Source organism: Lynx rufus, unplaced genomic scaffold, assembly GCF_022079265.1.
Source record: "Lynx rufus isolate CCGP_SWC_20201006 ecotype Redwood Valley unplaced genomic scaffold, mLynRuf1.p SCAF_12, whole genome shotgun sequence".
NCBI lineage: Eukaryota > Metazoa > Chordata > Mammalia > Carnivora > Felidae > Lynx > Lynx rufus.
The window spans coordinates 35,177,691-35,249,779 of NW_025814826.1; the positions used below are offsets into that span (position 1 = coordinate 35,177,691).

Sequence of the window (72,089 nt, forward strand, 5' to 3'; positions counted from 1 at the left end):
CCATTAGTATTTTGTGGGTTTATTTTGCCTATTTTTTTAAAAAGACTATTTATTAGAGTAATTTTGAGTTCACAACAAAATTGACAGGAATGTATAGGGAGTTCCCATATACCCTCTACCCCCTGCTCCAACTTGGAGGCTACCCTCCTCCATTATCAACTTGTTCTTCCAGAGTCTTTTTTTAATTACAAATGATGACCATACATTGATACATCCTACTCACCCAAAGTTCATAGTTCACCTTAGGGTTCACTGTTGGTGTTTTATAGTCAATAGGTTTGGACAAATGTATAATGACATGTATTCATCATTGTAATAGCATACAGAGTATTTTATTGCCCTAAAAATCCTCTGTGTTCTGCCTACTCAGCACCTGCCTCCCCTCACCCTTCTTGGCAAGCACTGATCTTTGTACTCTCTCTATGGTTTTGCCATTTTCAGTATGTCCTACAGTTGGGATCATACAGTATGTGGTCTTTTCAAATTGGCTTCTTTCACTTACCAATATGGCATTTAAGTTTCCTTCATGTTTTTTCATGGCTTGATAGCTTATTTCCTATTAGTACTAAATAATATTCAGTTGTCTGGAAGTACCATTCACTTACTGAAGGACATCTTGGTTGCTTTCAAGTTCTGGCCATTATGAATAAAGCTGCTATAAGCATCCATATGCAGATTTTTATGTGGACGTAAGTTTTCAACTCATTAGCATAAATACTGAGTAGCATGATAGCTGGATCATATGGTAAGAGTGTGTTTAGTTCTGTAAGAAACCGCCAACTGTTTTCTAAAGCAGCAGTACCTTTTTGCATTCCCATCATGAATGAATGAGAGTTCCTGTTGCTCCACAGCCAACATTTGGTGTTGCTGGTGTTCTGGATTTTTGCTATTCTAGTAGGTGTGGAATAGCATCTCATTTTGTTTTCATTTGCATTTTCCTGGTGACATATGATGTGGAATGTCTTTCACGTGCTTGTTTGCAATCTGTGTATCTTCTTTGGGAAGATATCTGTTAAGGTCTTTGGGCCATTTTTTAATCAGGTTGTTTTCTTATTGTTGAGTTTTAAGAATTTTTTGTATATTTTGGATAACAGTACTTTATTATATATTTGTATATAAATATATACATATATCTATTTTGTGTTCTGTAGTGAAAGTGAACATAAATAAAACTTTTATTATTGTAAGTTTGGCCACGGGGTGCCTGTGTGGCTCAGTCGTTAAGTGTCCGACTTAGGCTCAGATCACATCTCGTGTCCATGGGTTCAAGCCCCGTGTCAGGCTCTGTGCTGACTGCTCAGAGCCTGGAGCCTGCTTCAGATTCTGTGTCTCCCTCTCTTTCTGCCCCTCCCCTGCTTTGTGCTCTGTCTCTCAAAAATAAATAAATGTTAAAAAATAAAATAAAATAAAGTTTGACTACTACTATACTGGCATAAATGAACCCAACTGTACCAGAGAATATGGAAGAGAAAACTTGGGCTTTCCCTTAGATGTAAGAGGAGCATAAAATTTATTGTACTTATGGCTGTATAAAAACTTTTTTTCTGTTGCATTCTAACCTCATTAAGAATTACAGAAGCAGAAGGAGGTGCAGGCTGCACTATGAAGTATTTAGGTCAGGTCTAAAGAATAGTTCAAATTGATCCCTATTTAGTGGTCCCTAAACAATACGGTGGTTACCAAAAGAGGTACCTCCTGGGACTTTCAATTACCACATTAGGCAGCTGCTGTGTGGATTGCAAGAGAAAGTGAAAGATGATAGTTAAACAGCCATCCTTACATCTTTTATGGAAGGTTCATGACCATTAAGAAACTATTTGCATTGGCTTGACCATAAATAACACTGCACAGTTCAATTTGAAATTTCAAATTGACCCAATTCAAACCCTTCTGCAGCCGGAACAGTACTTATAATCCTGGCAGGTCACGGAGTTCTCTTTATTTTTCGCTCTGAGCCCAGAACACCTACTACTCCAGGACAGAAATTCAAGGCTCTGCAGACAGTTCAGCTTTCAGCCATAGGGCAGCAAGCCTACTGTGCATCCAAACCAACGATGGAATGAACACCTTCCTGTCTCTGCTTGGACAAAAGGGCAGCATTATTTCGGGACCAAGAATCAATATTAGATTGGTTCCCTAATTCCTCCAGCCACAGTGAGCAGAGGTGAGAGTCCGGAAGGAGATGGGATGAATGGGCTGGTGCAACCAGGCTGGGTAAGGGAGGGGTCAGGGGTCCTTTTTTAGTAAGAACTCTAGGCCCCTTTTGGCTGTGTGACCTGGGAGGGCTACTCAGCTTGTCTTAAGACTCTAGGGCAATTATAGGATCTAGTGGCAAAATGTGGGTAAAAGTCTTAGTTCAGACACTGGCCCATGGTAAGCCTTTAGTAAATAGCAGCTAAATTATTTTTGTAGCTATTACCATTGTCACTATTATTTTGTACTTTAATACCACCACCACCAACGACTTGACTTCATGTCTCCACCAGCAGCCCCTCCCAGCCCGGCAGCTTCAGGCCCAGGTGACTCATTTATTCCCAGGATAGACCTCCAAGCAATACTTTCGGGGGTGACTACTTCTCAGGAGGCAGAAAATCTCCTCTGAAAACTCTTCTCTCGTTCTTCCCTCTTTCCTCCCTTCCTCCCCGCCTCTCTATCAAACCCACTCTCCTTTTCTGGAGTTCAAGCTGTTAGTGCAAGGGACTCTCGCCCCAGGACCTAGCTCAGCTCCACCGCCCGAGGTCGCCCAGACATGTGCGGGCGCCTTCCTGCACGCCACTGTCCCCTGGCGGACGAAGCCGAGAGCGACCTGGCCCCGGGGTTGTAGCGCACCCCTGCTGCCAGGCGGCGCGGGGCGGACCCGGTCCAGGCTGGCCGCCGCCTTTGCCAACTCGCGCGCCCGCCCGGCTCCGTCCCTCCTCTCGCTGTCCTGCCACATCTTCCTCTGCCTCCCACTCGAGGGACCATGTCGCGGCTCAGCTGGGGATACGGCGAACACAACGGTGAGCGAGGGAGGGCTTTGCTCCAGGGGGCGGCCGTGGGGGACAGACCACACACTGCTGATCTCGCACTTGCGAGAAACTTTTTGGTTCCTCTTTAAATTGAGGAGCTTTCCCCTGAGCCGAATGCAGGAAGTAAAGAGAGGGCTCAGTCTTGTGAAGACAGGAAAAGCGTCTTTTGGAGAGTGTTGGTAGTGAGGGTGAGAGTTGGTGTGTGTTAGCCCTGTGAAGATTCCCCCAGACCACGAAATCTTCGTATATGTCCATTCACTTTCACTTGAAAAGCCGAGGACTTTCCCTAGTAATAACTACTTATCAATTAAAGGCACGGAGATTAGAAGTCTGATGACATACTTTAATGAATCGAGGGCAAGTTCGCTTTCAGTTTTTTGAGTTCATTCGCAGGAAACAAATCATGGAAAACATTTGAAGCTATACTTAAGAAATTTTAATAATTGAATCACAATTCTGAAGATTGAAGTTGCCTTCTTGGCAAATGAAATACTGCATATATCTTAATAGTTGTTACTATAAAATATTGCCATGGTAATTTGCAGTTGGTTGACTGGTACTGTTAGCTTTAAGGAGGTCTCAGGTTCTTTCTAAAAAAATAAAGTTATGCTTTGGACCACTTCACTCTTTCTCCCTCTCCCACAATCATCCTTGCATAGATAGAGGATTAGCAAAGGATTATTCAAATTTTAACATGTTGGCAAAAATGGATTTATTGAAGGGAGCAGCAGTAATAATATGTATACTTGTCTTCTTCTATATACTAAATCACCAAAATAACCATTATTTGAAATAACTGCACAGTGAACCAAGAAGCCTTACAGTGAATCAGTGGCAAAATTAGATCTGTGAATAATAATAATAATAATACTTTCCTTGGATTAATGTTCATCTTATTGAATAGTACCATATAGTCAAATTTTAGAGTAAGTTTACTTTCACCAAGAAACTTTCACAAAGAAAGCTTTTCAGCTTCATTTCTAATTGCAGCCTTCTTGAGGTTATGATTAACTTGCCAGTTTAAAATAGCAGCAGGTGAAATTTAGAACTTTAATAATAAAACGTATAATTTAGGTGAATTTCTTTTTGACTGAGACTGTAATTATAATCTCACACTTTGCTAATTTCTAATTTATGTTTGGGAAAAAAACCCACAAAAAATTTCTTTTAATTTCCCTCTGTGCTGGAATAATTTTAATTTTTGTCATTTCATAGTTACTGGGTGTCAACCGTGCCCTCACAATAGTTAGGAAGAAGAAGGGTCTTTTCAATCAATGAGTACTGATTACTCTTTAATACATTTATTTGTTAGAAAATGTTGGCCCCAGTGAAACTCATCTTCAGAAATGTAAAAAATCTCTTTGAAAAGCCATTACTAAGGAGTGATTTTGTATTTCTGCTAAGAATTGTAGGGCCATTTCCTGGTTTTTGATGCAATAGCTTTCTGAGGACTATGCCTGTAAGTAAATCAACTGTGGCAAAATGCTACTGGAGATGTGTTGTATCCTGACCGGGCAAGTTCAGTTGCTTGTTTTCTGTTTAGGCTGGCAAAAGCAGTGAATGAGCAGATAAAAGGAAATTTAAACAAGGTGTAGTAGCAAGAATAAAATGGAACACCAAGAGTTGAGCCATTGGAAGGGGGTATACCACCTTCACCGAATACTTAAAAGTTCTTCCACTAACCTGTGGTAGTTTTATTGGTTTAGTTTAGGGAATGTAGCAGTTACTGAAAACTGCATATCTGTAGATATTTAAAAGTTCTTCAGTCAATGGAAGAATCACCATTTATTTCTACTTAAGAGCTGTGTTTAAATGGGTTTAAAGTTGAATGTTTTGGAAACATTCATTAAAAAGGAGCTTGTTTAAGAGGCAGGAAAATGAACCGACTATAGCGGTTAATAAATAATATCGAGTAATTTATGCAAAACGTTATTATTATTATTTTTAAAATCTTTATTTATTTTTGAGAGAGAGAGAGAGAGACAGAGCATGAGTGGAGGAGGAACAGAGACAGGGAGACACAGAATCCGAAGCAGGCTTCAGGCCCTGAGCTGTCAGCACAGAGCCTGATGCGGGGCTCGAACTCACAAACGGTGAGATCATGACCTGATGCTGAAGTCAGACGCTTAACCAACTGAGCCACCCAGGCACCCCAAAGCGTTATTATTTTTGTTTTATTTTGGTTTGCCTCTGCTTTTCAAAATTATTCTTGTTATAAAGGACTGGAAATAGGAGAGCAAAGGAATTAGGAGGAGACAGAAACTCTTTCCTAGTTGGAAAAAAGTCAACAACAACATTTCATGATACATGCATCACATATTTGAAATCTAACTCTGGTTAGGTTGACTCATACTGGGTGGCAGTGAAATAGAAAACTTTTTTTCACTTAGAGAAAGGACTAGATTGTACACAGAAAGAGTACTAGAAAGGTAAATGAGAGTACTCAATAAACCAGGAAATGTAATGCCTTCTCTGTAATAAGTAGGCAAAGACTTTTGATGTTCAAGTTGTTTTGAAGTCCAAAATGTCAGATTCCCTAGAGAAGAGCTTTTAAGTTATGTGAATGGTTGTATATTCATGCTTTGAGTTTTTGTAACTGATGCATATGTGAAGGAAAGAGCTTAAGCTTTCTCCTTTGCAAAATTTAAGAGTAATAAGGAGCGTTAGATTTAGAGATTGAAGCTGTTGATAATTGCGATGTGTTTGTATTTCTTGAAGTTTCATTCTAAATCTTTAAAAATATTTGTTGTCAGTAACAAATGTTTAATTGTCATGCTGTCTCAGTAACATTTGTTTTAATGTTTATTTATTTATTTTGAGAGAGTGAGAGCGTGCATGCAAGGGGTGGGCCACAGAGAGAGAGAGAGAGAGACAGAGAGAGAATCCCAAGCAGACTCCACCTTGTCAGAGCATGAAGCTCCATCTCACAAACTGTGAGATCATGGCCCGAGCAGAAATCGAGAGTTGGATGCTCAACCAATTGAGCCACCCAGGCACCCCCAGGCTGTGTCATTTTAATAAGCACTTGAATATTAGAGAAATCAAGTTAGTGAAGTAGGGAAAAGCTTAGTCAGTAGCCCTGTGCTCTGCTGACTTGGTGGTAGCTGTATAAATTGCAGGCATAGTAGACAATAAGAACCTCTAACCTGGAAAGTGACTACGCACACCTGTAAATGACTTAGAGATTTACCTGAAGCTGCAGTCTTGCTGTTGATTTGGGGAGGCAGAACTTGAATCAAGTCTCCCAGAGAAATGAACAGTCTAGACAAGGGAATTGCCTGCTTATTGGTTCATATCAGTTTACCAAACGTGTGTCTGACTTGGGGACTTGTTGCAGTTTTGGCTTTTTTGAATAGATGATCAGGATGACCATTTTCCCTTGTGTTGGAATTCAAATATAACATTGGCAAAATAACCACAGAAAGAACTTCAGAAATGTTCAAAGAAAGAAAGAAATTGTTACCTGACTCCGCTGAAGATAATCAACAATATTACATTTCCTGACATGGTGCCACCATTTTATTTGGATTATACTATGTGAAAAATTTACGTATTTCCTTAGTATGCCTGTTGGACATTGGAGGCCTGAGTGACACCTGAAGATACCAGTGAGTGATAGAAGAAAGAAGTAGGGATAGCATTTTTTTTTTAAAGTTTATTTATTTATTTTGAGAGAGCAGGGGAGGGGCAGAGAGAGAGACAGAGAGAGAGAATCCCAAGCAGGCTTCACACTGCCAACATGGAGCCCGATGCAGGGCTCGAACCTATGAACCGTGGAATCATGACCTGAGCTAAAATCAAGAGTCAGATGCTTAATCAACTGAGCCACCCAGGCACCTCAGGGATAGCATTTTTAAGAACTGCACCCTTTTTTTGCTACACAGCTTTCTCAGTTTCATTCGTTCTTTCATCTTAAGAACTTGGAGACCTCTGGAGCTACCACAGATCTTTCTTGGAGCTGAGACTAAATCTCATTGTTTTCAATGATCAATTATCCTATTGTTTTTAGTTTGGTGAAAAGGCACCTTTGGAAAGTACTTTTTAACCCTTAAACGGTTTTTGTTGCAAGGGTTAGTTTAATGCTGCAAATGAGTTAAGCAAACCAGGAGGTTTTCATCCTATAATAAAAGCACCCAGCCTTGTAAAAAAAAAAAAAAAAAAAAATTAGATGCAAAGGTCGTGAGGATGAAGATCTTATTTTATTAATCCTTTTTATTCCTTCAGCTCAAGCACAGTGCATTGTACTCAACAAATGTTTGGGGAATGAAGTAACTTACTTAATCCTTTTCTTTTGGTCCTATATATTTAAGGTCCTATTCATTGGAATAAATTTTTCCCGATTGCTGATGGGGATCAGCAATCTCCAATTGAGATTAAAACCAAAGAAGTGAAATATGACTCTTCCCTGCGACCTCTGAGTATCAAGTATGATGCAAACTCAGCCAAAATCATCAGTAATAGTGGCCATTCCTTCAGCGTTGACTTCGATGACACAGAAGACAAATCAGGTTGGTTCTTTTTTTTTTGGTTGGGGGTGTGTGTGAGGTGACTGCACTGTGATTTCTTATCTTTCATATTTAAAATACCTATGTATTGTGTGTTCCTTAATACTTTGCTAGAACTTGTAATAAAAGTTTTGTTTGACTGTTTCATGGGATAATGTCTTTCATGCTGTGAATAAGTCATGGACCAACCAAATAAAACTTTAGTTTATGTGTTAATTTGATAACCAAATGAGGTAGAAAAAGAGAATTTCCTTAAAATGGACATTGAATCCTTCTTCAAGCATATCAACTGCCCAAAGAATGGATGATATCCAATTTAAAGTTAAGATGAGAGAGAAGATTAGAGAGAATTGAATTTTGGAATAATTCTTAAGGCTTCTGACAAATTATTTTCATTTTTAGTCTAATATTAGGATGATGTTGTATTTGCTCTGTTAATAAAAATATAGTTAAATTATAATTTTTTTTTACATTTATTTATTTTTGAGAGACAGAGAGAGACAGCATGAGCAGGGGAGGGACAGGGTGGGTGGGAGACACAGAATCAGAAGCAGGCTCCAGGCTCCGAGCTGTCATCATGAAGCCTGATGTAGGGCTCGAACCCACGACCCGTGAGATCATGACCTGAGCCGAAGTCAGACACCCAACCGACTGAGCCACCCAGGCGCCCCAAAAATATAGTTAAGTTATGCAAATCCTAAATTGGAAAAAGATTTTCACTTATTAATTAATCTCAGAATAGGTTCATAATAATATCCTGTATTTATGTGATACTGTATTGTTAGCAAAAATTATAAGCTCATAAAATTTCTTTCTCATATTTGTCAAATTCATAAAAGATACATTTTCATCAGAGCACTGTAAAAAATATACAGAAAAGGATTAACATGCTATTTTTAACTTTCATGGGGAGGAAGGACCTCACTTTAAAAAAAAATTATTTATTTTGAGAGAGAAAGAAAGAGAGAGAGTGGGGGAGGGGAGAGAGAGGGAGAGAGAATCCCATACAGGCTCTGCACTGTTAGTGCAGATTTCTAACAGTGGGCTCAAACGTGGGCTCAAACCCACGAACTATGAGATCATGACTGAGCTGAAATCAAGAGTTGGATGCTTAACCGACTGAGCCACCCAGGAGCCCCCAGACCTCACTTTTTATATACTATATTCAATTGTCTTTCCTTTAAGCCCTCAGTTTAATGCTTCTGTATTAATAGATATGGTTGATGCAATGGGTAAATTATAAATAGTCCATGGCTTCTGAGTATAAAGGCTTTACCACCCATAATTGTAGTTTGATACTGTTTATGTCTTAAACATAAAAATTTGAAGCTAACCACTCCTGCTGTTACAATAAGAAATGATTAAATTTACATCACCTAAAACTTTAAGTTTTTAATTTATAAATAAATGTAGGCAGCCTTAGTCATAGAAAATTCCTACTCTAATTTGCTTGATGATGATCTAGGTTTCCTTTCTCTCCCTCTCCCTTTTTTCTCCCTCTTCCTTCTGTCTTCCTCTCTCTGCCTCTTTCTCTCTTCCTCTCGTTTTCCTTCTACTTTGAGTTAATCTGGGGGAATCAGCTTATGTTTCCAGATTTGACACTTTGTCTGTGATTGGTAGTGTGTCCCTTCTCCCATATGTGAAGGTCTAGTTCCTATCTAGATCACAATGAAATTACCAGAGTTAATTGGAAATGTCTGTAAAGTACTTTGTACCCCTCTGAGACAGAAACTACATAAATATGGGTCATGATTCTCATTCTTTTTTCTCAAGATAAATAAAAAGAGAATGTTTTGTGGTGATTCTAGGCATTTAATCAGTCAAAAGTAGAAACCACTATAGTTAAATTGTTGTTGATTTTTCTTTTTCTTTGGTAAACTATAAGAAACACAAACTTTCTATAGCAAACCACTTTAATTTGAATAAAACAGTTTCTATTTTGTAAAGAAGCCATTCTTGACCAAAATTAACTCTGAATCCCGCCAGTAAGAGGGCAGAGGCACCTGGGTGCCTCTGTTGGTTAAGCCTCTGACTCTTGATTTCAGCTCAGGTCATGATCTCACAGTTCATGGGTTTAAGCCCTGCGTACAGCCCAGCACTGACAGTGTGGAGCTTGCTTAGGATTCTCTCTCTCCCTCTCTCTCTGCCCTCCCCTGTTCAAAATAAATAAATGAACTTAAAAAAAAAAAGGAGAGAGAGAAACAACAGGCATGAAACTGTCCTCACGGTCCTTGTAGGACTTCTTTGGCTAGGCAGTTGCATTCCCCATGGTTAATGTCTGGCGAGCCACCCTTTAGAATTTAATAGTCCTTTAAAGAGGGGGTAGGAAGTGATGATATTTTGGGGGAAGAATTCCTCTTGGCCATAGCAGAGGGCAAATAGTAATCTGGTAAAGAAAGACAAGGGCATTCTCACCCTAGCTACTGGTCTGTGTACTCAGACAGGATCTCACCTCTCTGGGAATCTCACCTGACTGGCCCCACAACTCCTCCTGTAACATCCCCGCTTGTCCCATCCAGAGCTCCCCACACTGCATTGTAACTGCTAGCTGGTTCTCTTCCCATTCAGCTGAACGCTCCCTGTGGACAACAGCTCTGTCTGACTCCTGTGTCTAGCATAGTGCCTTGCACACAGTAGGTACTCAATAAATGTGTGTTTAAGTTAAAAACATTTTTTTGGTGTTATGTTTCTTGGAGGATAGAAAATTGATATGGCGGAGTGCGTAGGTGGCCCTGTAGGTAAGTGAAATCAAGAGATTCAGCTCAGGTCATGATCTCACAGTCCTGGTATCGAACCTTGCGTCAGGCTCCGCACTGAATGTGGAGCCTGCTTGAGATTCTCTCTCTCTGCCCCTTCCCAGTGCTTGTACTCTCTCAATAAAAAATAAGTAAATAAAATAAAATAAAAAAGAAAATTGATACAGCATTCCATTTGACACCTAAGTAGTTTAAATTATAATTATTTTTAGGTTTATTTATTTATTTTGAGAGAGACAGACAGCGCGAGTCAAAGAGGGACAGAGAGAGAGGGAGACAGAGAGAGAATCCCAAGCAGGCACCACGCTGCTGGCACAGAGCCTGATGTGGGGCTCAAACCCACAAAACTGTGAGATCATGACCTGAACCAAAACCAAAAGCCTGACCCTTAACCAACTGAGCCACCCCGGTGCCCCTGACATCTAACTAGTTTAAACATTAGTGGGTTATTCATTGCTTGAATGTTTAATTATTATTATTATTAAAGTTTTTTTATTTTTGAGAGAGAGAGAGAGACAGACAGAACGTGAGCAGGAGAGGGGCAGAGAGAGAGGGAAACACAGAATCTGAAGCAGATTCCAGCCTCCAAGCTGTTAGCTCAGATCCTGACCAGGCTCGAACTCATGAACCGTGAGATCATGACCTGAGCTGAAGTCAGAGACTTCACTGACTGAGCCATGCCATTCAGGCGCCCCTGAATGTTTAATCATTAAAGGCTGTTGTAGTGATTGTTACATGTTAATAAATGAAAATTCTTGGAATATAGTAAGTACTTAATAACTATTAATAACAAACTGATAATAATAAGACATAGTAAATAACAGGCCTGTATCCTTTCCATGTGTAAGATATGTTGTGCTGAAATCTTTTAAAGATGTCAAAAGGAAGGAAGCTAGTTTCTTACTGAGAAAGGCCTTGTAGGAAAACCAGTGACATGATGGACTCAATGCTTATTCTTTAATTTTCACCTCTAGAAATTGTCAATTTCTTAGTTACGCTCTAGTTATTTAGTTCTAGTTATCTGGTTCTAGGTAACTGCCTGAAATCAACCAAATTCACAAGATCTGAAATTATACATTAGAAAAGAGAAAAAACATAAAAAGATATGGGAGAAGGATGCCTTAGTTGTGTGATTCCTCCAAGAACCAAGATCTCCAGGAAACTGAATTGGTAATTTGTGACAATGTATACATTACAAAACTATCATAATGATGTTTCCTTCATTAGGCCTAAGTCCCTTGAGGATAAGGATGACCTTACTCATCATCCCATACTTAGTATTGAACATAGTTGCTAGCCCATAGCAAGGTATTCAGAATTGTTGAATGAATAAGCAGAGAGTAACCTGGTGTGCATATGCTCAGAGCAAAAGAGGCCAGACTTAACGAAGACTTTCCTGGCTCCATAAAGAATTCAGGCCCCACTGACTAGAAGCATTTATGGCTTTGGTCTCTCTCTCTGTCTCTCACAGTATAATCCTGGCAGATTTGTGCCCTTTGGTTCCTCTTTTCCTAGGGTCCAAGCAAAATACATGTGCTATTCATTTAGCTTTGCTTCAGAGAACTGTTTACCACACAGTGATTAGTCTATGACTTTCATTAGATTCATAAGAACATGTTCTCTAGTGGTTCCCAGGTCACTTACTCAGTAGCCATCTTATAAACTGAAGTTTACAGAGACGTGCTTCTACAGGTGAGGTCTCTTGTTTTATGTTTTTAATATTTATTGGTGCAGACACTGTCTTAAGCACTAGAGATACAAGAGAACAAGACAGATTCTGCCTTAGAAGAGTTTGTATCCTGGTGGGATAAACAGTAAATGCATGCATAGACAAGTGTGTTAATTTTTAAATTATTTTCTTTCTGATTTTGTTGCAAGCCTTGGTTACCATTTAAGGCCATTGGCTACAGTGTGGTTTCAGAAAAGAAGCAGTTACCAACAATTTAAGAAAGTCAAACTCAATGGAGTAACATATACATTCTAGTTTCACAACATTGTTGGTCTTTGCAGCATATAACAAATGACAAGGATTCTTTTATTAAGATATTAAAAAGTTCCCAAATTTTAATGGCACTTAACTCTGATTGCTTACTCTCTGTGGACCTCTTGTATGAGTGTTTTATTTGGAATAGATTTTTAAAAAATTCTGAATGAAAGGATAAGTGGACTATATATGTATACCAAGTATGATTTGAGAGAAACAATTACTGTTTTCGGATATAAGATGGAGACAATAATATTTAGTTAGTCATCTGGATTACAGAGGAAGGTGAATGATTTGATGCTTGAAAACACTAACTCATTCCCCCTAAAAATAATTTTTGTTGCCATTGTTCATTTTATACTATAGTTATGTTATTTTATTATAGAGTATCTCAAAGTCAGTGATAAATTAACCTTGATATTTTGACTTACTTTTCCCCATCCTGTGGGAAGCTTTCTTCAGAAGAGCTCTGTTCTAAGAGAATGTTTTCTTCACACGTAGACAGTTGCTGATCATGGTCCCAGTTTGGATATTTTATTTTATTATTTTATTATTTTATTTTATTTTATTTTATTTTATTTTATTATTTATTTTATTTTTAACATTTATTCATTATTTATTGAGAGATAAAGGGAGAGAGAGAATCCCAAGCAGGCTCCATGCTGTCAGCTCAGAGTTGAACATGGAGCTCAAACTCATGAACCATGAGATCATGACCTGAGCCGAAATTAAGAGTTGGACACGTAACCAGCTGAGCCACACAGGAGCCCCCAGTTTGGATATTTTAATTGAAACACTCACGTGTGGAGTGCAAATATGTAGAGTGTAAGGCAATCTTTGTTGCTTAACTAGCAGAGCTATGCTAATCTGGCTTTAAACCCTGGATTCTGAGCAGGCTTTCCAGAGATCAGCCATTATTCTTGGATGTTTCCCTAACAATGTGTGTTTTTTGGTATCATTTTCTTTCTCCTGAGCCAGCTTATTTGCATCTTCTCCCAAAGTTAATTCCACATTGATTACTCAAGCTCTGTAATCTGCCTTTTATCTGTGAAGGAATGACTTTATGTTTCAGCTCAGGTTTTATGCTACTGCTGCAAGAAAAGAAAGGACAATAGAATTGTTGATTTCTTCATTTGGAATGCCACTGTATCCATGCTGTATGGAGTCACTTAGGGAAATTTGCCTTTTAAATTAATTTATCTGTGAATGATCTTTGAAAATGTTTGTTTAAAGACAAATCAAATGTTTTATTCATTCATTCATCGAATATTTATCATACATCTCCTCTGTGATAGGTTCCATGCTAGATGATGGGTACAGCAGTGATCCAGTTGGACAGAGCCTCTGCCCTCCTGAACACTGTCCAGTGGGAGACTCAAAACCCTAACATTACTCTGCTTATAATGGTGTAACAGAAGAGCAAGACTTAGAGTCTGATGTAAATGGTTCTTCTCTTTAACTTTTCAGAGGATTTTGGAAATAGCCATCTTTGGTTATTAAAAAAAAAAAATCTGGATCCAAATAAATCTAAGGGAAGTTCCTACCATTCAATCTTCCAAAAAAAAAAAAAAAACCCACAAAATGAATTGCATATGCTCAATTTTTTCCCTTGGCAATTTTGATAATTGTATAAGTCAAAAAGCATCCAGTCCTATCTCCTAATTAAAAATAGACAGAGAGATGGACAGATGAACACAAGTATGCATGAGAAAGCTAAAGCCCACAGAGACTTAAGTGAATCTTGAAAGACCACATAATTCAGTTGCTGAGCTGGGACCATTCGCAGGTTTGCTGATTCCAACCACGGTAACTCTTAATCATTGATGTTCAACTTCGCTGAGTCAAATTGAGTAAGGAAGAAATGAGTTCAATTGTACTGGTTAATAGAGGCAGCCATCTGGATCATTTTTCTCCCACAAAAGAGCTCAAAGAGGCGTGTGCCTTAGGCATCCTTACTGCATGTGATACCTCTTAACATCTTTTGCTTCTTTTTTTTTTTTTAAATTTTTTAACGTTTATTCATTTTTGAGAGACAGAGAACAAGCAGGGGTGGGGCAGAGAGAGAGGGAGACACAGGATCTGAAGCAGGCTCCAGGCTCTGACCTGTCAGCACAGAGCCCAATGCAGGGCTTGAAGTCACAGAATATGAGATTAGACCTGAGCCGAAGTCAGATGCTCAACCAAATGAGCCATCCAGGCGCCCCTTGCTTCTTTTTTAAGTAGACTCCATGCCCAATGTGGAACTTAAACTCATGACCCTGAGATCAAGAGTCACATGCTCTGCTGACTGAGCCAGCCAGGAACCCCATTAACATCTTTTGATTCATATATAAGATGGATCATTCCTGACAAATTTTGAGATTTCTCTCTCTCTCTCTTTATCTCTATCTGTCTACCTATCTGAAATCTCTGAAGAGGAAGGTCATTTAAATGAAACTGTTATTAAGACTGAACCTCATAATCTAACACTTAATTCTACTGGATGTTGGTGGGAGATTAGTAATGTGTATGGTATATTCAATATCCAATGCTGTCTTATCCCCCCATAAACATGCCCAATAAAGATTAATTAGGAGGAGACAGGTTAGAGCTATGTTTTATATTAAGAAGATTTTCTATATACTTAAGATATGGTTCTGTTGTCAGAAAAAAGTTAATTTTGCACTGTATTCCAGGTTTCCCTGGGAAGATAGAATTTAAGTACAGAAGATATGCTTACTTGGCCAGTTTTTGTAGTAATCCTAACACAATAAAATAGTAATAATAGCTAACATGTCCAGCATGCTCACTGTGTGCCAGGCAGTGTTAAGTCCTTTGTATTCAACTTTTCTTCTAGTTTCAAAACAGCATTAGGAGGAGGGAGCATTACTCTCTTGAGGTTACAGACATGAAAGCTGGTGCTTTGAAGTTAGAGTTCATGCAAGATCACCAGTAAGAGCATGAGCCCAGGTCTTCTCAGTGCAGGACACTATTCTTTAATCATAATGCTGGACTGCTCTACCAAGTTCAAGGTGGCCCTTTTTACATAATCACATCCTTATTCAGAGAGGCTGACATTCTCCAATAAACAGACCAATTCCTTACCTTTAAGAACTCCTAATTTCTTCTACATTCCAACCACTGTCTGCTGTGATTTCCCAGATATTCCATAAAAATCTGTTTTGTAGACTCTCCAACCTTTTAAAATGTTTGTACGCACTCCTCATATACCTAAAAGTTGTGTTCCTGTCCACAAACTGAATGACACATTTGTAAACACTTCCTTGGAGGACCTGCGTGTGTTCAGGGAGATGATGTGGGTTGTAGCAGCATGTGTAAAGATTGTTTTCTTGCTCACAATTGAAAATGCATCGCCATTTTAGTTCTGCGTGGGGGTCCTCTCACTGGAAACTATAGGCTGCGGCAGTTTCACCTGCATTGGGGGTCTGCTGATGATCACGGCTCTGAACACGTGGTGGATGGAGTGAGATACGCTGCAGAGGTAAGCCAACAGACATAGATTCATGATTCGGTGTTTTCCTAGGTGATGGGATTTAAGGAACGCAGAGGGCAACTCTCTTGACTCCAAATTGATCCTGAGTCAGTTAGGTTTCTCGGTGTCTGAAATTGCTTTATTCAATCAACATGAGAGTTTATCAATATGAGAGCGATCAGTGTGGCTCTTCTGAGTCTTATACCAACTCTGAGAGCTTAGGGTTATTGTGCTCATTCTAGAAATGAGTAAACTGCAGATTTGGAGAGATTAAGTAACTTATCCAATTAGGGGGTGGTGGGTAAGATGGGTTTAAATTCAAGTTAGTCTGATACCAAATTACAAATCTTTCTATACTATCTATTGTGCTTCGTGAAAGTCCACTGAGAAGGCAGAGAAAGAGACATTTGATTTGGGCCCAACTGTGTACGTATTTGGTCCAGACAGAGATACATACTAATATCATATTTTGTAGAGGTGATAGTGAATGGCGGAGTTTCTTGTAGGGAAGAAAAAAACAAAGACACAAATTCTCCTAAACTCTACATTACCTCTATAATTACAGGTATAGAATGGAATCTGTTAATTATTAAGGTCATTGGTAAAGCATAACACAATAAAGCATTCATTGACTCTTTAAAAAAATTTTAATGTTTATTCACTTTTTGAGAGACAGAGACAGAGCGTGAGTGGGGGACAGGCAGAAAGAGAGGGAGACACAGAATCTGAAGCAGGCTCCAGGCTCTGAGCTGTTAGCACAGAGCCTGACGCGGGGCTTGAACTCACGGACCGCGAGATCATGACCTGAGCCGAAGTTGGCCACTTAACTGACTGAGCTGCCCAGGCACCCATCATTGATTTTTTTTTAAATTGGAAAGTCACTTCTTTATAATTATATTTGTTAATAATACTCTACTTTTTCTAATCCTCTATTCAATGACAAAGCATAATATACTTCAAGTTTTCATACTGTTAAATATTGCTAACACCCAACTTTTTCATGAAGCGAAAGTGAATTATTGTATGACTCAACCAAAGCTGTTTATGTGAAAATAGTTTGGCTTGTAAGCCATCTAGGTGAGACAGAGCAGTGTTACCAGGCCAGTAAAGTTCTTCTTCATTTTCTCATGGTTACTGAGCTGTGGAGTATGGATACTCCTTTATAATTCTGCTGTTCAGAGAAATCCAACCAACAGAACTTTTTTCCAGTTTTGCTCTTCCATTCACAGGTACATCTATTCTTTGAGTCTATCAACCAAAGTGTCCATTTTGTCAACTTAAAACACTTTTGTCTGAGGCCAAGTGCTTAAGGTGTGGGACCTGCTCTGTTTTTAGGATGGAGAAATAAAATGTATATCCAAAGTGTTCCATGCCAGTGGAGAAAAGAAGCCAAGAATGTAGGAAGTGGGACTTCTGAATCTGTGTGGTGCCTCAGTTTATATCATCTGCTGAACAGTTTTCATGTTGCTTTCTCACATTTTGTGTTCTAAATCTCACATTTTGTTCTAAATCTTAAAGGCTTTGTGGGGATTGAGCTGGTTTTGGATTACTGCTTTGTAATATTCCTAAACAACTAAGAAAAATTAGTCACATTGCTTTATGGTTTTACTTTCTAGTTTCATAAACTTGAATGCGTACTCTCAGAGAGATCTTATCTGAGCTGGCAAGTTGTTTCTTGAAAAGGGCACCCATATCCTGAAATTTTCCAGAAGCTCGGAGTCCTGACTTGCAGAGCAAGAAACATCTTTGTAGACTTTCCTTCTTGAAGGGGATAAAGCTTTGACTGGAATTTCATATATTCTTTAATATATGTTTAAGACTATTTCTTACTTTGTTCATTTGTTCATGAATTCATTCACTCTTTAAGAATTCATTGTGACCCTACTATGTCCCCCATGTTTGCCTAGCTGACTTGTGCTCATCCTGAAGGGAATGCTGGAAGGAACTAGGGATAGAACAGGGAACACTTCCCTGCGAACAGCCCTTCAGCCCCAACCAAAGGATGAGCAGCAGTGAGCCGGGCAAAGGAGAGAGACAGCAGTGGTCCTGCACGGGATCATGTATGAGGACTTGGGGTGGGAAGTGCATCCCGTATTTAAAGAACAAAGTGGCTAGTTGGATTGGTGCATGAACAAGGAGGAGAGCTGCCCCAGGTTGGGTTGGAAGGGCTGGAGGGCCTGCACTTAGTAAGGTAAGTCATGGTAAGGACTGTGAACTTCATTCTCTGTGCAGTGGGAAGCCACTGACTAGCTTTGAACTGGAAAGTGATCATATTTGCATTTAAAAAACATTCTAGGTACCACTTGAAAATAAATTGGGTTGAAGCAGGGATGGATAAGAGGAGTCAGTGAGAAGATTTTTTGGGGGAGTTCCAGGTAAATCGATGATAGTATAGTTAATTGGAGTGCTGGCTAGAAGTATAGACTGGAAGTATCCCCCTTCAGTGGGATTTGTTGATTAACTTGGTTTGAAGGGGAGAGGAGGAGGGGGTCATGTTTTCTGGTTTGAGACAGGAATGCTGATGGAGAATGAGGAAGTCTGGGTCAGACCTCAGAGTTGGGGAGATGTTAGAGGTAGATGATAAACATTAATAAATGGTACGTGATAAGTTCTTTGGTAGGAACATACCATGGGAGCTGGTAGTATTACTGAATAGTTAGGAAACGTTTCTTTGTGATTTATGTGAATTGAAACTGAATGTCTAAGAGTCACTATGAGAAAATCTGAAGAGCTTCTCAGCAAGTGGGCACAGCAAAGACAGATGACCCCAGTCAGGAGTAAGGTTGGCATGTTTAAGAAGCAAAAGCCTTTGGCTTCTGGGATTGGAATTAACGAGGGAGAAGTTATAGGCCGTGTCCTGGAGAAGCAGGCAAGGACCATGCCTTGTCAGGCTTTGTGGGGCATGGTAAGAAATTTGGGATTTATCCTTAATGTATCGAGACAAAGATGATGGAAGGTCTTGAGCAGGGGAATGTCATGTTCTACTTTATATTTTCTAAAATAGAAGCACCTGCTATGTGGAGAAGAGGTTGGGCTAAGGTTGAAACAGGGAGACAAATTTGAAGCTTATGGATGTAGTGCAAATGAGCAATGATGGTTTGGGGTATGGGTATGGTGGAGATGAAGAGAGCTAGATGAGTCCATGATGTGTTTGCGAAGTGAAGTCAGTGGGACTTGGCAATGAAAAGGATGACAAGATTGAAGGGAGAAAAAAAGAGGGGTCTAGAAACACTCCTAAGATTTTGGCTTGAACAAACAGGATGGTTCTGCCATTTACTAAGATGGGCAAGTCCAGGGAGAAGCAGATTGCAGAGAGAAGTTAACTTTCTGTTTTGCACATGTTAAGTTTGAGGTGTCTATTAGATAGATATCCTTGGCTCACATTCAAGAGGGCTGTTGGGTGCAAGTGTGGACTTTAGGGAAGAGGTCCAGGCTGGCGCTGGAGGCATTTGGGAGTCACTTACTTTTAGTTTCAGGTTCAAAAGAGTCCCTTTGTGCTGAGCTGTAGATAGGAGTCTAAAGTGTTAATTAGTTTTTCCAGCTACATTTGTACCTAATTTCGTGACTGTCATTGAGTTGTACCCTCTTACAAAATAAAAAGAAGAAAAGAAAAGAAAGGAAAACCATTTAAAATATACCGTATAAAAAGTTAACTTGAGGTCTACTCTGATGATTTGTAACTGTTATAGAGAGATTAAAGTGATCTAAATCATGAAAAACCATATCCCAAGGGTTAGGCATCTATACAAAGTAGACTAATAATCCACTCCATATTTAAAATTTTTTAAATGTTTATTTATTTTTGATACACAGAGAGACAGAGCATGAGTGGGGGGATGGGCAGAGAGAGAGGGAGACACAGAATCTGAAGCAGGCTCTGGACTCTAAGCTGTCAACACAGAGCCTGACGCGGGGCTCGAACCCACGGACTGTGAGATCATGACCTGAGCCGAAGTCGGACGCTCAACCGACTGAGCCACCCAAGAGCCCCTAATCCACTCCATATTTAGAACTTCATCTGATTCCAGTTTGTGCAGATTATATAGTAAGCATATTAAATATGTAGTTGTTAGTAAAACTATGATTTTAACATTAATGGCAATCTTGGGCATGCTAAGCACAATTGACATATCAGTAGTATGCAGTTAAAAATGCTAAAGTTGAATAATACTATTATTTAGGAATTATTTTCCAACAGGGAAGAATCTTCTCGTTTCCATTTTTGTCATGGCTATGACTTCAATCATGGTGGCAGTTGTTGTTAGTCAGGAAATGTGAGTTTGCTATTTGTTTGAGTTTTAATTCAAATACAAATGCTAATACAAGTGCTAACAGTTTCTCTGAAGGTATTGCTGCCAGTTAGGCAAGGTGTGTGGGAGAAAGACTTGTTTAAAAAGAGTTTTGTTTCTCTAGTTTCCCAGAATATTCTAAACATTTGCTGTTTTTTAACCAGCAGAAGGATATATAGATTCATTTCTCTTTAGTTACATGTTCATTTTCTAGTCAATTGTGGTTGTGAACCTAAAGAAGTCATTTCACATCTTTCTATCTCTTTGGTGTCATCTCTTACTAAGTGAGCTGATGGGTTGGCACAGAGCCATTTTAAACAACCTTAATGTTCTTTTCAGCCCATCCCTTCCAGTGGAATGTCATCTATCTCATGTGAGCCAAATGAATTTTGTTTCGTCATTTAGTGTTTTCAGGTTTTGTTCCTCCTCCAACTATCTCACACCAACTTGGAACATGGCGCCACCGGAATCCACTTTTTTTTTTTTTTAATGTTTATTTATTTTGAGAGAGAGAGAGAGAGAGAGAGAGCAAGGGCGGGGCAGACAAAGGATTCAAAGTGGGCTCTGCGCTGACAGCAGGGAGCCCAATGTGAGGCTCAAACTCATGAACCGTGAGATCATGACCTGAGATGAAGTCGGATGCTTAACTGACTGAGCCACCCAGGCGCTTCTCAACTTTTTTTTTTCATTTAAATTTTATTTAGTTATCATACAGTGCAATACCGGTTTCAGTAGTAATATTCAGTGATTCATCACTTACATACGATACCCAGTGCTCATCACAAGTGTCCTCCTTAATGCCCATCACCCATCTAGCCCGTCCCCCACCCACCTCCCTCTGTGAACCCTCAGTTTGTTCTGTCTTTAAGAGTCTCTTGTGGTTTGTTTCTCTCTCTTCTATTCCCTGACCCCCACCTTTCCATATGTTCATCTGTTTTGTTTCTTAGACTCCACATATGAATGAAATCATATGGTATTTGTCTTTTTCTGTTTGACTTATCCTGTTTAGTGTAATACATTTTGGCTCCATCCATGTCCTTGCAAATGGCAAGATCTCATTCTTTTTTGATGGCTGAGTAATATTCCATTGTATATGTGTACCACATCTTCTTTATCTATTCATCAGTCTATGGACATTTGGGGTCTCTCCATAGTTTGGCTATTGTTGATAATGCTGCTCTAAACATTGGGGTGCACGTACCCCCTTTGAATCTATATATTTTTTTATCCTTTGTGCAATTGCTGGGTCACAGGGTGGGACCCACTTTTGTATTTTCCATATGGATATCCCACAATCGTCCTTGATTATTTGTGGATGGTGTACTATTTTATAGTTTTGTGGCTCACTATTTATGATAACTCTTATTTATTCAGAAATCCCCCATATTAGTTGCCTATAAGATGTGAAGTTATAGTTAAAGCATGGGATTAAAAACATGTCTTTGAACATACTAAATCCTCTCTGTAAGAGTTAGCTAGAAAGGTTATTTGTGCATGAAACCCTTTATATGTGTTTCCTTCCTGAGTTGCCAAAAGGATTTATTTAAAGGAGATTTTATCTGAAGTCAGTCCCTCATATAGGGGTTCTTGGACCACATGGTCTACTCGTGATCTTGGCTGAATCATGTGAGTGTGGCACATTGCCCTTTAGCATCTATCTTAGTTTAGATTGTTCTTCCCCTTAATCAGGAATGAAGATCTTCCCAGAGTGGTTTTCTGCCGTATTGTTATTCTACAGTCTTCCACAGTTGTTTGTGTGATAGGGATACTGCACTGTTTACAATGGCAGAACATTTAGAACACCTTTGGATTTTGCATGAGGTCCGAGTTGTGAAGTAGGTGTAACCTATTTCCTAGAGTTCCAAGTCTTCCAACTCCTTCCCTCTCCCCTTCTTTCCTTTCCCCCACCTCAGTAGCACCACCTGCCTCTCATTTTCATCCTCAGACACCTCTGGTTCCTAGTTCCTGTTCCTAGACAAAGCCTCTTTGTCCCCATTAAAAGTTGCTGTCAGCAAAGGATCTGAACATATTTATAGATGGTAATAAATGTGTGAATATTGCTTAAAATAGTTGTGTTAAGGAGAGTTTGCACTTTCAAGCCATAAAAAGTCTTAGAGTACAGTGATGAACAGCTGACTGGGCAGTTTCAGGAACAATTGGCACTGTCCTTAGCAGCAGGACTCAGTCACTGCAGACCTCAGTGGACTTCTCTGCCATCCTGTGAGCCTGAGCTCATTTAGTGGACTCTGCCACCAGCTGGGACCTAAGGCGGCTCTGTTGCAATCCCACCCTTGGAAGGCTGTGGGGGAGCCTTAAGTCACTCAGGAGCAATGGCTGGAGATTGTTCCTTGGCAGGATATTCCAGAGCATTCTAAATAGTGATGTAGAACTTCTGATAGTGCACCACAGACTAAGTGGCCATGGTTTTTGTCTTTGGTTTTTGGATGAAAACAAATAAGATGCTGTCCAAGATTCTTGTGAAGAATACGTTATATACATGAGTGCACAGCACCAGAACATCTATATAAATATTCTGTTTTCATTTATGTTTTTAAGGATGTTTTACAATAAAACATTTGAATTATGTTGCATACCTCCCTTTCAGCTCCATGTTGTTCATTGGAATTCAGACAAATATCCCAGCTTTGTTGAGGCAGCTCATGAGCCAGATGGACTAGCTGTTTTGGGAGTATTTTTACAGGTGAGAATACACTGATTTCATTTTAAATAATTAATCAGTCATGTTGGATAAAGAGTTTCAGTCATGGAGAAGATAGTCTACCACTTTTAATAGTAAACTCATTCTAACTTTAATGTTTTCCTTTTGCAATTAATATTAAAAATTTATGTATTAATTTATGATTCATCTAGTGGTCCACAACTACCTTAGGAGATTTGTCTTCTGTTTCCTCTTATTGTCCATTGATCATTTTTATGTGGGTAGAAACAGCAGCAGCAGCAACAACAATAATAGTAGCAGGAATAACACTAACATTCTGAGAAGAAGATCTTTATTGTAGGCTCTTATTGTAGGCTTTATTGTAGGCTCTTCCTGATTGCACAGTCTTTAGAGATAACAGACAGTCAAGTTCAAGTTCCTGATTCTTGAAGCACTAGTTTTACCACAATGGTTTGTTGTCTCAAACACACTGACCAATTTTTTAAAAATTTTGTTGTAGTTTCCTTTGTCTAATATTCACATGGGATTAGGCAAGTATCATTGTTTTAATACCCGTGGGTGGGTTGGGCTCCCACTGCACCGCATTCTTGCAGGGCGTGCACTTCTGCTTTGCCACCGACTCTGTGTGTGATGTAACTCCTTGGGGCTGGGACTGGGGGAAGCCCAGGGCAGAAGGGAGGGAGGCATGAATGGCAGCGGCTCCCTCCCTTTGGCCACCAAGTCTGCTGGTGGCAGTGGAGTCCAAGTGAAGCAAGAGATTATACTTTCATCCTGAAGGACTTAAAACCTTCAGGTCGATTCAGGACATCCCTAACAATGAAAAGAGTTACATCTATTTTTCTGATGATTTCTACTCATGACAATGTATCGTTTTGGTTCAGGACCTCAAATCATTTTAGGTTGAGAATGGGAGATGTTTTCTTTTAATACTTTGATGTCACAAGAGTCTGTTTAGATGTAGGGTCTGAAGGTCATATCTGGTTGAATTGTGCAAGTATTATGTTAGAGTTTCCTAAGCAAGTTTTCTCTTAAGTTAGCCTGTACATTAAACCTTCATAAAGCTAAAGAATATGTAACTGTTACTACTCGTTTTAGAATCAAACTTATAATTCAGCCAAGGAGCCCTGTAACATTATCTTGTTATTCACATTCTCTGGCATGCTAAAGCCAGCAGGTAAAAGACAGATTCATTATAGAACAATTACTGTTTGTTCTGGGTTGGCAAAGGTTTTTCAAAAAAAGGGTTAAAAAAAAGTGACTGGCATGGAGTGAATCAGACCTGTTCTGTTAACAGTAACCATTTCTTTTGAAATTTCATGCTTTCAGATTGGTGAACACAATTCTCAACTGCAAAAGATTACCGACATTTTGGATTCCATTAAAGAAAAGGTACAATAAAATACTATGTGCTAATGACTTGTTCTCTCCTGAATTCTCTTACCTTCTTTTAATAACTTAGACTTTGGACATTGGATATGTTATCTGCTTTGAAGCAGGTTTGGAACACACTTGACCAATAGAGCAGAATTAACCTATTGCCAAGTGTGTTTTGAAAATTACGAAGGGGTCTTAAATTATCTAAAACCATTACTAATAAATCTATGCATACTTAGTTTCTCATATTGGAGTTTTGCACAATAAGCATTTAGTTGCAGCACATTTCAAACAAATCTTGTGCTTCTTAAATAAATTTAGGTAATGTGCTGCTTCATGTAAAATTTTTAGATTAAGGCAGATGCTTTTTTTGAAGATACAAAGGCAGATACTAAATAATTCCATGAGTTAAAGAATTCCAGTAAAATCGTATTTCATGGGATGTGTGTTTTTTTGAGGTCTGTGTAAAGCTATCCCATTGTAATTTGTAGGAATTCTTTTTTCTCCACTAGGGTAAACAAACTCGATTCACGAATTTTGACCCATTATCTCTGCTTCCTCCGTCCTGGGACTACTGGACATACCCTGGTTCCCTTACGGTCCCACCTCTTCTTGAGAGTGTCACATGGATCGTTTTAAAACAACCTATAAATATCAGCTCTCAACAGGTATGTCACTGCTTCAAGGTTGATTCTGATTTACTAGAGGAAACAGGACTGAAACTTTTTTAAAAAATAAAAACCCTGCCCTTAATTTCTGCTGCATTATGAAGCCTATGTTTTCCCTTCATTAGTCAGATAGGTGGTTGGACCAGGTAAAACTTGTGTCCCTTTCTTATTTGACCTTCTATGATTAGATGATTTCTCTCCCAGTTGTTAGAAATGCCATGTGCATACAGACACTGAGGAAAGTGAAGTGGCTTTAAAGGCTATAATTGTTTTCTTTTTTGGTCTGAGATATAAACAGGCTGGGATATAAATGAGCAAATCAGGAGAGAGGCTACTCTTTTTTTTTTTTTTAATATGAAACTTATTGTCAAATTGGCTTCATACAACACCCAGTGCTCATCAAGGGGACTTTCTCCTTTTTGACCTCAGTCCCTAGACCTGCTCCTCCTACAAATTTGACATTCAGAAAGTAAGCAGTGAGAACAACAATGGATCTTTAGGCTTTTGTTGACAGAACTTTTTTGGGGCTGCTTGAGGGACTTAGAGGATTTGCTAAGGTGCTATTTGAGCATTTGCACCCGTGCTGTTTTAGTGAAGACATTTCCTCACTTGTTTTTCTGAAAAACATATTGAGCCCCCACGATAAGCCAAGCAGTCTGCAGGCTCAAGATGTCTTTGGGCCTAGAAACTCTGCTCAGATCTACAATCTGTGTGACTAACCAATCTGACAGGTGGATGCTATATCTTCTGGGATGCTGTGCTTAGTGGGTTTTATTTTCTTTTTGTTTTCCTACTTGAATTACTTGCTGCAAAATCTGAATAAGAACATAGTCTAATCATTTTTGCAGCTGATAAAGCACTTCTATTTTGGGCTAGCCCACCTTCCTAGCTGTTTATTTTTTTCCCCCAATCAAAGACTAGAGCTGGTTCACCTTTTCCAAGGTCATGTCAGATAACATTTCTCCTTGGCATGTTGAACAGATCCAACTTCTGTTGGCCTTGTCTTTAGGATTAAAGCCAAATAATACTCTGGAACATACTAATTAAAATGTTTTGTAAAAGTTGGGATTGAAGTCCAGAGTTTGACTGACATGGAAATTCCTGTGACTTTTTCCAATCATGAATAAGGTGCATTGTGTCATAAGAAAAAAGACCTGTCACTGATTCAGTGGCCTTAGTAATGGAGTACATTTTTCTTTCCTTCATGTGTTAAACTGTTTACTTTTACATTCCTCTGTTAAATTTGAACAAGTTAACAGTAGGAATTGATAAATTATAATGGAAAGGTAGTAATAATAGGAGCTCATGTTCTTCCTCATGTTTTAAGCATATTTTTATTTCTTAAAGCCACTTGGAAAATAACTTTTCAAAATCCACCTGCCATTTGGAAGAGAATATGTTAAAATATATAATTTAGTTCCTTAAAATGCATAAGACTAACCTAAACAAAATGACTCGCTGTAGGGGCACTTGGGTGCTTCAGTTGGTTGAGTGTCTGATTCTTGATTTCTGCTCAGGTCATGATCTCACATGAGATCGAGTCCTGCCCTGGGTTCCACACTGAATGTGGAGCCTTGTTGAGATTCTCTATCTCTCTGTCTGTTCCTCTCCTGCTCTCGTGCTTGTGCTCTCTCTCTCAAAATAAATAAACAAACATTAAAAAAAATGACTCACTGTAAAGTTAGGAATTGTGACTAGCTGTGGATACACTGCTGTATCTTATTTAGGTCTCAATTAATTAATATTAAGTATTAATGGTATTTATATGGTAGAATATATAAAATAATAGCTATATTTTAGAGCTTTAGTATGAATGATAATTCACTGTGATCTACTTACATTCACTTAAATCTATAGTAGGAGTACTTTCAGACATTTTCTAATCAGATGGACATGATTATCTGGGTAATAATCTAAATTTTTATAATATGACATTATGGTGATTTTAAGAGTTAAAGAATGAAGCAAAAGATATTTTAAAAGTCCAATCCCAGTCTAACCATGAGAAAAACATCAGACAAAGCCCAAATGAGGGACATTCTACAAAACAGCAGGTCAGTGCTCCTCAAAACTGTCAAGGTTATCAAAAGCAAGGTAAATCTGAGAAATTGTCATCAAGATTGGTGAAGGAAATATGACTACCAAGTGTAATGCTGTTTCCTGGTGAGATCCTGGAACAGAAAAAGGTATTAGGTAAAAACAAAGGAAATCTTAATAAAGGATGGACCGCAGTTAATGGTAACATATTAATATCGGTTCACCAATTGTGAAAAATGTACCATGTAATGTAAAATATTAATAATGGGGGAAATTCAGTATGAGGTATATAAGAACTACTCACACAATCTTTTTAATAATTCTGTAAATTCAGAACTGTTCTAAAATAAAAGGTTATTTAAAAAAAATCCAAAGCCTGAGAGAGTCGAGATGATTATTCAGTTATCTGTTTCCTATAAAGTGAAATGAATATGTCTTTTGTGTATACCACTTGAGAGTTACTTTCCAAACGATAATTTTTAATCTCAACTTCGGCAGCTGTTTATTTTTGAAGTCCCTGAGGCACATTGTTTTATTTATTTTTCAATTCTACCATATAATGTCACTAACCATGAAAATTAAATTCTTTTTTTAGTGAGTTAGTGCCAATTTTTTTTTCTAGGTCTTTCTACTGCTATTTCTTGCCAAGTCACTGTTTGACCAAAAAGGCAAATCAGACAGTTTTCATTTTCTTTTATTTGATTCAAGCCCATTTCTGTCCCCAGAGTCACTTATTGAAATGCTTGATTTAACTGCCAGGCCAGTAAACAGATATGCTGTTTTCAGATAGTTTTGATAACAGATCCATCATTCTCTTTGGAAGACTAAGCTAACTTTTCTGCCAAGTTTCTTAGGGTTATCCTAAATTATCTAAATTGGCTTACTCATCTGCTGAATTCAGTGTGCAGAATACTTGGTTTTAATTCTTTGCTCTATTTTTTAAAAAAAATCTCTCTTATTTGTTACGATCTTTGCATACAATAAAATTCATGAATTTTAGTGTGCAGTTGATTTTGTTATTGTATATTACTGTGCGGCAACCACTAGATCAAGATATGAAACAGATCACTTGGCCCGAAAATTCTCTTGCGCTCTAGCTTCTTCCTCAACCATGGCTCTGGGCAGTCTTTGAGATGCTGTTCCTAGGATTCTGCCTTTTCTAGAATTTTATTTAAATGCAATCAGACAGTACATAGATTTTTGCGTTTCTACTTAGCATAATGTTTTTAAGATTCACTGACTCTTACTGAGTAATATTCTATGATATGGATATACCACATTATTTTATTTTTTTATCAGTTTATTTTTTTTATTATATGATATTTATTGTCAAATTAGTTTCCATACAACACCCAGTGCTCATCCCAAAAGATGCCCTCTTCAATGCCCATCACCTACCCTCCCCTCCCTCCCACCCCCCATCAACCCTCAGTTTGTTCTCAGTTTTTAAGAGTCTCTTATGCTTTGGCTCTCTCTCCCATTCTAACCTCTTTTTCTTCTTTTTTTTTTTTCTTCCCCTCCCCCATGGGTTTCTGTTAAGTTTCTCAGGATCCACATAAGAGTATATACCACATTATTTTAAAATCTATTTACCAATTGAGGGACATTTGGGTTGCTTCCAGTTTGGGGCTATTATGAATAATAGCTATCCATATTTGGGTGTTAGGAATAATTGTCATATATTTTTTGTGGACATGTTTTCACATTTTGTGGCAGTACCTAACAACTAGATTTACTAGATCATGTGGTAAATTCATGTTTAATTCTCTAAGGTACTGCCATATTGTTTAAAAAAATTTTTTTAATGTTTTTATTTTATTTTTGAGAGAGAGAGAGAGAGAGAGAGAGAGAGACAGAATTTGAAGCAGGCTCCAGGCTCTAAGCTGTCAGCACAGAGCCCTATGTGGGGCTTGAACTCACAGACTGTGAGATCATGACCTGAGCCGAATCAGACACCTAACTAGCTGAGCCACCCAGGCACACCTGCCATCTTGTTTTTTAATGTGGCTGTTCCATCTTCCATTCTCACCAACAATATATGAGATTTCTAGCTCTTCCACATCCTTGTCAGCAGTTAGTGTTGTCAGTCTTTTTAACTTTAGCCATTCTAGAGGTTATATGTGATTTCTAATTTGCATTCATCTGATGACTAGTAATGTTGAGCATTTTTCATATGTTTATTGACTACGTATATCTTTTTTTGGTGAAATACCTGTTCAAATCATCTTTTCCTTTTTGAATTGCGTTTTGTCTTTTCATTATTGAATTGCAAAAGTTCTTTATACAATCAAGATAAAGCCCTTTTTAAAATACATGTTCTGCAAAGTTTTCTCCCAGTTTGTTGCTTGTCCCCCCATTTTTAAAACTATGTCTTTTGAAGAGCAAAAGTTCTTAATCTTGATGTAATTCATTTTTATCAACTTATTCCTTATAATTTGTGCTTTTGATGACCTGTTTAAGATTTCTTAAATCTAACTATATGCCTCCAAATATTTTTGTCATACTTTAATAGTTGTAGCTTTTACGTTTAAGTTTTTGATGACTTATGAGTTGAACTTTTATGTATCCTGCACCCCATTTTCTCATTCCTTTCCTTCTGATATTTCAATTATGCATACTTTAACCTTTTAATATCATCTAACACATCCCCAAGGTTCTATTTTTTTTAAATAATTTTTTAATCTCTGTTCTTCACCAGGGATAATTTCTACTTATCTATATTCAAGTTCATTTGCTCTTTCCTCTGTCATGTCAATTTGACTATTAAGTCTGTCTAGTTAATTTTTTTGTTTTAGCAATTCTATATTTTAGTTCTAAAATTTTACTTGGTTCTCTTTTATTATATCTATTTTTCTTCTGAGACTTACCACTACTCTGCTAAGATTTCTCAAGCATTAAAATGATGCTTTGTTTAACATATGACCCTCAGGTAGTTAAAATACTCATTTAAAAATCCTTGTAAATTCAGGGGCCCCTGGGTGGCTCAAGTTGGTTAAGCGTCCAACTTTAGCTCAGCTCATGATCTCATGGTTTGTGAGTTCGATCCCCACATTGGGCTCTGTGCTGACAGCTCAAAGCCTGCTTCAGATTCTGTGTCTCCCTCTCTCTCTGCCCCTCGCCTGTTCACTCTCTCTCTCTCTCTCTCTCTCTCAAAAATAAATAAACATTAACAAAAAACTTAAAAGTTAAAAAAAATTCTTGTAAATTCCTAATTTGGTTCATCTTGGGTGTGACTCTGTTGATGTTGTAAATAACTTTGCTTATGTCACTCCATAAGCAATGGAGTTGCTTTTTTGGAGAAGGTGTTCCATTTTCTTGCCTCTTGGCATGTTAAGTAATTTTTTATTGTATTCTAGATGTGATGAACATTAAGTTGTGGACATTCTGGATTCAGTTACTTTTCTCTGATGAGCACTTTTTCCTCTGTGCTAGCAGGTAATTTTTTTGGTAGGGCTTGAACTTCAGGTTTTCGTTCTCATGCAGCAGCTCTGGTCTCAGTACAGCCATGTGTGGTTCTTGGGTGTAGAGTTGATGACCCTCTCTGCCTCTATCCTTGTAACACCAGTGTGCTCCATTGCACTGTGTGCACCTTGCCGACTCTTCTCAGCTCCAGGTGAAAAACTGGAAATTGGAACTCACTTATAGAGCTCCCATCTCTCCTTCAAGTGAGCATAAACTCCCCACCTGAGTCTCTCTGCTTCTGTTCACTCTCCAGTACCTGTGACTAGTTGCTTTTTGTATTACATCTGGGTTTTAGCATTGTTTTCCACAGGGAGGTTGTCTGCAGTCCAGCATATCTGGAAGCAAAGTTCTAACATCCTTTTTAAATAGTAAAATGTTATATTTTGTAATTAATGATAATGATCTAGGAATAGTTTTCTTAGCTTCTGCATCTTTAGGCTAAATGTGAAATGGGGAAAGAATCCATTTGCTTGAACATTGATTTTGACTTGATATAAAACTGTGTATAGTTAGCTTTGAAATTAAAGTTCTAAATTATAGGAGACAGTACAAGTCAATTCTAGAATCGTTTAATAATTGCTAATTCTTATAGGGCATAATACACAAAATTACAAAGAAGTGTTAAAAATGTCCCTTATCCTCAAGTAGTTTGTAATCTGATAGACAAGATAAAATAAATGCAGAAGAAAGGATATCACAATGACTGTGCTTGGTACGTAAGAGATATAAAGTGTTAGGATGTTTAAAAAAGGAGAGACTATTTTATTGGAAAAATCAGGAAAAGACTTCATGAAAGAGCTGACATCTGGTCTAGGGAAAATGTGGTGACTGGTTCGAAGTAGTAAAGGAAAGGGAGCAATTTCAAGATGGAACACCATAAATAAGGCAAGTAAAGGAAGGACAGAAGATATGTGGGCAACTTTGTACCTGAAGTTCTCAAGCTTTAGAGTATACAACAGTTACCTGGGGAAGCTTACCAAAACGTTGACCCTTGGACCTTATCAGAATTTCTGATTCAGAAGGTCTGGGGTAGAGTTCAGCAACCTGAAGTTTTATGAATCACCCCAAAGTCTTTTCATTCAGATGCTCTGGAGCCACCCTTCATAAAACTGGCTTAGAGCAGAACCTGTGTGTGGTCATAATCAGAGATAATCTAGTTAGTTAGAACCCGGTAATTCAGAAGCCAGGCTAATAAGTTTGTTTTGGGGGTCTTATTAGAGGTAGAAATATTACACATTTTAGAATTATATTTTGAAATATTTACACCTGAAACGATATGATGTTCAGAATCTGCTTCAATCTTATCCAGTTTGGGCAGGATGGGAGGTGGAAAGACAATGAATGAGAATATGGGTGAAATGAAATTGGCTGTGTTAATGGTTGTTGAAGCTGGGTGATGGGTTTGTGGTGGTTTGTTATGCTGCCCTTTCTACTTTTGTGTATGTCGGAAAGTTTCCATAATAAAAACTTAATGAAAAGACATTAGGGGAAAATGGGGGGGGGGGAAGAGATGCAGTAGTGGTTAGTATATGACTTATCTGCCAGACGGCTTATTTATTGAAACTTCCTAGCTGTCCCTCAAGTTCCTCATCTTTAAAGTGGGGATAATAGTATATCATTGATTAAATGAGATATGTATGTAAAGCACTTAGCACATTACCTGGCCTACCATGTTCTGTAAGAGATTTTATTTTCATTATTATCCGGCTTTGGCAGGCAGTGGAGTGCCATTAGACATTTGAGCACTGGAGTGACATAAGCAAAGTTATTTACAAAACATTAGAAGAGAGTATTTCTGCTTGCTGGGCTTGCTATATAAGGACATTAAAATTTGAGTATTAGAGCCAAGAAAAATAGCAAAACAGGTCATACCCACCTCAGACATCAGGCTGATCTGTGGAGACTGCTGCCAGGACCCCCGCAGATGCTATGAGCCTTAGTGACAGAGTGGATGATTCTCTGTCTGCAAGAAGCCTGGGGTCCGGAAAGCAAGGAGACTGGTAGGGGCCAGCCAAGGATGTGCATTTTCTTGTGCAGAGCCAAGAAAAGCAAATCTGAGCGGACACTGGCAGATGTAGGTCTACCTAGCTGGGCAAAGCGATTGGGAGGGAGATCCAGAGCCAAAAAGGTCAGGGGTTTGGTGAGACATCAGGATAGGTTCAGAGAAAGATCTAGAGTAAATTCCAGTTTTACACCATGAGGTCAAGGTGTTGCAGAGGTAGGGAGCCATGATCAACTTGCAGAGGAGTTATAAGGAGGATGGGCGAGATAAATAAAGCCCAGGTTTTCAGAGGAATCAGCAGTTTCACTGGGAGGCAAGTCATGTTGGCCTAGGCCAGCAAGTGGGTGCCCTGATTCCAGATTCCGGATTCCTGCACAGCCACCTGGAGAGGTCACTCCAGACAAACCCGATCCGCATGGTCTGGGGAAAAGCCTGGGTGTCTTCCCTATGGCTCCAGAGTTTAGATTTTATTTTCCTCTTCTGCTTGACTTCACCAGACAATTATTCAAGTCTCATCTGGCTTTAGCTATAATTTGGTCTAATGAAATATGAGTAATAGTTAAGTTGTAAATATTTGTCTTGCCCATATCTATACCTCTTAAAATACACCTCGGGGCGCCTGGCTGGCTTGGTCAGTGGAGCATGTGACTCGTGATCTCAGGGTGGTGGGTTTGAGCCCCACGTTGGTTGTAGAGATTACCTAAAAAATAAAATCTTAAAAAAAATAATAAAAGACACCTCAAAGTATCATTTATGGAGAGACCTGGCTGCTTGTATATGATGCATGAACTTATCTCCGTGGACTGTGGTTACAACCTGTTGTCTGCTTATTGTGGAGCACCTCTGTCACCTCTGCCTCCCATCCCGGCCAGGACTGTGCAAGAAATATTTTAGGCTTCAGTTAGAGATGCGGGAAGTACGGATCCCCCTACTTCTCTGCCATGTAGGCCCACATCCTTTTAGGCTTCAGTTAAACGATGATGACAGAAACTTAATAGATGTATCCTAGTCTGAATCTACTTGACTCTGCGATTAGGTGACTAACTCGGCTTAGACAATGGAGGCTTTCATTCTCAATAATGTAATAATTAGTCTTTGCTGAAGCAGAGCAGCAAAACAAACACCCAAAACTTACTTGTGTTAATTGACAATGTATTTTAGGTGAACATTTTTGTGACAGTAGAATTATTCAGTTAGCAGTCTTCATTTTACTACTGTAGACCAGTGCTAAATCTTGATAAAAAAATATTAAATCACCAAGGAATTGGTGAATAATTTATAAATCCTGCTTATAATAGAAAACTTTTCAGCAATTAAAAGTAGTGACATAGGGGTGCCTGGGTGGCTCAGTTGGTTAAGTGTCTGACTCTTGGTTTCTGCTCAGGTCATGATCTCATTGTCTCATGAGTTCAAGCCCCACATCAGGCTCTGTGCTGACAGTGCAGAGCCTGCTTGGGATTTTCTCTCTCTCCCTCTCTCTCTGCCCCACCCCTACTCACACTGTCTTTATGTCTCTCAAAATAATTAAATAAACTTAAAAACATAGTGACATAGATTTATGTTTATTGACAGGCAAGATATCTAAGATATATATTAATTAAAAAAATAAAGTTTCAAAAGAGCATGGCAGTTGAGCCTATTTTTGTAATAAAACACGTTGTGTGTACGTGCATGTGTGCTCATGTGTTTACATAAAGAAAAACATCTGGAAGGATATACTCCATAATGTTAACTGTGATTATGTCTTGTGATTACTAGTAACTTCTGTCTTCCTCTTGATGCTTGTATATTGTATGAAGTTTGTAAGATAAGTAAACATTTTTGTAATAAGAAAAATTAAGCTCTTTTGATGAGAAATATGCCTATCCCAGTTAAATTGTATTTAAACATTATCAGAGGTTGAAGAGTACTAGATGTTTACCATGGTTGTTGTTTCCAAGGCTCAAGTATGGTGAGGGCAAAATAATTGTTTCAGGAAAACAGTACTTAAAAGATCAAAATTCCATAGGATGAGGACCACAAGGTTCCTGTGAGAATTGAGGCCATGTTGTGCCAGAATACTGATAAGTGTCCATTGTAATTCCAAGAGTTGGAAGACAGCTATTGAAGGAATATAATCCAATGCATTACTTTATAGATGAAGTAACTGAAGGCTAGAGCTCAAGGTCACACAACTGGTCTGTACCAGGCCCGGAACTGGGACCTAGCCTTGAAAGCCAGTGCAGTGACCTTTCCACTGTCCTCCTCTGACTTGGTAGGTGACATTCTCTGATTCCTAGATATGGACTCTTTGAACCACATTCTAGATGTTGTTTCCTCATATTACTTTCATCTCCAGATAAAGAATGCTTATGTACTTAAGTTTTTGAACCCATAGGTATTTGTATAGTGGTGAGAACTTAGTAGAAGTATTGTTTTATTATATATATGACTCATAATTTAGAACACTTTTACTGCAGTATTTTAGTTCCTGGTAAGGGAAAGGTTATATATGACTTTTTTTTAATGTTTATTTATTATTAATTTTGAGAGAGACAGAGACAGACACACACACAGAGAGAGAGAGAGAGAGAGAGAGAGAGAGAGAGAGAGAGAGAGAACACCAGCAGACGGGAGGCAGAGAGAGAGGGGAGAGAGAATTCCAAGCTGGCCTGACATGGAGCTCTATCTTACAACTGTGAGATCATGACCTGAGCCGAAATCCAGAGTCAGACACTTAACTGACCAAGCCACCTAGGTGTCCCCGCAGGTGTGACTTTCTATGCTGAAACGAACTCTTCTCTTGTTTTCAACAGCTGGCCACATTCCGCACTCTCCTCTGTACCGCAGAGGGCGAAGCAGCAGCTTTTCTGTTGAGCAATCACCGTCCGCCACAGCCTCTGAAGGGCCGAAAAGTGAGAGCCTCTTTCCATTAAAAGTTGTCACCAGTCGACCACCCCAAACAAGTCGGTGGAGAAAAAAACAAAACACAAAATCCCCAGTAACAGTTCTTTCCCAGGATTCTGGTTTACAGGTACCATATGGCTGCTGTCAGCTTCAGTACCACGAAGATCAGATCTCTTTAATCAAACTAATAACTTAACTCATCTGTCTCAGATTTTCCCTCGTGGGTATCCAAACAGGAAACATTGTTTGATGTGTGTTAAAGCCCATGAAGTGCATCTACTTCAACCTGTGTGAAAACATGGCAGGCATCACAAATCTCAGAATGTATTAAGATTTTCCCCTTGCCCTAGAGATTGAATCAGTCATCTCTCTCAGTGATGTTTGGTGAAAAATTTAAATTCTTTTCCAGAATGATAAGATTGTGATATCTTTTTCTACACAAATGAGTCAGCTTGCTGTCTTGTTATCATTCCAATTCATAAAAAGTCGATAATACTTCCTTTTAAAGTGAATTTTTGTTTTGATTATGTTGTCGATTCTCATCGCAGGGTACCTTTAATAGAATGAACAATATGAGTACTCGGGGGGTGGGGGTGGGGTGGGGATATAACTCCTTACTCTGTCTGTTTCACAGCTCAAAATGAACCAATACCATTTTGGCAAGGAATTCCTCTGGATATAAATGACTGTTTAAACTTTAATGAGTTTTGCCCTATATCACAGTCATGCAGTAATGTTAATGATAAACTGGTTAATAATTGATTAGATACAGTGCTTGCCCAATGTATAGACATGGTTTGAGACTAACAGATTGTAGGGTACCACACAGGTGGAGCGCCCCAAGGGTATGATGGATGGGTCGCCTGCTTTCCTCCTATGTTTTGGCAACAGAGCAGCAAACAGTCCCGTGAAGGTTAGTGTTGTGTCAACTGGTGAAAAACATTTACCCGGGCCTTGTATGAATGTACAACGAGTCTACAAACCCTGCAACCCATTTCCTTGGCAAAGCCCATCTCCCCTTTGATACATGTCCCTCAATCTCATAAGTAATTTTTTAAATTGGCTTCTGATATTCATTTTAATCTATCGTCTCTCATATATTTTTGTTTGTTTTTGGTGAAGGAGGATGGTGGAAGTCCTTTTACTCTCTCTGGTACAAATGGAGCTACACGAAGCATTAATCACATTAAGACTTGAACACATGGTACGCTTCTGTCCTCGAGAGAAGTTTAGCTGAGTTTCCTTGATTTTATTAATTTGTGTCACACACCGCTTCTCCTCCAGATGTAGATTTTAATAATTCAAATTATTCTGCAGTAGTCTTCTTGATAGGATCACTGAGAATCAGTAAGTTGTGTAATAATGCTGTACTTGGTTGCAGAAGATAATCTCCTGAAGACTAATGTGGATATTGGTCATTTTTGTTTTCCCCCATCTAGCTTACGCTTCACAGGAGCTTGCCATCTAGTAAATATTTAACGAACTGAATGTTTTAAAACGTTTTATTTGATATCTTTGGTAATTATCTTGCCGCTTGGGATTAAATACATTATAAGTTAATGTAACAAGTAAAATGTAAGTTATCTCTTAAAAATGGTTTCCTTTTAAAGGCATGATTATTAAATCTACCTGTGTCACCAGATGTTTTAATGGCTTTAAAAATACCAGTGTTGAATGGTAAAGTGTTTCTTTAGTTTGGAAGGACATGTTGTAAAGTATCCTAGTCAGAGAAAGAAGTCTGTTTCCTCAGAAAAAGTAATGTTCTGTTTGAAGGGGTATATCATGGGGAGTGTAACTACTTTGCATGAGAGTTATTACTTTGTAATTTATGGTTTCTGCTACAGTATTGCATCGGTTCTATGTTACAAATTGGACTTTAGTAGACTAAAAAAGTCTACACAGCACTGATTATCTTGAAGATTGCGAATTTATTTATCTCTTAGGGGGAAAAGGTCTAAGAGTGTGTTGAAGTTGTTGATCTCTTAACAAGATTAAAGAGTTGTAAATACTAATATAGATCTCTTTTGTTTCCCATACGTGTATTGGATTTATGTTTATTAAGCACTTTGCATTTTAATTTAAGTTGAATCCAACCACAATAAAGAAAATGAGACAAACTTTGAACTGTATTAGGGACTTGTATATGCAAGACACAGAATGAGATTCGATTTTTACATTTCTTATTTAGAAGATAATCTCAAACTCACAGAAAAAATGCAAACACAGTACATTGTTTTCTGAATTATTTGAGAGTAAGCTGCCAACCTGCTTCTCCATCTTGCTACAGATTTTAATTTATATTTTCTACAAGTGAGGACATTGTCCTACATGGTTGCAACATGGCTAAAACAACCATGAAATTAATATTGCTTTATTATTACCCCCTAATCTATTTGAGAAAAACTTGTTCATTTAGTTGTCCAGTTTCCTTCAGTTGGAAACGATCCTGCAGTCTTTTCTTGGTTTTATGACCTTGACACTTTTGACGATTATAAGCCAGTTATTTTATAGAATGTCCCCCAATTTGGGTTTGTTCAAGGTTTCCTACGATTAGATACAGGTTATGCATGGTTGGCAGGAATATCAGAAAAGCAGTGTTGCATGCTGTGCTCTTCTCGTTTCATCCTATCAGGCAACCAATTGTGATTTTTTTTCTCTTGGGAAAATATTCACTTTCATCACTTAAGACAGTGTCTGCTAGGTTTCTTCACTGCAAAGTTGTTTACCCTTTGTAATTAACATATTTGTGTGAGGATGTGTTTTGAGACCACATAAATATTAATTGATTTATTAAGGATTTAGCAATTCCTAATTTATTCAGTTACTTATCATTATTACTATTATATTATCACTAATACCTTATCTATTTATTCTCATTCACAAATTTTTTTTAAAAAAATTTTTAATGTGTATTTATTTATTTTTATTAACTTGTTTTATTTTTTATTTTTTAAAATTTACATCCAAATTAGTTAGCATATAGTGCAACAATGATTTTAGGAGTAGATTCCTTAGTGCCCCTTACCCATTTAGCCCATCCCCCCCTCCCACAACCCCTCCAGTAACCCTCAGTTTGTTTTCCATATTTATGAGTCTCTTCTCTTTCATCCCCCTCCCTGTTTTTATATTATTTTTCTTTCCCTTCCCTTATGTGCATCTGTTTTGTCTCTTAAAGCCCTCATATGAGTGAAGTCATAGGATTTTTGTCTTTCTCTGACTAATTTCACTTAGCATAATACCCTCCAGTTCCATCCATGTAGTTGTTAATGGCAAGATTTCATTCTTTTTGATTGCCAAGTAATACTCCATTGTATGTGTGTACCTCATTTTCTTCATCCATTCATCCATCGTTGGACATTTGGGCTCTCTCCATACTTTGGCTATTGTTGATACTGCTGCTATAAACACAGGGGTGCATGTGTCCCTTCGAAATAGCACACCTGTATCCCGTAGATAAATGCCTAGTAGTGCAACTGCTGGGTCATAGGGTAGTTCTATTTTTAGTTTTTTGAGGAGCTTCCATACTGTTTTCCAGAGTGGCTGCACCAGTTTGCATTCCCAATTTCATATTTATTTTTGAGAGAGAGAGGGAGACAGAACATGAGCAGGGGAGGGGCAGAGAGAGAGGGAGACACAGAATCTGAAGCAGGCTCCAGGCTCTGAGCTGTCAGCACAGAGCCTGACGTGGGGCTCCAATTCACAGACTGTGAGATCGTGACCTGAGCTGAAGTCAGACGCCCGACTGACTGAGCCACCCAGGTGCCCCCAAATTTTTCTTGATTTGCCCAGTGGGAGCACCTTCAAGATGACTTCTGTGTCCTTTTGACATGTCCCTGTTTGCTTACTTTCTGACAGCAGTTTGACATGCCTGGCTCATCTCATTCTTTCCCTTTCCTAGTCCTAGGATCTACCATTTCTCCAAAGGGACCCTGCTAGTATTGAGAAAACCAGTCTGGGTACTAGATGATCTCACTGCTATTGGAATGTCACTACTTCTAGGTCCTCTCCATGGACAGAAGTTGGGAATGTGTACACACACATGTTCATACATGCACACATACATCATGTGTATATACAGCTTCAACACTGATATTTCTATATTTATCTGTGTTAGGAAACATGATTTCACACTCATATGTCCAATTTCTGTCCAACTGCAAGTTTCATTCTCGTTCTCCATTTCTGTATTTGTAATTCTCTTTTCCAAAAGTAAGAAACCAGGCTTCCATTATCCTCAACACATTTATTTATTTGATCAATTCTTCTGTATGTAACTGTATTCCATCACCACCTGCAGCCTCTCATGCCCACATTGCATGGATGCCCTTCTCACTCAGCTTGGGCTGTGATGTCCTGTGCTGGGCTGCCTGGACCCCGAAAGGGAAGGGAAAGGAAGGGAAGGGAGAAGAGCAAGAGCACATTTTGAAATACTCACTATGGGTATTTCATAATACTCCATGGGTATTTCAAATGGGCTGTTCATAGGGAAGTCCTTTATTTCTAACACAAGGTTATTGAAAATGTAGCTTTACCTATACACATTTCATCATAAGTGACAATGGAGTAGAATATTTTGTAAAAGCCTTTTTTAATACCTTTGGAGTGGGACTGCAGAAAATGTAGGCCAAGGAATAGTGGTCTCATTATGGAGGGTGGGAAGCCATCCTGGCCCATGAATAACTACCCCAACTTGCTCCTGTTTCAAATTCTGAAGAAGATTAATTTTTTTATATTAAGATTTCAATACCCATTGAAATGCAAACTCCTCTCAGTGGATAATTGTTTAAGTTGCCACCAGTCATTTCTACTTCAAGGTGACTGATCTTTGCATGGTGGGTTTTGGTGGGAATAATGTCTTTGATGGAAGGAATGTGAACATGGTACCAGAGAGCCAATGATCTGAGTGTTCACATAATCAAGGTGAATTTGAACCATGTCACAATGTTGCCTACATGTCTCATTCTTACCTGTACCCTGACACCTCACACCAAGGACTGATGTATAGCAATGAACAGAATGTATTAGTTCGTGCTTTATTGCATTAGTTCACATAGATGGGCATATCTACGAAATAGATGAACAGAAACAATTTCCAATTAACTGTGGAGGAACTAGTGATGAGGCTTTGTTAGAAGATGCCTCAGAAGTTTACAAGAAGTTTATGCAACGTGACCCTGTTGAATTAAGATTCGATGTGTTTGCTCTTTTTGCAGCATAGCTTAATAGTGGAAACATCAAATGTTGAATTTTTGTAACAAAAATTAAATTTATGCTGCCATACACTAACTCAGAAATTTGGGTATTTTATTAACTTGACTGAGTAAATTTTATGTGAGTTAAACTTTGACTTAAAAATGTTTATCGAATTGAATTACTTGGAGATTTTTCTGTTGTGGCTAGAAACTCACCTGTACCTTCCTAAAGAGGAATTAATAATGAGCAGAGATCCCCTACCTCCTGTTATGGGCGAAGGAAAGTCTTCTTGCCTGAAGGTCTTCAACATTCCTACCAGTGTAAATCACCTGGTGAAAGAAAGTGGGTACTTTCACTTCCTTAATTAGGGGTGCCTTGGAGACTGAGTAGGTTGAGCATCTGACCCTTGATTTTGGCTCAGGTCAATGATCTCAGGGTTCATAGGATAAAGCCCCATGTCGGGCTCTGTGCTGGGTGTGGAGCCTTCTTGGGATTCTCTCCTTCTCTCTCTGCCTCTTCCCTGCTCATGCTCTCTCTCTTTCTCTCTCTCTCTCTCAAAATAAATAAATAAACATTAAAAAATTTTAAACTTTCCTAATGAATCTGTTTTCAATACAAGCTCCTCTAAGTCGAGGGACTGGTCAGTTGATCTTAGCTATGCTCAAGTTAGAGTTGCAAAAACTCTGGGTTTGTGTCTCAATGAGATCAGAGGAACCAATGCTTGGATTTGATTATACAAGTGAGAAAAGATGTTGAAAAACTAAACAGAACAGTGAGGCAACCTAGAGATCACCTTCCTTAAAGGAGGCAATATTCCTGGAGCCCAGGCACCATGGCCACCCAGATGAAGTTGAAACTAGAGTAGACTTGATGAGCAGGATCTGGTTAGTTTTTGGAGTCAGCCACTATGTGAAACCTGGTTTGAGATAGAGAGAGGGGGAGACATACTCTGGGTTCTCCTTTTATTCTGTCCTAACATAGTCAGATGCCAGATAATGTGGAAATATGAGCAATCATCCCTTCTGTCATACAGAGAAGATCAGTGGAAAGATCCAGAAATGGATCCGAGGAGAAACAGACTTAAAACCAGCCAGGGACCAAGGACCGGGATCTCTATTAAGCTCATCAAATGACTGTGATATTGGGCTGGAAGTCTCCAAAGATGGAAGAACTTTGCTAAACACTCCCATCCTGGAAATTTAATTTGAGCACAGTTTGTCAGACATCTGATATGTGCTAAATGTTATGTTAGGTACTAGAGATATAAAGATGATTAAGATATGGTTGCTTTTCTTAGCTCAAAATCTAAGACAAATATAAAAATAAATTGCAACATATGAAATGTTATTAAGTAGTTTAATTTCAGCTATCTATAGAGTGCTAAGGAAACATGAAAAAGATGCAGAAATTAATTCCAGATAAATTAATAGAGGCACAAAAATTTGCAAGTGTGATATTTTGAAAATTGGATTTTCTGGTTCTCTAATGTAGATTTGTGTTTGGTGCTAGGGGGTAGGGAAATGGATCAGTGAGGACTCTTTTGCTTGAGAACAATAGGAACTCTAACACCATGCGGATAAAGCAATAATGTGAAGCCACAGGCTACAATCAGTCCTCAATGTTCCTACTTCTTGGCTGTCTCCACCTCTGTGGGTTTTGTTATCAGTCAGACTCTCCCTTCATAATGGAAGGGTAGAAGCCTGCACCTCTATACCTAAACCACCTCCTGTAAGCCACACCAATGGTAAAGGAGAGTTTCTTTCTTCAAAAACTTCAAAAAATGTCTGTCTTTCACTCATTTGCCTCAGTTGAGTCACATGCCCATCCTTATCATCATGGCCGGCAGATAGAACATCCGCTTGGAGAAGCAGGTGGAACCAGCCTTCCCAAGCTGCACAGACTAAGAACAGAGGAGGGCTGGCTACCGCAAAAGGAAACTGGGGGCTAGTACCTGAGGAAGGGAGAAAGGTTCCTGGGTGACAAAAGCAATAAATGTCTACTCTGTAACTGAAAGAGTGGCTGAAGAGTGGTCTGAAGAGAATAAAACTCATGAGCTAATTGATACCTTCCAGAACTCACCATCAGCCACCTAAAAGAGAATGAAGTTTCTCAAGCCAAAAGCATTTCAGTAAGGTCAGCATTTCAGTAAGGGCACAAGATTTTTTTTTTTAATGTTTATTTTTTTGAGATAGAGAACAGCATGAGCAGAGGAGGGACAGAGAGAGAGGGAGACACAGAATCTGAATCAGGTTCCAGGCTCTGAACTGTCAGCACAGAGCCAGATGTGGAGCTCAAACCCACAAACCATGAGATAATGACCCGAGACAAAGTTGGATGTTCAACCGGCTGAACCACCCAGCAGCCCCTGGGGCACAAGATTTTTAAAAGGTGTTTTTTGTTTTTTGTTTTTTGTTTTTCTGCCATTGCTTTGATACAATGTTAAGTCAATACTTTTTCACAGGGATGAGGAAGGATGGGTACCTAAACTGGAATCGGCAAACCTGGTAATGTCAGCAGAAAAGGGCTATTTGTTGATGCAATTCAGTTGGTGTTCCATGCAGGCTCATATGTTGATGTTGGTTTCTGATCACTGTGGTCTGTCTCTCTCTGGCTTCTCTCTTGTTCCAAGGAGGCAGAGAGGTCTCTGTTAGCTTTCATCCGCATCTCTCTTAGTCTTCTATGGATTGGTCTAGTGATTGATCATGCCTACTATTCTCAGTGCTTTTGTCTTTACAGGTGGCTTTAGGAAGTATTTTTGGAAAGCATTAACAAATGAACACATGAATGAGTAATAAATGCTCTGATTACGTGTAAAATTAGTACGTTTTGAAATCCACTCTTCTTCAATGAAATAACAAGTGTCCACAGGTTACTGACCTAAAATCTCAAGCAATTTCTTCCCTTAGGGAAATGTTAATCAATTGTGAAATTAATTCAAGATAAATGAGGGTGGAGGTTTAGATTGTAGTTGTTTCTTTGTGATTAAATGCACACACCCTTTCCCTAGGATGGTCTCCAACCACTGGAAGCCCTTCCTTGTTAGGGCCAAGGTCCTCCTAAAACCTCTGACTAAAACCTTCTGCTGCCATCATCTGGACAACTATGAAATTTTCTTCCACAACCTATGCCATGGACCAGCTTTGCTCAAAGTGGTTTGCAGATATCTGGGGCCCCAGAGATACTTGTAGGGGGTCAGTGAAGTCAAAGGTATTATTTGCCTTTTTCAACTGCTTTGGTATTTGCACTGATGGTGTAAAGTGATGATGGATAAAATTGCTGATTTCTTAGCATAAATCAAGGCTGTGGCAATAAATGGTGTTAATAGTCATTTTTTTCTTGCATGCATCGTTTTAAAATGCCAATTTCTCTTAAGAAAGTCCTTGTTGTTAAGGTTAATTGGATTCATATTATTGAAAATTAGTTTGAGCTTAACTATTAATCTCAACTCCCAAGTACACATTCGTTTAACTTGGTGTGACATAATGGGAAATTTGCCAGAACTTCACCTGCATATAGAAGTATGGTATTTTTCTTTAGGGAAAGCATTATGCAATGATTTGAGTTGCAAACTGAACTAGACACTTTTTCTTTTCTTTTCTTTTTTTTTTTTTAAGTAAACCCTGCACTCCATGTGGGGCTTGAACTCACAACCCTGAGATCAAGAATCACACTCACCAAGCGAGCCAGCCAAGTGTCCTGCACTTTTTTCATTGAGCATCATTTTTACATAAAAGAGCAACCGACAAACTGGAGAGTCAGACTTGGGTAATCGGCAAATATTTTCCTGGAAATGAGCAAAGTGAGCTTTTCATTTCAAGAAAAACAACTAAAAGCGTTTGTTGGCAAAGATAAAATTAGAACTCTAAAGAGAAAATTAGGATTTTGGAAAACTTACATCTGCCTAGGCGAGCATGCCAGATTCTCAATGCTTAAAGACATTTTTGATGAGACCAGTGGTAATTTTTTTAAATGTGATTTTTGTGATATCATCTAATGAATTGTGCCAACATTTTGAAGATATGCATAACTCAGTGAAGCAATACTTTCTAAACAAAAGGTGCGTGATGTTACAAATGCATGCACAGATAAAATATCTATTCACAATGCAAGATAGACCAATAAATTTTAGTGCAACAAAGTATGAAAAGTTTATTCATAGAGTTTATTTATATGTAACTTTTAAGAAAACGCCAATTGTTAAGTTTTGGTGTGTTACTAAAGAAGAATATACACAATTATCCAAAAAGGCTACTAATGTACTCCTCTATTTTCTAGCTATGTGTCTGTGTGAAGCTGGATTTCCTACAAGCAGTTCAAACAAAAGAGCCTAACATGACAGATTAAATGTAGAAACAGACATAAGAATCAACTTGTCTTCTAGTTAGCCAGATATTAGAGATTTACAAAAATGTAAGTGCCACTTACTACATTTTTTGTTTTATAAAATATTATTTTCATAAAATTTGTCATGTTCACTTATTTACTATATTAAGTCCATTATCTTTAGATGAACTGATACATAAATACTTAATATTTTCTCAGTTGTAATTTCTAGTACAGTGAATAACAGTAGATATAACCCACATTAACAAAAGCTCTTTGGGGTCTTCAGTAACTTTTCTTGTTTGTTTCTATTTTTTTTTTTTTTATTTTTTAAAATTTACATCCAAATTAGCATATAGTGCAACAATGATTTCAGGAGTAGATTCCTTAGTGCCCCTTACCCATTTAGCCCATCCCCCCTCCCACAACCCCTCCTGTAACCCTCAGTTTGTTCTCCATATTTATGAGTCTCTTCTGTTTTGTCCCCCTCCCTGTTTTCATATTATTTTTCCTTCCTTTCCCTTATGTGCATCTGTTTTGTCTCTTAAAGTCCTCATATGAGTGAAGTCATAGGATTTTTGTCTTTCTCTGACTGACTAATTTCACTTAGCTTAATACCCTCCAGTTCCATCCACGTCGTTGCAAATGGCAAGATTTCATTCTTTTTGATTGCCAAGTAATACTCCATTGTTTACGTGTACCTCATTTTCTTTATCCATTCATCCATCGATGGACATTTGGGCTCTTTTCATACTTTGGCTATTGTTGAAAGTGCTGCTATAAACATGGGGTTGCATGTGTCCCTTCAAAACAGCACACCTGTATCCCGTGGATAAATGTCTAGTAGTGCAACTGCTGGGTCATAGGGTAGTTCTATTTTTAGTTTTTTGAGGAGCTTCCATACTGTTTTCCAGAGTGGCTGCACCAGCTTGCATTCCCACCAACAGTGCAAAAGAGATCCTCTTTCTCTGCATCCTCACCAACATCTGTTGTTGCCTGAGTTGTTTATGTTAGCCATTCTGACAGGTGTAAGGTGGTATCTCATTGTGGTTTTGATTTGTATTTTCCTGATGATGAGTGATGTTGAACATTTTTTCACGTGTTGGTTGGCCATCTGGATGTCTTCTTTAGAGAAGTGTCTATTCATGTCTTTTGCCCATTTCTTCACTGGATTACTTATTTTTTGGGTGTTGAGTTTGATAAATTCTTTATAGATTTTGGATACTAACCCTTTATCTGATATGTCATTTGCAAATATCTTCTCCCATTCGGTCGGTTGCCTTTTAGTTTTGCTGATTGTTTCCTTCACTGTGCAGAAGCTTTTTATTTTGATGAGGTCCCAGTAGTTCATTCTTGCTTTTGCTTCCCTTGCCTCCAGAGATGTGTTGAGTAAGAAGTTGCTGTGGCCAAGATCAAAGAGGTTTTTGCCTGCTTTCTCCTCGAGGATTTTTATGGCTTCCTGTCTTATATTGAGGTCTTTCATCCATTTTGAGTTTATTTTTGTGTATGGTGTAAGAAAGTGGTCCAGGTTCATTCTTCTGCATGTCACTGTCCATTTTTCCCCAGCACCACTTGCTGAAGAGACTGTCTTTATTCCATTGGATATTCTTTCCTGCTTTGTCAAAGATTAGTTGGCTGTACGTTTGTGGGTCCATTTCTGGGTTCTCTATTCTGTTCCATTGATCTGAGCGTCTGTTCTTGTGCCAGAACCATACTGTCTTGATGATTACAGCTTTGTAGTATAGCTTGAAGTCTGGGATTGTGATGCCTTCTGCTTTGGTTTTCTTTTTCAAGATTGCTTTGGCTATTTGGGGTCTTTTCTTGTTCCATACAAATTTTAGGATTATTTGTTCTAGCTCTGTGAAGAATGATGGTGTTACTGTGATAGGGATTGCATTGAATATGTAGATTGCTTTGGGTAGTATTGACATTTTAACAGTATTTCTTCTTCCTATCCAGGAGCATGGAATCTTTTTCCATTTATTTGTGTCTTCTTCCTTTTCTTTCATAAGCTTTATATAGTTTTCAGCTTATAGAATTTTCACCTCTTTGGTTAGATTTATTCCTAGGTATTTTACGGTTTTTGGTGCAACTGTAACTGGGATCAATTCCTTGATTTCTCCTTCTGTTGCTTCATTGTTGGTGTATAGGAATGCAACCAATTTCTGTGTATTGATTTTATATCCTGCAACTTTGCTGAATTCATGAATCAACTCTAGTAGTGTTTTGGTGGAATCTTTTGGGTTTTCCACATAGAGTATCATGTCATCTCCGAAGAGTGAAAGTTTGACCTCCTCCTGGCCAATTTGGATGCCTTTTATTTCTTTGTGTTGTCTGATTGTAGGGGCTAAGACTTCCAATACTATGTTGAATAACAGTTGTGAGAGTAGACATCCCTGTCTTGTTCCTGACCTTAGGGGGAAAGCTCTCAGTGTTTCCCCATTGAGGATGATATTCGCATTGGGTCATTCATATATGACTTTTATGATCTCGAGGTATGCTCCTTCTATCCCTACTTTCTTGAGGGTTTTTATCAAGAAAGGATGCTGTATTTTGTCAAATGCTTTCTCTGCATCTATTGAGAGGATCATATGGTTCTTGTCCTTTCTTTTATTGATGTGATGAATCACGTTAATTGTTTTGCGGATATCGAACCAGCCCTGTATCCCAGGTATAAATCCCGCTTGGTTGTGGTGAATAATTTTTTTAATGTATTGTTGGATCTGGTTGGCTAATATCTTGTTAAGGATTTTTGCATCCATGTTCATCAGGGAAATTGGTCTATAATTCTTTTTAGTGGGGTCTCTGTCTGCTTTTGGAATCAAGGTAATGCTGGCTTCATAGAAAGAATTTGGAAGTTTTCCTTCCATTTCTATTTTTTGGAACAGAGAATAGGTGTTTCAAGAGAAACAAGAGAATAGGTTTCAAGAGAATAGGTGTTAACTCTTCCTTAAATGTTTGGTAGAATTCCCCTGGAAAGCCATCTGGCTCTGGACTCTTGTTTTTTGGCAGATTTTTGATTACTAATTCGATTTCCTTACTGGTTATGGGTCTGTTCAAATTTTCTATTTCTTCCTGTTTCAGTTTTGGTAGTGTATATGTTTCTAGGAATATGTCCATTTCTTCCAGAGTACCCATTTTATTGGCATATAATTGCTCATAATATTCTCTTATTATTGTTTTTATTTCTGTTGTGTTGGTTGTGATCTCTCCTCTTTCATTCTTGATTTTATTTATTTGGGTCCTTTCCTTTTTCTTTTTGATCAAACTGGCTAGTGGTTTATCAATTTTGTTAATTCTTTCAAAGAGCCAGCTTCTGGTTTCATCGATCTGTTCTGCTGGTTTTGTTTTTTTTGTTTTTTTTTTTTGTTTTTTTTTTTGGTTTTGATAGCATTGATTTCTGCTCTAATCTTTATTATTTCCTGTCTTCTAGGTTTTGGGTTTTATTTGCTGTTCTTTTTCCAGCTCCTTGAGGCATAAGGTTAGGCTGTGTATCTGAGATCTTTCTTCCTTCTTTAGGAAGGCCTGGATTGTTATATCCTTTCCTCTTATGACCACCTTTTCTGCATCCCAGAGGTTTTGGGTTGTGGTGTTATCTTTTTCATTGATTTCCATATACTTTTTAATTTCCTCTTTAACTGCTTGGTTGGCCCATTCATTCTTTAGTAGGATGTTCTTCAGTCTCCAAGTATTTGTTTCCTTTCCAAATTTTTTCTTGTGGTTGATTTCGAGTTTCATAGAATTGTGGTCTGAAAATATGCACGGTATGATCTCGATCTTTTTGTACTTACTTAGGGCTGATTTGTGTCCCAGTATATGGTCTGTTCTGGAGAACGTTCCATGTGCACTGGAGAAGAATGTATATTGTGCTGCTTTAGGATGAAATGTTCTGAATGTATCTGTTAAGTCCATCTGGTCCAGTGTGTCATTCAAAGCCATTGTTTCCTTGATGATTTTTTGATTAGATGATCTGTCCATTGCTGTGAGTGGGGTGTTGAAGTCTTCTACTATTATGGTATTACTACTGATGAGTTTCTTTATGTTTGTGATTAATTGATGTATATATTTGGGTGCTCTCACGTTTGGTGCATAATGTTTATAATTGTTAGGTCTTCTTGGTGGATAGACCCCTTGATTATGATATAATGCCCTTCTGCATCTCTTGACACAGTCTTTATTTTAAAGTGTAGATTGTCTGATATAAGTATGGCTACTCCGCTTTCTTTTGTTGACCATTAGCATGATAGATGGTTCTCCATCCCCTTATTTTCAATCTGAAGGTGTCTTTAGGTCTAAAGTGGGTCTCTTGTAAACAGCATATAGATGGATCTTGTTTTTTTATCCATTCCATTACCCTATGTCTTTTGATTGGAGCATTGAGTCCACTGACGTTTAGAGTGAGTACTGAAAGATATGAATTTATTGCCATTATGATGCTTGTAGAGTTGGAGTTTCTGGTGGTGTTCTCTGGTCCTTTCTAATCTTTTTTGCTTTTGATATATGTGTATATATATATATATATATATATTTAATATATTTATTTATTTATATTAAATATATATATATATATATATATTTTTCATCTTTTCTCCCCTCAGAGAGTCCCCCTTAAAATTTCTTGCAGGGCTGGTTTAGTGGTCACAAACTCCTTTAATTTTAGTTTGGGAAACTTTTTATCTCTCCTTCTATTTTGAATGACAGCCTTGCTGGACAAATAATTCTTGGATGCATATTTTTCTGATTCAGCACACTGAATATATCCTGCCACTCCCTTCTGGCCTGCCAAGTTTCTGTGGATAGGTCTGTTGCAAACCTGATCTGTCTTCCCTTGTATGTTAGGGACTTTTTTTCCCTTGCTGCTTTCATGATTGTCTCCTTGCCTGAGTATTTTGTGAATTTGACTATGAAATGCCTTGTTGATGGTCGGTTTTTGTTGAATTTAATGGGGGTCTTCTGTGCTTCCTGGATTTTGATGTCTGGGTCTTTCCCCAGGTTAAGAAAGTTTTCCACTATGATTTGCTCACATAACCCTTCTACCTCTATTTCTCTCTTTTCCTCTTTTGGGACCCCTAAGATTCTGATGTTGTTCCTTTTTAATGAGTCACTGATTTCTCTAATTCTTAAATTGTGCTCTTTTGCCTTAATCTCCCTCTTTTTTTCTGCTTCATTATTCTCTGTAAGTTTGTCCTCTATATTGCTAATTCTCTGTTCTGCCTCGTCCATCCTTGCCGCCGCTCCATCCATCCATGATTGTAGCTCAATTATAGCATTTTTAATTTCATTCTGGCTATTTTTTACTTCTTTTATCTCTGCAGAAAGGGATTCTAATCTATTTTTGACTCCAGCTAGTATTCTTATTATCGTGATTCTAAATTCTGGTTCAGACATCTTGCTTGTATCTGTGTTGGTTAAATCCCTGGCTGTCATTTCTTCGTGCTCCTTCTTTTGGGGTGAATTCCTTCATTTTGTCATTTTGAAGGGAGAACAGGAATTAATGTTGTAGAAAAATTGAAATTAAAAAAAATTACAATTAAAAAAATATTAAAATTAAAAGTTAAACACACACACACACACACACGTAAACACAAATCGGATAGATGATGCTAGATCCTAGGTGTGTTTTGGTCTGGGTGTTGAAAGTGGTTTGACAGATTAGAGAAAAAAAAAAGGGGGGGAAGGGGGAAGGAAAAAAAAAAGGAAATCGCTTGAGAATTTGAAAAAATGAATACACTGAAGTAGACTAAAATGAGATGATGGAGGTAAAATAGAATTTGAAAAAATATTCACAGAAGTAAAGAATATAGTAGAAAAAATTAAAGAAAAATATTTTTATTAAAAATTAAAAATAAAAATGAATTTTTTCTTTTTCTGTGTTCAAGAAAAAGAAAAGAAATGAAAAAGAGAAAAAAGAGAAAAAAGAAAAAAGAAAAGGAATAAAGGAAATCATTTGAAAATTTGAAAAAGTGAACACACTGTAGTAGACTAAAATAAAATGATGGAAGTAAAATAGAATTTGAAAAAATTTACATAAAAGCAAAACATATAGTGAAAAAATTAAATAAAAATATTTTTAAGGGAAATTGAAGGTAAAAATGAAGTTTTTCTCTTCCTGCATTCAAGAAAAAGAAAAGAAATGAAAAAGAAAAAAGGCGATTGTTTGAAAATTTGAAAAGGTGAATACACTTACGTAGACTAAAATAAAATGATGGAAGTGAAATAGGATTTGAAAAAATTTACACAAATTAAAAAATATATTAATAAAAATTAAAGAAAAATATTTTTAATAAAATGGAAAATAAAAATGAATTTTTTCTCTTTCTGTATTTAAGAAAAAGAAAAGAATTATAAAAAAGAAAAAAGAACAAAAAAGAAAGAAAATTGAATTAATGAACCTGCTAACAGATTGAAGTAGGACTGAAATTGCTTCGTTTTCCCCTAGAAGTCAGTCTATGTAGCTCTTTATAGTCCATAAATTAAGCGGGCAGTGAGACTTGTGTTCTTGAAGAGCGAAGTTGGCCCAGTTGGGCAGGGCTCAGTGTAACAGCTCCGCTCTCCACTAGATGGCGCTGCTAGCCTATTGGGGCGGATTGTTGCGGGGCTTGTAGGTGCGTATGCGCATGTGCGGGGTTGGTGTGAATGGCGCCAGCCAGCTACCCAGTCTGTTCTCCCACATCAGCAATTGCGCACCTGTCCACCTTCAGCTTTTGTCCACTCCCTGCTTTCTCATCTCTGTGACCAGGCCCCAGGCAGTAGCCCTCTCCCGAATTTTGTCTGAGATGTGGCTGTTTTCCCTGGCCCCTTACTTCTGAAGGACTGCGGCTTTGACCGGTTCCTCGCCTCTGCGAGTGGGTCTCACAGAGCAATGACCGAATGAGCAATGGCTGAATGTCGGCTGCACCCAGGAACGCTTGCTGGACCGCACTGCTGCCGGTGCCCCAAGACTGCGGCCAGGTGCTAGCCCGCCCCAGAGACAGTGTCATAGCTGCGTTTCAGGGATTATTGAAATCACAACACACATCCGGCACCAGGCTTCACCCTTAAAGGACCTTGTTCCAGCACCAGCGAATGTGGCCGCCTTTTGGGCTGGGACCAGGTGGCTTCAACAGTCTCTACCAAATGTCCTTCCAGGAGTGAGTGGAACCGCTTTTCCCCGTGAGGCCCAAGAACCTCCCAGACCCCACTCTGCTCCTGGGGGATTCACCCTTCCCACCAGAGCACCGACAGGTATCGAGCTGTGGAGTTGCAGCCTTTGTGCTCCCCTTGTTTAGTCTTAATGGAATTTAAACCCTTTCCTTTCTCCTTTCTCCCTTTTTAGTTTAGTCCCTGCGGCTGTTTCCAATTTTTCACTTTCTCTCCAGCTGCTTTTGGGGAGGGGTGCTTTTCCCGTATTCTCCCTCCCTCCCCAGTCTCCGTCCTCTCTCCACCCGCAAAAGTGTTTCCCTACCTTTTGCGGCTTCTGGCTGCCCAAATTCACCTCTCCGCGCGCATACCTGCTGAATTCTGTGGTTCAACCTGTGCAGATTGTTGTGTTAATCCTCCAATCAGTTTTCTAGGTGTGTAGGATGGTTTAGTGTTGGTCTGGCTGTATTTTATGGATGCGAGACACAGAAAACTTCCATGCTGTTCCGCCATCTTGGCTCCTCCCTCCTTGAAATAATCATTTCTTTCCTCTGTTTCCCCTTTCTTTGCCTGCTTCCCCAGGGCAGCTCACTGGCTCTACGCTGCCCCGTCTCAGCAGAGGTCTGTGACTCGGAAGGAGAGCAGGTGCTGCCTGTGACGCTTCCCTTCCTAGCTTTTGTTTCCAAATCCTTCAGTAACTTTCAAGAGTAAAGGGTTCTGAGACCAAAAGGACTAAGAGTGTTTCCCGCGGACCCTGTCATGATTCAGTGTCCCACCCTTCATTCTTCTCAGCAGAGATCTGCTATCAAAGAGTTGTGATAGAAAAAAAACATTTTTTTTAAATAAATAAATAAATAAATAAATAAATAAATAAGTTGTGATCAGGTCTAGTGAACAGTAATTACGTTCTATTAATACTGTAATAGAACTAGATGCGGACATGCATCCATATTACCCAGATGTAAGAAGGTAAATTCTGGTCACATAGTCTCACATTATTTGCATAGGATTAACCACTCTAGTTCAGGTCCTTCTAGATTTACTATTCACTTTGCAACATCAAATCTAAGGTCAAGCAATTTGCACTAATTCCTATTTAGGTGCCAAAGGAACAATATAATTTCCTCTCAGTTTGGGGTAACTCCTTGAATTCAAGTCCAAACTACTTGTTGTAGATGCTCTGAAGTCCTGGCCTGTAGTTCCCTGGTTTGTGCCAACAGAAATTTCTCACCCCCTTTTGCTCTTAGCAGATTGCCACTTCTCCTGCTCTAAGCACTCAGTTTTAAAAAATTTCTTCCCAGTCTTTTGTCTTCTTATTGTGTATTACAGAATGGTTCTGACCATGAACTCCAGGTTTCTTTGCCATATCCTTTCCCAGTCTCATCTTTTACTTTTATCGACCTTCCCTTTCCCTTGATCCCTCCTCTCCTACCTTAGAGAGTTACTGGCCTTCCAGTTCTTGCTTCTTCTCTGGGAAAAAGAGCAATAATCTATCTTGGCAGATTAGTTACAATTCGGCTTTCTTGCTAGGTCAGTGCAGAAGGGTGTGGCCAGATGGCTCCTTCCTAAGGAGTGTCCTAAGTTGATATACCTTAATAAGTTCTCCAGGTATAGAGCCAAGTCCTCATCTCTGCAAGGTTAGAAGCTTACTTTGTCACTGCAATGAATTCCTTTTTTAAATGCAGACTCATAAGTGAGGCCACAAGTTTGATACAGAAAACACAAAAGTCAAGTTATTAATTTATAAATAGTAGCATGCATCTGATATCATCTGGAATGCTCAGATCAGCATGACCATGCATTCAAAGAATATTTACTGAGTTCCACTAGGAAGGTAACCGTGCATAGGAAACCAAATCAGAAGTTTTCTCAGTGAGTATGGAATTCAGGACAAAGAAGACAAATAGAAGAAGTAAATGTTTTACATCAGTAGACCTGGAATAATTTAAAATATCCAGCTCACTAGAAGGGGTGATTTTCAAAGTGAGACCATAATAATAGAATTTTGTTGGCTGTACTCCCAGCATTATTTCCAAAATATGGATAATTTTGCCAGAAGAACTAAAATACTTGATCTGTTGGTTAATGTTTTCTCAACATTGGATCATATTTGGATAAACTCTATTATTATGTACCTCTATGGTTTTCATTTTCTATTGTTTTGTGACAAATCAACCTCTTCCCTAGTTAGCACATCCTTTCTTTTAACATGTCAACATTCACTAAGTAAGAGTTTCAGATCTGAGGGACATTTACCGTTTAAGGATAGTCTTTAAATGTCTGTTCTTATCCAATAATGTACAGATTATAAAGCCCAGTTCTTAGAGCTATTTATCTGATGTATAGAATTTTAAACTTACTTTTCTTATTCTCAAGTTTTTATTGGGAAAGTCTCTAAATCTCCCCAAGGATTGATAATGGAATTATTTAAATTACTTGCAGAATGGATAAAAAAGAATACAAAGAAAATGAGACAGCATACCTAAAATAATGCCTTTTCTGCTGAGTGTATAAACTCTTCACACCAGTTGGCTTGGAGATCCCACCTTTGTAGAGGAAACCTTGAAGAGGAAAGGAAGGATGGGTACAGTCAACAGTGTTGACTTCACTTCCAGCCAAATGCCGGTGCAGAGGTGAATAGCTCAGCCAGCTTTATGTTACACGACCTAGAGGGAGGCCACAGGCTCACGGAAAATGGGATGCTGTGGATTCATGAGATACTGTAAAGAGTAAATAATGTGTGCACACCGAAGGCAGTAGGTACAATGTATGCGTATGAGGAGAGGGGAATACAGAAGGATGTCAGTAATACATGTGATGTTTGCTGTGTTCCTTTTACCCATAGAGTTGTTAAAGGATAGAGTTAAAAATAAAAAAGGGTCACCTTGCGTAATCTTAAAAAATAATAATAACATAGTCTGTTTCTTTGTTTCATCTTGTTTATTTTCATGGGAATTTTCTTTTAGGGAAACTTATCTTTTGATAAAGGAGATACAGTGTTTTTTCAGCCAGCTGGGATGAAAAGCAAAAGAATAAAGTCAGGGATACAGATGGCAGGCATTGGCTGTGATAAAGATGAGTCAGACTGATCACAAATCCATGACCAAGTAGAGGTCTTGCAGTTATAAAAACTTTTGAAGACAATTTTCAGGGTTGTTATATAATGAAAATCTTGGAGACCCATGAAACTCCTGGAGCCCTGATCCCAAGGGGTCTCTCGAATATCATTAACCTAACAGTGTCCTTTTCTCTGGGCATAGGGACTATTCTGTGTTGGGTTTCTTCACGTGTCACTCAGACATCCTGAGATCAAGTAATGAAACAACAATTCCTAAACCCACATCTGTTTGCTCCTATTATTTGCTGTGTAGTTGATATACTTTCTGTGTTTTTCCCTTTAGAAATTGGAGCCTAGACAAACACAAGCTTGAAGTGCTCCTTCCTTGAACAATGGAAGGTACTGTTGTGCTTTGCAGCTACACAGAGGCATACTTGAAGCTGAGTTTGCTCACTCATCACAGGAGTTTGAAATCTGAGCTCCAATTATTCCTTTACTTAAAGGAGTCTATTAAGAAAACACAAAGCCAGATCTGGCTTTCTAACCAATATTAAGGAAGAAAGGAAACAGAGAGCTCTATTTTTTTTCTTTATTATGAGGATACACTTCATTCCTATCCAAGCAAAAACTCCTTGTCATATATAATGAAAATGCATCTTTGTTAAAAAGCAGTAAGATTGAGAATGTTATGAGGGCATATTCCATTCAAATATTTTTAATAAAGGAACTATCTCAAATACATCTATTAATGGTGGATGTTCAACAACAGATTGATTCTCTAATTAGTCTCTATAATTTATTAATGTTTATTGTAAATGTGTCAACTTATAACCAGGTCAGATACTATCTTTTAAATGGCTTGGCAAAATTTAATCACATGCTATTGCTCTGTAATAACTTCATTTAGGTTAGCTTACATGTGAATATTCAACTAAGTCATAAGTTCTTCTCTGTCACCTTCCTTTACTCTTCTTTAATCTTGGCATGGAATCAGAGAGAAATACTAAGTACTCAATTATGAGTTTAGTTATTTACTAGACATAAATACACTGGATACACCCACCTACACATAGGTACATACACATATAGATATATACACACACTCACACCTATAATACACACCCACAACTATACATATATGTATGTGTATGTACATTTCTATCTCTTCACTTTTCTTTTTTTTCTTTTCTTTTTTTTTAACTCTTCACTTTTTTTTTTTTAGCCTTTTTATTCATTTTTTGAGAGACAGAGAGAGACAGATCGTGAGCAGGGGAGGGACACAGAAAGAGGGAAACAGAATCCGAAGCAGCCTCTAGGTTCTGAGCTGTCAGCATAGGGTCTCACGTGGGACTTGAACCCATGAACCGTGAGATCATGACATGAGCTCAAGTTGGCCACTTAACCGACTGAGCCACCCAGGTGTCCCCTCTTCACTTCTGAGACAAATCTCCTGTTTCTTTTGTCCTCTCCAGGTGTTTTTTTTTTTTTTTCTAGTTTGTTCTCTCTTTATTTCACTCTTTTCTGGGTGATTTTTTTTCTAGTTCCATGATTTTAACCAACATTTAGGTATTCTGATAATACCTGTATTTGCATCTCCAACCACAACCTTCCCCCTGAAATTCTAACTCATATATCCAACTGCCTAGAAGACAGCTCCATGGGATTCCTGATAGATCTCTCACAACTAACATGTCCAAACAGGTCCCTTGATTCCACTCGCCATCCCAGTTTCTTCCCTGCGACACCTCCTCCTCCCAGTTCTCTCATCTCAGTAAATGGCACCACCAGCTACTTAAAACACATTCATCTCTCACCCCTCTCTTTATCTTAAACCACGTGAATCTGTCAGCAAGTCCTATGGACTCTGTGCTTAAACTATGGCTCCCAACTAGTCTCCTGGCTCCAGTCTTGCTTCCTACAGTCTTCACACAGCAGCCAGAGTGCATCTTTGAAAAAGTAGGTCAAAGTGCTTCATTTGCTTGAGCTCCATGCTTCAGGAGCTTCCTCTCACTCAGGATAAAAGCCATGTGGCTTACAGGACTTTGTGTAACCTGTGCTGGCTGCCTTTGTCCCATTCTCTCCTACTATCCCACCCACTGCCCTCTGGTGCAGACACACTCACTTTACCAACAGACCTTTTCAAGCTTTTACATCTGACCTTCTCTTCACCTGGAATGCCCTTCCCTGGATCTTCCCACAGATCCTCCCTCGTTCATTCAAATGTCACCTCCTGAAAGAGACTTTCCCTGACCACACTCTCTTTCTCCTTACTTTGCTTGACTGTTTTTTTTTTCGTAGCACTTAACCTAACATAATATTATTTATTTCTAATGTTATCTGTCTGTCTTTCCTCCTAGAATGTAATTTTCCTAAGAGCAGGGTTTTTATTTTGTTAGCTAGTGTTTCTGGCATCCAAATAGTGATTGGCACATGCTAGACATCAATAAATATTTATTCAATGAACAAATGAATATATTTTCATGCATATTTAAAATAACAGAGCTGATACAAACTTGCAACTAGAAGATGAATAAATTCTGGAAATCTAATACAGTTTAGTGATTATAGTCAACAATACTGTATTATATACTTCAAAGTTGCTAAAAAAATTAGACCTTAACTGTTCTTACCACAGTAAAAAGGAATGATAATTATGTAATGTGAGGAAGGTGCTAGCAAACCTGAGGTGGGAATCATATTGCAATATATAAATGTATCAAATCAACGCTTGCACACCTTAAATTTACACAATGTTATGTCAATTATACCTCACTAAGAAAAAGAAGTAAGATAACATAAAGATTCACACTATAATCTTTAATTTTCTGGATTAGTTTTGTGCTTCCATAGAAGATTGGGTCTAGAATTCTATGTCAGCTTTGGTGCTAGATACAGTGTGCACTGTTTCTTAAGAAAACTTCTTTCGATAGTGCTTTAGTACTTTGAAAGTCTTCTAAAAGTTTTCATGCGGTGTTTGAAGGTTTAGATTTACTGTCTAGGGGCGCCTGGGTGGCTCAGTCGGTTGGGCGTCTGACTTCGGCTCAAGTCATGATCTCACGGTCCGTGGGTTTGAGCCCCGCATCGGGCTCTGTGCTGAGCGCTCAGAGCCTGGAGCCTGTTTCAGATTCTGTGTCTCCCTCTCTCTGACCCTCCCCCGTTCATGCTCTGTCTCTCTCTGTCTCAAAAATAAATAAACATTAAAAAAAATTTTAATTTACTGCCTAGTAGTTGATTGACTCAAAGACCCTTACTCACAATTTAATAGATGCCATATTTCCCAACTCAGGCGTCACTTTGCCCTGGACACTGTTATCTTCCAAAACACTGCTGAGTGAGACGCACACTAAGAGAAAAGCAGCACAGGAGAGGATGATGAAGAGAACGATGTTCTCATAGTGAACGGTGTTTGAAAGGGAGAAAATGCAGAGGAATAAAGACTATTTTAATAGGCATTAAAGAAACTTTAGGAAGAAAAATTTATGTGAGCATAATCTCCCTAAAGGGTGAAAAAGGAGGGGGTTAAAAAGCAGAGGGTTATTCCTTCTGTTAACCACCAGGTGGTGTTGTTGGAAAAGAAAAGCTGATTTGCCTTCCGGGGAGTGGACTGGCCAGTGCCAGACCAGACACCATCGGCCTCTAGCACATTATCATTCTTTACTTCCTCTGCTGGTGCCAGATTCCAGTCCCTTCCAAAGGCTCCCACTTATCCTTTACTTCTAAGTTCTTCCAGGGAGTGTCTCATTGGTGTTCATGGATAAGTCAGGTTAGCTTATAGTGTCCTTTCTTCTATTGTGTTCTGTCCTCTCTTTTCTCTCCTCCCCCCAGGTGCATCTCCTAGTCACCATGCCCTCTGGGAGCATCTCTGACACCTGCTCAGGGTATTGCTTAATCCTCTGGGCACCATACGGATTCCACTGGGCTCTGTTTGTGCCCCTGCCAGGGGAGAGAAGGCTCAGGAAATATTCATTAATAGTAAACATTTTTGTGCCTACTCTGTGTTTCCTACCTCTTTTTTTTGAAGTTTATTTATTTTTCAGAAAGAGACAGAGACAGTGAGCAGGGGAGGTGCAGAGAGAGAGGAAGAGAGAGAGAATGTCAAGCAGGCTCTGCACTGTCAGCACAGAGCCCGATGTGGGGCTTGAACTCACAAACCATGAGATCGTGACCTCAGCCAAAACCAAGAGTTGGACTCTTAACTAAGTCTCCCAGGCGCCCCGTCTACCTCTATTAAGCACAAAAGCAGGGGAAGTGGCCCGAGGTGGAAGCAAGTTTGCATGTAAATTTCCTGAAGTCAAGACTGCTTTGATACTGGGTTGCTCTTCACTTCTATAAATATGTCATCCTTTCCTATGTTTTCAAATGCCATTGAGTCTCATCTGTGACTGTTGTCTTTCTTTGCAAAAGGGATGAACTTGATTGAGGTCTTCAAGCAATGCTTAAGATCTATCAGCAGATATCGAGGACTTATTTGTTAAAAGCTTTGTTATCAGAGACTTACTTATAAACATCTCTGTGTCATTTTTACCATCCTGTCCTCTTCAGCATGCCTCATTCTTGTTGAGACTTGTGGTGGGGTTAGGAGACCCACTGGTATTCTTTCTTCAATCTTCATTTTCTGTTGGGTGAAGACTGCGCTTCTGGCTTTGGGCAATCTACTGACTTGCTCAGTCTGGCTTTCATCCCTTAGATCCCCTATACGACCATCCGCCACCCCCACACCTCCCCTCCTCAGAGGCCATTCCTACAATGAGGGGAATTCAAAAACATATTTTATTCAAAAAGAAGTTATGAGAGCATGAGTGGAATTTTTCTAGCTTTAGGATTCTAGAGAAATCAGGTTACTGCTTTCTCATATAAGAAAAAAGTAATTTTTTTCTTTATCTTTTCTCAAAAGATAAAGGCTTTTGAGAAGCCTTTGGGATTTCTGGTCCTACCCTCTCACAACTGAATCATCAAGGCCAAATCTGAGCCCTCTTTTCTGGCATATTTTTAGAGTTGAGGTTAAGGGCAGTGTCCCTGAAGGAAGTACTGATTCTGGGTTGTTGTTTTTTTTTAATGTTTTTAACATTTATTTATTTTTGAGAGAAAGGGAGAGACAGAATGTGAGTGGAAGAGGGTCAGAGAGAGAGGGAGACACAGACTCTGAAGCATACCCCAGGCTCTGAGCTGTCAGCACAGAGCCTGACGTTGGGCTTGAACCCACAAACTGTGAGATCATGACCTGAGCCAAGTCGGATGCTTAACCGACTGAGCCACCCAGGCACCTCCGGAAGTCCTAATTCTGATCAGGAAAAAGGAGGATGAAGTGCAATGGCTTGTGAGTAAGGGGAAGTGTCTTCACTTCTCCATGTCTTACTTTTCTAATTCACACACACACACACACACACACAGATTAGTATCGACATAAAATGTTTTGTGCATCTTAGGTGAGATGAGGCACTTGAAGGAATTACAACAGGTCTTGGCATACTCAATAAATTTATTATTTGAATGAACACGGTCTGTCAATGAAGGAGATACAAGTAAGAACAATCTAGTAGTTCCAAATTCCTTTTAGACTCCAGACACTAGATGTCGCTGACGAATGGTACTTTCCAAATGGAAATTTTAAAAAGTTCTAAAGGGGGAAAAAAAAAAGCTTGGGGGATTGGGAGATTGCTTCTTGAAAACATCAGCCTGAAAGCATTTCTTTAAATATCGTGTTAAAAGTGAGTCAGCTTTAGAAAACTTGTAAAGCTTTAATCAACGTGTTTAGATAGCAAGGAACCCAGTAGGGTTTGCTGATTAACCGATTGAAGTTAATACAAAACTAAATGCTATTTCTGTATTTAAGAAGTTGCTACTTTGATGGAAGTCTGAAACACCTCCCTCAGAAATGGGAGGCTTGGTGGAGGAAGTGGGGAGGGGATGTTAGCAAACAGCTTCCTATGGGCCCTGTATTTAGATGACAGGTAACATCCGAGGAGATATGGATCTTTCCTTCCCATTCAAGATTTGGTCAATGAACTTAAATTTTGGGGCCTTTTTAAAAGTACCTTCTCTGATTTGTGCATGTATAGAACATCAGATTAAATGAAAATATACAGCCTAAAGTAAAAATTTCTGAATTCCATATATATGTGAGAAGAATGGCACTTCTGGTGTGATGATTTTGTTAATCACATTACAGGTTTGAAAAGCAAAGTGCTGTTTTTATCAAGTATTTAGGAAGTAGGGGTATGGGGGCCTACATGCACTCCTAGCCACTGTTTTCTAGGATTTTTCTACAGCTGCAGAGAGTCTTAGCTCAGGACAGCCTCTATAGCCAGTGTAGTGGGTGTTTACTGGACTGAGAAAAAGATCAAGGAGATGGGCAGGTGGCTAAATCTGAATTTTTCTCTTTACGTCAAAAACATTTACAACTGGGTGTGTGGAATGATAATATTCCTAATGACAACTAAAATTTGTTAAGGCACTGTTCTGAGCCCTGTACACAACTCATCTGAGGCTCACAGTAACCCCACGGCACAAATACTGTAATTATTCCCATTTTACAGATGGGAATGCTGAGAAAGGCCAGGTTAATTGCCTAAAGCATTAGTGCTAATCATGACTTTGATAAAACACGTTTCCACTAAGTAGAGATGTAAGTTTCTAAAACAGCCTGGAGAGATAAGGCCAATTATGTTCATGTCTCCACCATCTTTCCAATCTTCTTTTTTTTTTTTTAATTTTTTTTTTCAACGTTTTTATTTATTTTTGGGACAGAGAGAGACAGAGCATGAACGGGGGAGGGGCAGAGAGAGAGGGAGACACAGAATCGGAAACAGGCTCCAGGCTCCGAGCCATCAGCCCAGAGCCTGACGCGGGGCTCGAACTCACGGACCGCGAGATCGTGACCTGGCTGAAGTCGGACGCTTAACCGACTGTGCCACCCAGGCGCCCCATTTCCAATCTTCTTAATTACACACTGATACAGTTGTGTGCATGTATGTGTGTGTGGTATGCCTGTGTTCCACTCTTCCCATTTAACCTCACCTTACACACATTGTCTCATTTTGTTTGTATGGCTGCGCTCTTACTTTTAGTGACAACAGAAATGATGCCACAGTAGCTTTCACATTGTCTCACGGTGCCCTGTGAATTTCTCAGAGGTGGTTTGGGGCCACTTTGCAGCATATAGGGGGTCAGGGCACAAACGAGCACAACTCAGTCCTACCCCTTTTTCCCGCCTCACCTAAAGTGGTTGCTCTTGAAAATATTTTAAATCCACTGACACATTTATAGCTTATGAGTAATGTTTCAACGATGACAGGGTCTCACTGTCTTGTCTAAACAAAGTTTAAATATCATAAACTACATCAGAGTTTTTAACTCCTCTACTGTTGAACACTTAGGTTAGCTCCATGACTTGTTATTGTCCTATTGATACAAACGTCTTTGTAGTTTCCCCTCTTTTGTTTTCTTGTATTTCCTGGAGTTGGTGTAGGCTCAAAGCACATGGACGTTTATAAGCATTTTACGCAACATTGCCAAGATGCCCTGTGGAAAGCACTTTGCGGGCCAAGGGTGCGTGAGCACCCTTGCCCTTTGCCCACAAACCGAAAGTAACAGCTTTGGAAAAACAAAACAACAACAACAAAAACCAAACCCGAAACAAACTGCAAGTTAAATATGGCCGAGCTGTATTGGCAGCACCGAAGTCAGCTCCCTGAGGAAACTGTGTTTCTCTGAGTTCCTTTCTACTGAAGTAGAAGAATGTGCCATTTACAAAGGGTTATGTAGGGACCGCAGGAAGGGTGGGAGATCTTGGTTCTCCTGGAATCTTGAGGGACCCTGACTTGGCGAAGTGACTTCCCCGGAAGAAGTCTTACCTCTGAAAGTCAGATAGGGCAGAATGTAATTGGTGCTGCTCATTCACAAGGCTCTATTGGGAAAATGTAATGTGTTTAACACATGCAAAGAGTAGCTTTGAAATACCATTTATTAAAGACAAAGAAAATAAAGAAAGGAAATCACTCATGTTCTCACTTCCACACCAATAAAAACTGTTGACTATTTTGCCTTTTAGGGATTAAAAAAAAAGAATCTTTAGTGCATCTGGGTCTTATAAAGTTTTGATAATTTGCTTTACCTTAAAAAAATTTTTTAATGCTTATTTATTTTTGAGAGAGAGAGAAAGGGAGGGGCAGAGAGTGGGAGATACAGAATCCGAAGCAGGCTCAAGGCTCTGAGCTGTCCGCACAGAGCCGGACGCGGGGCTCGAACTCATGAACCACGAGATCATGACCCGAACCGAAGTCAGGCACTTAGCCAACTGAGCCACCCAGGCGCCCCTAATCTGTTTTACTTTTTATAAATTGAATAATGTGGCAGAAAATTGAAGGAATCAGATAAACTGGGTGGAATTCCATGCTTGTAAATCACAGATTTGCAGTAATTTACAATGTATTTTGTAATATGAAGGGTAAAGTTTGCTTTCCATCCTAAGCACGCATTTATTTTCCTGGGTCAAATACATAAACACTCCAAGTGGCATTTCTGCTCCAAGCTCAGCAGAGATGACTAGGAGCAAGGGTGCCATGTTCTCACCTCCACATGACATTACTCATTTCAGAGTGGTGGCAAATGGTTGAAGAATGTCACACTCTGCCCTATGATGCTAATCTCTCTTCTCATAAAGCAGAGAGATTCAGTTTACGGTGTCACGCAGATGCCAACATTAAGGTTGGAGCAAACAAGGACGAAAACTTTCTTTATTAAGTATGTGTCCAAAGAGATGCCAGGACTTTAACTATTAAAAGTCATGTGTTTGCTTTTTTGCAACTTTTAGAAAAGTTCATTTTAAGTTTGACAGGAGAGATTGGATTAATGAGGCCACAGACTACCGGACCTCACACATTCACACTCAAATCCACGAACCTAGAAATTGTGTGTGCAGTATGACGGTGTTTGGAAGCTGGAGCACTTCCTCATACCCACTGTCCTAGTTCAGGCCATACCCCCCAGCTTTCCTGCCTTCAGTCCAACTGTCTTACCACTGTACAAATCATCTCTCCAAGATAGAGCTGGTGATGTTCTTTTCTGGCCATATACCTTGATGGGGTTTACACTGCCGACAGAGTAGAGCCCAGGCAATCAAGAGTTCCTGCATTCAAGAACTTGTGCTCTTGGCCTCCACCCCCTTTCCGGCCCCACTTCTTGCCATTTACTGGCTGGCCCCACTGTGTTCTCGTCTCTCCAGACATCCTTGCCATCCTCTAAGCAAGCTCTGTTCTTGTTCACCCTTTCTTCTTTCCCATTAAATTCCTTGCTCTATTTCTTTGTCCTTTAATAGCCAGCACAAATGTAGCCTACTCTCTGAATCCTTCTTTGACCATCTCTCTTTGCTGGGTTCCGATGTAGAGCTCTGCTCTGATGTACTTTGTTCATAGTACTGTTCACCTTATAATACAGTTCTTTGTATTTGTCTCTTTCACAACTAGCAGACTGCAGCTGTATTTCATGGTTTTTTTAAAAATTTTAAAGTAATTTTATTAAAATATATTTGATATACAACATTGTGTAAATTTAGGATGTAAAACATGTTAGTTTGATACCTTTAAATATTGTGATATGATTGCCAGTGTAGTGATAATTTGCACATCTATCATTTTACATAATTGTCATTTCTTTTTTATGGTGGGGGTAATTAAGATCTACTCTCTTTGTAAGTTTTATAATTATGAAGCAATATTGTTTGTTATACTCACTATACTGTGCATTGGATCTCTAGGACTTACTTTTTTAAATGTATCTATTTCATATTTTTTTTAAAGTTTATTTTATTTATTTGAGAGAGAGAGAGAGAGAGCACATGAGCTGGGGAGGGGCAGAGAGAGAGGGAGAGAGAGAGAATCCCAAGCAGGCTCTGCATTGCCAGTGCAGAGCCTGATGTGGGGCTCAAACTCACAGACTGTGAGATCATGACCTGAGCTGAAGTCAAGAGCTGGATGCTTAACCAACTGAGTCACCCAGACATCCCTCTGTTTCATGTTTTTATCCCCAGAACTAACAGAGTATCAGAAACATAATAGATGCTTTTTTAATATTTCTGAACAAATTCATCTATTTATAAATAGGTTATAGTCAGTGGTAAATCAATAAAAAAGTAAGTAATGATTGTTTACCAATATATATTATTTGTTTATTCAACCATCTTTTACTGAGTCCCTACTATGTGTCAGCCATTGTGGTATGCAATGGTACCCACTGAAGAAAACATTGTTTCTGATCTGAAGGGGCCCACAGTCTTCTAAGGGAGATAGGCAAATAAGCAAGAATTATATTCATTTATTTATTTTGTAAAATAAAAAACATTCTTAATATGGATGTGTTTTCCTCTATGATATTACAGTGGGTAGTGGCATTTTAAGAGTATGAGTAGCAAAACTATATAATTATATCTAATTTCTGGTCTGTACTATTCGGAAAAGATATATTTAAGAGTAATTCTGATCTTTGCCAGCAAAGGTGCAATCCTGGGTGTTTCTGCTGGCTGTACCGGGAGTTTAGATTCTCCCTTTTCTGCCACAGGCAGCTTCCCCTCCCCCTCCACGGTGGACCATACTTCTGGGGAGATGAGCTGTGGCATTAGAAATACAGAGAGAGAGGCTACTTCCTTCACCACCAGAACCCTGCTGGGACTCTGCCCTTCCCGGAATCCATAGCACTAGCAGCAGAGCAATGGTGTCTCCACAAATACCCTCAGCCTTCTAGAAAGTGAGAAGATAGGGGCGCCTGGGTGGCACAGTCGGTTAAGCGGCCGACTTCAGCCAGGTCACGATCTCGCGGTCTGTGAGTTCGAGCCCCGCGTCAGGCTCTGGGCTGATGGCTCGGAGCCTGGAGCCTGTTTCCGATTCTGTGTCTCCCTCTCTCTCTGCCCCTCCCCCGTTCATGCTCTGTCTCTCTCTGTCCCAAAAATAAATAAACGTTGAAAAAAAAATTAAAAAAAAAAAAAAGAAAGTGAGAAGATAAAGAGTTTAACAACATAACCAGAAGAGAGTCTTGCATCAATCTTTAATTTCAGTATAAGCCTGTGACACAAACTTGGAGTGAGGATTTGCTATGTAGTCTTCCTCTTGTCTGGCCAAGTGAGACAAGGAGTCCCAGTTATTAATGAACCATGACATATAAAGGGGACAACCTGAGATAGTGAACTGGCATTTTGTAAAGGTCAGGGGTTACTATAAAAGGACTTGTGCAGAGACAACGATTGTTCTTCCACTAGACAAGGAGGAAAATCCAGACGCGTAGGATCACAGGACTGACAGGGACACCAAGAGGTAAGTAAAGTCGTTCAGCCCTTGCCTCCAAACAGGAGGACACCTAATCATTCAAAAAACCAAACGAAAATAGGGGCTCCTGGGTGGCTTGATCAGTTAGGCGTCTGGCTCTTGGTTTCAGCTCAGGTCGTGATCTCATGGATCTTGGGATAGAGCTCTGGGTGGGGCTCCACACTGACAGTGGGAGGCTGCTTGGGATTCTCTCTCCCTCTCTCCCTGCCTCTCCCCTGTTCACACTCTCTCTCACTCTTTTTCAAAATAAATAAATAAACTTTTTTAAAAAGTGAAACTAGAATGGGCCCTATCAACCAGATCCTATTTTGGAAGCCTCTTTCCAGCAAATGGCTCAGTTAATACCTGCATGGCATCTGAGCTGATGTTCTAGAATAGTAAGGGATCCTAAAGACATTTCATAATTTTCTTACCTCTTTTATTAGTTTTATTTACTTATCTCTTAGAAATGAGTCTTTTTTAAGATTATGGAAGATAATACAGTAGTGGATCTATCATATCATGATATAGCCTGGAAGGTGTATGCTCCTGAAGTTACCATGGAAATTAGCGTCAGTTTTACTGGAGGAGGAGGTGTGCTTCCCATGGGGCATGGGAGTGAGTATAAGCTCCAGTTGTGGAAATGTACAACTTCTAGATATAGGATGTTTATTAAGAAGAGTTTGTTGGGGCGCCTGGGTGGCTCAGTCGGTTAAGCGTCTGACTTCGGCTCAGGCCATGATCTCATGGTCCGTGAGTTCAAACCCCGCGTCGGGCTCTGTGCTGACAGCTCAGAGTCTGGAGCCTGTTTCGGATTCTGTGTCTCCCTCTCTCTCTGCCCCTCCCCTGCTCATGCTCTGTCTCTGTCTCAAAAATAAATAAACATTAAAAAAATTAAAAAAGAAAAAGAGAAGAGTTTGTTAAGATTTTCAGCAAAGCAATGACAGAATTTATTAAGAGGATTTTATTGGGGCACCTGGGTGGCTCAGTCAGTTGAGTGTCTGACTCTTAATTTTGGCTCAGGTCATGATCTCATGGTTCTGAGTTGGAGCCTCATGTCGGGATCCGCACTGAGCATAGAGCCTGCTTAAGATTCTCTGTCCCTCTGCTCCTCTCCCTTGCTTGTGCTCTCTCTCCCTATCTCTGAAAAAATAATTCTAAAAAAGAAGATTTTATTTAGCAAAGCAATGATAAGCTCTTTGCAGTGTAATAATATTTATCAATTAACAATCCTTCTATGGCATTATTTTCAACTATTTTAATGCATTGTCTTTTGTTTCTCTCCCTTACCAGCTTTCCCAAAGTTTAACACAACTTCTTAAAAAATATGATGTCTGAGACACTGATTTAATTTCCTTTGGATATATATACCTAGGAGTGGGATTGCTGAATCATATGGTAGTTCTATTTTTAATTTTTGGGAGGAAAGTTCTATTAGCTGCACCAATATACATTCCCATCAACAGTGCATGAAAATGCCCTTTTCTCTGTACCCTCATCAACAGTTGCTTACTTCTTGTCTTTTTTATAATAGTCATCCTAATCTCAGGGAAAAAGCTCTCAGTTTTTCCCCGTTGAGGATGATGTTAGCTGTGGGCTTTTCATAAATGGCTTTTATGATCTTTAAGTATGTTCCTTCTATCCCGACTTTCTCAAGGGTTTTTATTAAGAAAGGGTGCTGGATTTTATCAAAGGCCTTTTCTGCATCGATTGACAGGATCATATGGTTCTTCTCTTTTTTTTTGTTAATGTGATGTATCACGTTGATTGATTTGCGAATGTTGAACCAGCCCTGCATCCCAGGAATGAATCCCACTTGATCATGGTGAATAATTCTTTTTATATGCTGTTGAATTCGATTTGCTAGTATCTTATTGAGAATTTTGGCATCCATATTCATCAGGGATATTGGCCTGTAGTTCTCTTTTTTTACTGGGTCTCTGTCTGGTTTAGGAATCAAAGTAATACTAGCTTCATAGAATGAGTCTGGAAGTTTTCCTTCCCTTTCTATTTCTTGGAATAGCTTGAGAAGGATAGGTATTATCTCTGCTTTAAACGTCTGGTAGAACTCCCCTGGGAAGCCATCTGGTCCTGGACTCTTATTTGTTGGGAGATTTTTGATAACCGATTCAATTTCTTCGCTGGTTATGGGTCTGTTCAAGGTTTCTATTTCCTCCTGATTGAGTTTTGGAAGAGTGTGGGTGTTCAGGAATTTGTCCATTTCTTCCAGGTTGTCCAATTTGTTGGCATATAATTTTTCATAGTATTCCCTGATAATTGTTTGTATCTCTGAGGGATTGGTTGTAATAATTCCATTTTCATTCATGATTTTATCTATTTGGGTCATCTCCCTTTTCTTTTTGAGAAGCCTGGCTAGAGGTTTGTCAATTTTGTTTATTTTTTCAAAAAACCAACTCTTGGTTTCGTTGATCTGCTCTACAGTTTTTTTAGATTCTATATTGTTTATTTCTGCTCTGATCTTTATTATTTCTCTTCTTCTGCTGGGTTTAGGCTGCCTTTGCTGTTCTGCTTCTATTTCCTTTAGGTGTGCTGTTAGATTTTGTATTTGGGATTTTTCTTGTTTCTTGAGATAGGCCTGGATTGCGATGTATTTTCCTCTCAGGACTGCCTTCGCTGCGTCCCAAAGCGTTTGGATTGTTGTATTTTCATTTTCGTTTGTTTCCATATATTTTTTGATTTCTTCTCTAATTGCCTGGTTGACCCACTCATTCGTGAGTAGGGTGTTCTTTAACCTCCATGCTTTTGGAGGTTTTCCAGACTTTTTCCTGTGGTTGACTTCAAGCTTCATAGCATTGTGGTCTGAAAGTATGCATGGTATAATTTCAATTCTTGTAAACTTATGAAGGGCTGATTTGTGACCCAGTATATGATCTATCTTGGAGAATGTTCCATGTGCACTCGAGAAGAAAGTATATTCTGTTGCTTTGGGATGCAGAGTTCTAAATATATCTGTCAAGTCCATCTGATCCAGTGTCTCATTCAGGGCCCTTGTTTCTTTATTGACCGTGTGTCTAGATGATCTATCCATTTCTGTAAGTGGGGTGTTAAAGTCCCCAGCAATTACCACATTCTTATCAATAAGGTTGCTTATGTTTATGAGTAATTGTTTTATATATTTGGGGGCTCCGGTATTCGGCGCATAGACATTTATAATTGTTAGCTCTTCCTGATGGATAGACCCTGTAACTATTATATAATGTCCTTCTTCATCTCTTGTTACAGCCTTTAATTTAAAGTCTAGTTTGTCTGATATAAGTATGGCTACTCCAGCTTTCTTCTGGCTTCCAGTAGCATGATAAATAGTTCTCCATCCCCTCACTCTCAATCTAAAGGTGTCCTCAGGTCTAAAATGAGTCTCTTGTAGACAGCAAATAGATGGGTCTTGTTTTTTTATCCATTCTGATACCCTATGTCTTTTGGTTGGCGCATTTAATCCATTTACATTCAGTGTTATTATAGAAAGATACGGGTTTAGAGTCATTGTGATGTCTGTATGTTTTATGCTTGTAGTGATGTCTCTGGCACTTTGTCTCACAGGGTCCCCCTTAGGATCTCTTGTAGGGCTGGTTTAGTGGTGACAAATTCCTTCAGTTTTTGTTTGTTTGGGAAGACCTTTATCTCTCCTTCTATTCTAAATGACAGACTTGCTGGATAAAGGATTCTTGGCTGCATATTTTTGCTGTCTAGCACCCTGAAAATCTCGTGCCAATTCTTTCTGGCCTGCCAAGTTTCAAAAGAGAGATCAGTCACGAGTCTTATAGGTCTCCCTTTATATGTGAGGGCACGTTTACCCCTTGCTGCTTTCAGAATTTTCTCTTTATCCTTGTATTTTGCCAGTTTCACTATGATATGTCGTGCAGAAGATCGATTCAAGTTACGTCTGAAGGGAGTTCTCTGTGCCTCTTGGATTTCAATGCCTTTTTCCTTCCCCAGTTCAGGGAAGTTCTCAGCTATGATTTCTTCAAGTACCCCTTCAGCACCTTTCCCTCTCTCTTCCTCCTCTGGGATACCAATTATGCGTAAATTATTTCTTTTTAGTGTATCACTTAGTTCTCTAATTTTCCCCTCATACTCCTGGATTTTTTTATCTCTCTTTTTCTCAGCTTCCTCTTTTTCCATAACTTTATCTTCTAATTCACCTATTCTCTCCTCTGCCTCTTCCATCCGAGCTGTGGTGGTTTGCATTTTGTTTTCCATTTCCTTTAAAGCGTTTTTCAGCTCCTCGTGCCTGTTCATTAGTCCCCTGATGTCTGTAGCAAGAGATTCTCTGCTGTCCTGTATGCTGTTTTCCAGCCCAGCGATTAATTTTATGACTATTATTCTAAATTCACTTTCTGTTATATTATTTAAATCCTTTTTGATCAGCTCATTAGCTGTTGTTATTTCCTGGAGATTCTTCTGGGGGGAATTCTTCCGCTTGGTCATTTTGGATAGTCCCTGGTGTGGTGAGGGCCTGCAGGGCACTTCCCCTGTGCTGTGGTGTATAACTGGAGTTGGTGGGCGGGGCCTCAGTCCGACCTGATGTCTGCCCCCAGCCCACCGCTGGGGCCACAGTCAGACTGGTGTGTGCCTTCTCTTCCCCTCTCCTAGGGGCGGGATTCACTGTGGGGTGGCGTGGCCCGTCTGGGCTACTTGCACACTGCCAGGCTTGTGATGCTGGGGATCTGGCGTATTAGCTGGGGTGGGAAGGCAAGGTGCACGGCGGCAGGGGGGGCAGGCTTAGCTCGCTTCTCCTTAGGTGATCCACTTCAGGAGGGGCCCTGTGCAGCCGGAGGGAGTCAGATCGCTGCCGGAGGTTTGGCTCCGCAGAAGCACAGAGTTGGGTGTTCGCGCGGAGCGAGCAATTTCCCTGGCCGGAGCCGGTTCCCTTTGGGATTTTGGCTGGGGGATGGGCGGGGGAGATGGCGCTGGAGAGCGCCTTTGTTCCCCGCCAAACTGAGCTCTGTCGTCCGGGGGCTCCGCAGCTCACCCTCCCTTTGTCCTCCAGCCTTCCCGCTTTCTGAGCAGAGCTGTTAACTTATGACCTCCCAGACGCTAAGTCGCGCTTGCTGTCGGAACACAGTCCGTCAGGCCCCTCCGCTTTTGCAAGCCGGACTCGGGGGCTCTGCTTGGCCGGCGAGCCGCCCCTCCGCCCCGGCTCCCTCCCGCCAGTCCGTGGAGCGCGCACCGCCTCGCTGCCCTTCCTACCCTCTTCCGTGGGCCTCTCGTCTGCACTTGGGTCCGGTGACTCTGTTCTGCTAATCCTCTGGCGGTTTTCTGGGTTATTTAGGCAGGTGTAGGTGGAATCTAAGTGATCAGCAGGACGCGCGGTGAGCCCAGCGTCCTCCTACGCCGCCATCTTCCTAGTCTCTATAATAGTCATCCTAACACATGTGAGGTGTTATCTCATTGCAGTTTTGACTTGCGTTGCCCTAAATATTAACACCTTTTCATATATCTGTTGGCCACTTTTATGTCTGTGAGCTGTAAAGATGGAGAAAAGGGGCCATGAGCCAAGGAATGCAGGTGGCCTCTGGAAGCTGGAAAAGTTAAAGAAACAGATTCACTCCTAGAACTGCCAAAAAAGGAACTCACCCTGCTGCTAATTTGATTTTAGCTCATGAGAACCATGTAGAGTTTCTGACCTGGAGAACTGTAAGACAATACATTTGAGTTGTGTTAAGCCACTAAGTGTGTGGTAGTTTGTTACAGAAGCAATAGGAAACTAATACAGGAATGCATTGTGACAATAATTATGAATGTCTGACAAGAAGAGTCGAGTCTGACTCGTAGAAGGATGCAGTGAACAGCTCGTTGCAGCTCTCTATGGCAGCCACCTTCTGGCACGTAGTTCCCATTCAGTGGGGTGGCTCAGTTGGAGGGAATTAATGGTTTTGTTGGATTAAAGAGAAAATAAAATCTTAAGCTCCTGCCTAGGAAATCTGGAAAAGATTATACAAATTCTCATGAGCTGAATCT

General features: G+C 39.2%; 1 protein-coding gene and 1 long non-coding RNA gene across 3 annotated transcripts; both read left to right on the forward strand.

Annotated features, from left to right (window-relative positions):
- Nucleotides 1-2,856: 2,856 nt before the first annotated feature.
- On the forward strand, nt 2,857-37,157 carry CA13 (carbonic anhydrase 13). Of its 2 annotated transcripts, XM_047074092.1 has the most exons (8): nt 2,857-2,999; nt 7,319-7,516; nt 15,616-15,734; nt 22,620-22,715; nt 24,021-24,083; nt 24,581-24,736; nt 35,033-35,131; nt 36,246-37,157. In XM_047074092.1, exons 1-8 carry the CDS (start codon nt 2,963-2,965, stop codon nt 36,318-36,320), a joined length of 843 nt encoding a protein of 280 aa, XP_046930048.1. In that variant the 5' UTR covers nt 2,857-2,962; the 3' UTR covers nt 36,321-37,157. The 2 variants fall into 2 exon arrangements, with proteins under 2 accessions (XP_046930048.1, XP_046930049.1); XM_047074093.1 differs by lacking the exon at nt 36,246-37,157 and having other exon boundaries at nt 35,033-35,630.
- Nucleotides 37,158-43,937: 6,780 nt separating this feature from the next.
- LOC124507442 (uncharacterized) lies at nt 43,938-55,506 on the forward strand. The gene is made up of 3 exons (XR_006961028.1): nt 43,938-44,726; nt 54,201-54,391; nt 55,160-55,506. It is a non-coding gene; the product is annotated as an uncharacterized LOC124507442 (long non-coding RNA).
- Nucleotides 55,507-72,089: the final 16,583 nt, after the last annotated feature.

Bases quoted from the DNA above. Each gene is read 5' to 3' on its own strand.
- CA13 (XM_047074092.1), top strand. From the start codon at position 2,963: ATGTCGCGGCTCAGCTGGGGATACGGCGAACACAACG. The intron at 24,084-24,580 runs GTACAATAAAAT...TTTCTCCACTAG, and splicing joins TGGATTCCATTAAAGAAAAG to GGTAAACAAACTCGATTCAC. The intron at 35,132-36,245 runs GTGAGAGCCTCT...TTTTTGGTGAAG, and splicing joins AGCCTCTGAAGGGCCGAAAA to GAGGATGGTGGAAGTCCTTT.